This window comes from Bos javanicus, chromosome 1 (genome assembly GCF_032452875.1).
Source record: "Bos javanicus breed banteng chromosome 1, ARS-OSU_banteng_1.0, whole genome shotgun sequence".
Classification (NCBI taxonomy): Eukaryota; Metazoa; Chordata; class Mammalia; order Artiodactyla; family Bovidae; genus Bos; species Bos javanicus.
Window position 1 is genome coordinate 101,131,397 of NC_083868.1, and position 72,089 is coordinate 101,203,485.

Below are 72,089 nucleotides of genomic sequence, written 5' to 3' on the forward strand. Positions count from 1 at the left end.
GTATATAAATATGTATGTGTGTGTGTATAGTCAGTCACACTTTTTATTGTTGTTATAGACCTCTGAATCTACGTTGGGCTTTTGCTTTCTGTGGAATGTTTGCAGTTTTGTGGAATTTTCTTTTTCTCCTTTTTTTTCTTCCATTTATTTTTAATCTTTTATCTTTTAAAAATAATTTTAACTTTTAATTTTTTAAACCTATTTGTTTTACATTTATTAATTTGTTTGCCTTTCCTTCTGTTCTTTTCCCCTTGCAGTTAATCTTTAGTATATATAAATCTTCTTCATCTACCTCTATTTAACTTTGCATATCTATTCTTTCTTTTCCTCCTTTCTTTCCTTTGCTCTCAACATATTTATTAGTTCTGTTTTCACTGCTTTATTCTCCACTTGGCCCTTGCTTTAGTTTTGTTTTCCAGTTTGTGCTTTAGTTGGTTTTGTTCTTAACTAATAAATATAAATTTTAATTTCCTTTGTTCTGTGGGTCAATTTATTTTACTTTATTTTTATAGGACTGTTTTGACTTTGTTCATGGGTGCATATAGGTATATGCATATATTCCATTATTTTTATTATTATTTGCCTGATTTTGTAACTGCCATTTGTCTGGGGTTCATCTGTGATTTCTCAATTTCAGATATTTGTTTTGAATCTCAATTAATGTGATGACAAACCACTTGTGGAATCTTTGTTCCTGACCAGAGATCAAGCCTTGAGCCTTTACAGTGGGAGCACTGACTCCAAGACCCTAGACTACCAGATAATTAACCCTAGGGGATATCAAATAGTGAGAACTCACAAAAAAACCCCACTGTAATACAAGACCCAGCATCATCCAACCACCAATAGCACCCTGTGCAGGATGCCTCATCTAAGCAACAAACAAAACACAAACCCAATCATCAGCTTATACTATTACCACCTCACTCAGCCTGCCCATTAGACGAAAAACAAACAAACAACTAAACAAAAATTCAGCATAAATTTCACCCTATAAGAAGTTTACACAAACCACTGGACCAAACTTAGAGGGCAGAAACCAAAGGGAAGAAAGAATTCATCCTTTAAGCCTGGAAAAAGGAGACCTCAAGCACAATAAGTTAAAAAAAGAAATAAATAATGAAAAGGCAGAGAAAGACTACACAAATGAAGCAACAAAATAGAAACACAAAAGTTCAAATAAATGAAGAGGAAATAGGCAAACTACCACACAAAAAAAATTCAGAATAATGATAGTAAAGATGATAAAAAAAAAAAAACCTTGAAAACAAAATGGAAAAAATGCAAGAATCAATTAACAAAGACCTAGAATAATTAAAGAATAAACATACAGAGGCAAACAACACAATTACTGACATTAAAAATACTCTAGAAGGAATCAATAGCAGAGTATCTGAAGCAGAAGAAAGAATCAGTGAACTGGAAGTTAAAATGGTGGAAATAACTCTGAAGAGCAGAATAAAGTAAAAAGAATGAAAAGAACTGTGCATAATCTCAGGGACCTTTGGGACAATATCAAACACACCAAGATTTAAATAAAAGGGATCCCAGAAGAAGAAGGGAAAAAGAAAGGATATCAGAAAACTTTTGAAGAGATTATAGTTGAAAATTTCTCCAACATGGAAAAGGAAATAGTCAATCAAGGCCAAAAGGTGCAAAGAGTCCCATACAGGATAAACTCAAGGAGAAACAGGCCAAGATACATACTAATCAAACTAACAAAGACTAAACACAAAGAAAGAATATTAAAAGCAGCAAGGGAAAAGCAACAAGTAACATACAAGGGAAAATCCATATGCTTAACAACTGATTTTTCAGCAGAAACTTTGCAAGCCAAAAGGGAATGGTAGGATGTATTTAAAGTACTGAAAGGGAAAAATCTACAACCAAGATTACTGTACAAAGCAAGGATCTCATTCAAAATTGGTGGAGAAATAAAAAGCTTTTCAGACAAGTAAAATTTAAGAGAATTCAGTACAACCAAACCAGCTCTACAAAAAATGTTAAAGGAATTTGTTTACAAGTAATACAATGGAAGAAAAAGGTCTGCAAATTCAAACCCAAACAACTGAGAAAACGGCAATAGGAACATACATATCAATAATTACTTTAAATGTCAATGCATTAAATGCTCCAATGAATAGATGCAGACTAGCTGAATGGATACAAAAATAAGACCCATAAATATGCTGTCTACAAGAAATCCACTTTAGACCTCAAGGCACATATAGACTGAAAATGAGAGGATGGAAAACTATATTCCATGAAAATGGCAAACAAAAGAAACCTGGAGTAGCAATACTCATATCAGACAAAATAGACTTTAAAATAAAGAAGATTACAAAAGATAAGGAAGGACACTACATAATGATCAAAGGATCAATCCAAGAGGAAGACATAACAATTATAAATATCTATGCACAAACATAGGAGCACCTCAATACTTAAGACAAACACTAATGGACATAAAAGGAGAAATGGACAGTAACACAATAATAGTAGGAGACTTTAACACCCCACTCACACCAATGGACAGATCATCAAAACAGAAAATTAATAAGGAAACACAAGTCTTAAATGATACATTAGATGAGATGGATCTCATAGATATCTTCAGGACATTCCATCCAAATGCAGAAGAACACACTTTCTTCTCAAGTGCACATGGAATATTCTCCAGGATAGACCACATCTTGGGTCAAAAGTCAAGCCTCAGTAAATTTAAGAAAATTGGAATCGTATCAAGCATCACTCTGACCACAATGCTATGAGACTAGATATCAATTACAAGGAAAAAAAAAAAAAAAACTTTAAGAAATACAAACACATGAAGGTTAAACAACATGTTTCTAAATAACTAAGAGGTTACTGAAGAAATCAAAAGGGAATTCAAAACATTTCTAGAAACAAATGACAATGAAAATACAACAACTCAAAACCTATGGGATGCAGCAAAAGCAGTTCTAAGAAGGAAGTTTATAGCAATACAATCATACCTCAAGAAACAAGAAAAACACAGAATAGACAACCTAACTTTACACCTAAAAAAATTAGAAAAAGAAGAACAAAAAACACCTAAAATTAGTAGAAGGAAAGAAATCATAAAGAACTGAGCAGAATTAGAAGTGAATGAAACAACAGTAAAGATTAATAAAACTAAAAAGCTTATTCTTTGAGAAGATAAACAAAATTGGCAAACCTCTAGCCAGATTCATCAAGGAAAAAAAAAAAAAGAGAGAGAGAAGAATCAAATCAACAAAATTAGAAATGAAAAAGGATAGGTTACAACAGACAATGCAGAAATACAAAGGATTATAAGAGACTATTGGGCTTCCCTGGTGGCTCAGAGGGTAAAGTGTCTGCCTACAATGTGGGAGACCCGGGTTCGATCCCTGGGTCAGGAAGATCCCCTAGAGAAGGAAATGACAACCCACTCCAGTTCTCTTGCCTGGAAAATCCCATGGACTGAGAAGTCTGGTAGGCCTCAGTCCATGGGGTCACAAAGAGTCGGACAAGACTGAGCGACTTCACTTTCACTTTCATTATGAACAACTATATGGCAACAAAATTGATAACCTGGAAGAAATAGATGGGTTCTTATAAAAGTTCAATCTTCCAAGACTGAACCAGGAAAAAATAGAAATTATGAACATCCCAATTACAACCACTGAAATTGAAGTTGTGATCATACATCTTACCCCCCAAAAAAAGCCCAGGGCAAGATGGCTTTACAGAAGAATTCTATCAAACATTTAGAGAAAAGCTAAAGCCTATCCTTCGATGAAAGTGAAAGAGAAGAGTGAAAAAGTTGGCTTAAGGCTCAACATTCAGAAAACGAAGATCATGGCATCTGGTCCCATCACTTCATGGGAAATAGATGGGGAAACAGTGGAAACAGTGTCAGACTTTGTTTTGGGGGGCTCTAAAATCACTGCAAATGGTGACTTCAGCCATGAAATTAAAAGACGCTTAGTCCTTGGAAGGAAAATTATGACCAACCTAGATAGCATATTGAAAAGCAGAGACATTACTTTGCCAACAAAGGTTCGCCTAGTCAAGGCTATGGTTTTTCCAGTGGTCATGGATGGATTTGAAAGTTGGACTGTGAAGAAAGCTGAGTGCCTAAGAATTGATGTTTTTGAACTGTGGTGTTGAAGAAGACTCTTGAGAGTCCCTTGGACCGCAAGGAGATCCAACCAGTCCATTCTAAAGGAGATCAGCCCTGGGATTTCTTTGGAAGGAATGATGCTAAAGCTGAAACTCCAGTACTTTGGCCACCTCGTGTGAAGAGTTGACTCATTGGAAAAGACTCTGATGTTGGGAGGGATTGGGAGCAAGAGGAAAAGGGGACGACAGAGGATGAGATGGCTGGATGGTATCACCGATTTGACGGATGTGAGTTTGAGTGAACTCTGGGAGTTGGTGATGGACAGGGAGGCCTGGTGTGCTGCGCTTCATGGGGTTGCAGAGAGTTGGACACGACTGAGTGACTGAACTGAACTGAAATGAATATATATTTGTATCCATATATATATAGTGTTAGTCACTTAGTCGTGTCCACCTCTTTGCAACCTCTTGGACTGTAGCCCATCAGGCTCTGTTGTCCATGAAATTCTCCAGGCAAGAATACTAGAGTGTGTATCCATGCGTAGCCATTCCCTTCTCCAGGGGATCTTCCTGACCCAAGGATTGAACCTGGGTTTTCTGCATTGCAGGCAGATTCTTTACCACCAGGGATTCTGTATTCTTCTGAGCCACCAGGGAAGCCCATTTATGTATATAGATGAAAGAATATGTATATGAAGTAAAGAACCCACCTGCCAATGCAGGAGAGGTAAGAGACACAGGTTTGATCCCTGGGTCAGGAAGATTCCCTGGAGCAGGGCATGGCAACCCACTCCAGTATTAATGCCTGGAGAATATATATTATATAAATAAAATATGTGTATCTCAATAGGTTAATAAATAATATACTAATACATTAATTGCTGTTTCTAGATCAACTATCCCTTAGTTATAATTTTCTCACAATTAGGTGTGACCTTGAATCAGTTAACATACTGATCTATTAAGGCAACATTTTGCTGTTTCAGAAACATAAATGATTCTCTGCTTATTTACACTAGCCCTCTACAGTCTACAACCTGTGAATTTTAGAACAGAATCTTGTTTCATTTGTCACAAGCCTGTGACATAACAAAACATCATTTGAAGAAGGAAACCATGGACTGAAGAAAGTTCACATTGAAGTGCTGGTAGTAGTAAGCTCCAAATTTGTAGCCTTCTGCACAAAGTCAAATTTCTTTAAAAAAATATATTCTTCAAGTAAAATTTAAGCCAAAAGAAAATAATGATTTTTTTTCACTCTGATAGCTGTTCTGCCTTTATAAACTGAGTGGTTTCACTGTTTATTATTGTTAAAAGGACCTGTGGGTCACCTAAGTATATTTCTGGGGATGCCAAGTTTTGTTCAATGTCAGTGTTAAGTACTTGGTGGATTGGGAATTTATAGTGGGCGTCCCTCTGGCTACAAGATAAAGATATGTAACCAGTACAACCCATTGGTAGACAGCTGAAAATGACACTCCAGCATATGTGGATAACCATGACTTTAGCTGAAACTACATAATAAAAAATCCTTTAAATGCAATTATTACAATGTTAAATTCCTGTGCCTATGAACCCCTCTGCAGAATTCACTCATAAACAAAGTTAGTTTGAGAGCTAACGTGGAACTCAGAAATTTTCAAGAAACATAGAAACATTAGAGGGGCATGGCTAATTTTTGTCTGGAAGAATTCAGCATGAATTAAAATGTAACATAAATTCTCTTAATTTGAGGAAGGATGTATTACCAGTAGATGCTTTGGTGGTGGTTTAGTCCCTCAGTCGTGTCCGACTCTTGAGACCCCATGGACTGTAGCCTGCCAGGCTCCTCAGTTCATAGGATTCTCCAGGCCAGAATACTATAGTAGGTTGCCATTTCCTTCTCCAGGGTATCTTCCCAACCCAGGAATTGAACCCAAGTCTCCTGCATTGCAGGCAGATTCTTTACCGACTTAGCTATGAGGGAAGCCCCTAGATACCCTGGGTTGTACTGAAAGGTAGAGATCAAAAGTGTCTCACTGTCCCTTGAGGTTGAATATTACTCTTCAAAAGTTATTTGTATGCCAAAGAAAGATCATCATTTCTTTCTACCAAATGACAACCAAACATTTCTTTTTTTCTTTTCTAAACCTTGTCAACTTAGATTTATATACTACTCTTCTCCCCAAAATATTGATGGCAAACTCACTTTCCTCTACATTTTTGGATTGAAAACTTACCTAAAGCTTCTTCTCTTTTTTATTGTTTATCTCACCCAGATGTATACATATGGGTGTTTCTTATCTGGTTTTTAATTTGAATATTAACATTTTATTATTTTCTTATAAGATCTATAATTCTTTTTTTATTTTTGTTCTTTTTAGCCCCCATCTCTTTTTAAAATAAGAGCTCTAAGAAAAGTGGTTAAATATTTTTAGTAGTCTTTCAAGACCAACCTACTAGGTAGACTTTCATGATCTTTCTTATTCCAGTAAGGGGGTCTGACATTTCCTGTGTTAATGATTATGTCATGTAAATTATTTCATTTATCTGAATCCAAGCTAATTTTCTATCTTTTTGTTGGACTCTCGTCCATCCACTTGTACATACACACATATAATTCCTTAAAAACCACTAATACATTTCTTGGGTTATTTCAACATTTGGAAAACCTATACCCTTGAATAGTTAGAAAATTTGTATTAATCTTTTGAAGTCTAGGGAAATAAAGCTGAATTTTTGAAGCTTTCCAAGATAATCATAAGGATATATTTTTTGTATTCTCATGGCAGATATCTGTGGGCAATTATAGCTGATTCTAATACTAAATTAATAGATAAAATTTACTGAATACTTGTGTATTAAACACAAAAAAGCATTATCTCTTTTTAATTTAAAAAACAGTATTGTTGAATAGGTAGACTTACTATGTGTGTAAGTGGTATGGCTACCATTTTAATCTAGGTTTATCTGATTTTTAAGAATCCTGTACACTGTTCCTGTATAACAGGTCCTATTACACATTATTTGAAAACTTATTTAAATAGACTGAGGTAAACTAAAACCCTAGAGCACAAATCTTATCTATTATGGTTAAGAACTACTAGTTTTTAACTATTGTTGGCAGATATCTTATATTTAATAATTAACAAATGAATGAAAAAGCAATGTAATTGATTTGAACAGTACCAGAGAAAAAATTGAGTACTTCATTTGAAAAAAATTCATGAAATCTTTAATTCTAACATCAAAAGGTATATATATGTATAATATTTGTGTTTTTTCCAAGATTCTATATTAATACACAAAACTGTTTTCTTAGGTAATAAATTCCTGTCCATAAAATATTTTAAAATTGTTATTGAAACCATGAATTATTCCAGCCATTAAACTAGAAGATTAGACAAACAAAAAGCAGGACAGTATATGATTAGCAATGTAAAACTGAGGTCTTAACCATTTATTATCTGATAATAAATACTTAAATAAAAATCTGATACTTTTCAAAGAAAAAACAAAAATAGTTTCAAAAGCCTATGTATCTTCCAAGTTGTGAAATTTCCTTCCACTCAACTAAATTTCTCCTGAACTTTCCAATCTTCAAATGGAATTTCTTCCTGTGCTCAGCTGTCGAGAAATTTGCAGTATGGCATTATACAGCTGTCAGATTCCACCCACGGGACCTGATTTGGCAGTTTACACAAGCAAAACTTCTACTGACACTAGGGCCAGTTACCATTTTTAGCATTTGTTGGGAATGAAGAAAAGAATTGCTTCATTTGGAAAAATCTTCTTAGAAATTTTTCTACACATGAAAAGAGAAAATTTTAAAGTAATCAACTAAGCTTTTCAAAATATATTTAAAAAAAATCAAAACCCAGAACACATTGTTTTAACTGAAAAAAAAAAAGAAAAAACTAAAGATAATTTTATATTATACCTTATGTGCTTAGTCACTTAGCTATCCGACTCTTTGTGATCCCATGTACTGTAGCCTGCCAGGCTCCTCTGTCCATGGGGATTCTCCAGGAAAGAATACTGGAGTGGGTTGCCATGCCCTCCTCCAGTGGATCTTTCCAACTGAGGGATTGAACCTGCATATCCTGCAGGTGGATTCTTAATGCACAACTTTAAGAGAAAATGATGATTTAGAAACCTTATAAGAAATCTCTGCTGCTGCTGCTGCTGCTGCTACATCGCTTCAGTCGTGTCCGACTCTGTGCAACCCCATAGACGGCAGCCCACCAGGCTCCCCGGTCCCTGGGATTCTCCAGGCAAGAATACTGGAGTGGGTTGCTATTTCCTTCTCCACTCAAACTTAAAACCAGTCTTTACATTCAAAGGGCTTCCCTGGTGGCTCAAACGGTAAAGCATCTGCCTGCATGTGGGAGACCCAGATTCGATCCCTGGGTCAGGAGGATCCCCTGGAGAAGGAAATGGCAACCCACTCCAGTACTCTTGCCTGAAAAGTTCCATGGACTGAGGAGCCTGGTAGGCTACAGTCTGTGGGGTCACAAAGAGTCGGAAACGACTGAGCAAATTCATTTCACTTTACATTCAAAGCAATGTAAACAGGCTTATGAAGCTATTAATAAATGTTAACAATTAGAGAAAGAAAGAAGTTTTCAATATAAAAGCTTTACAGGGAAGTATCAATTCTGAGAATAAAGTGGAGTGGGTTTATCACACAGCAGTTATGTTACATTGACCTGAGGAGATTAGCTGATGGAAGATCAGTAGTATCCTCCTCCCTACTTCCTCTGACTTGGAGAAGTAGTAGATCTGGCCAAAGTATAAACTGAACGTATCCATTGCCAAAGATAGTGAAAAGATGCTGGGGACTTTGCCCACAATCAAAGTGAGTGTGGTGGGCTCTCCTGTTCATACTGTAAAGGCCTGGTGGAGAGTCAGATTGCTTGCTATTCACTGCCAACACCTTAGTCAGTGAGACATCTAGTCTACATTCCATTGGCATTAGATAGCTAGCATGCAGCCTTTCCTTCCAATGGAATACACTTAAAAGACTTGTTGCCATTAATATAGTCATCTCCTTGTAGTCTGAACACAAATCCAAGAACTGTAAGACTCTTAAAGAGTACCAGTAACAAAAAAGCAAAGATTTAAGATTAAAATGATAAAACAACATCAGAATCCACATGCCCAGCCTCGCCATCCCCTTTACAATTCCTAAACTAGCCTTTCCCATTCCCAAGTCTGACCCTTCCAGTCCTGACCTAGGTCCCAACTCTCTGAAATACTTAAGAGATTTTAAGTCTTTAAAATATCTCCTTTTCTTATTTAATAATTAATTTCCCCCTCAGTTACATTATTCCCCTATACAAGCACACTGCAATATTTTTTATGACAAAACAAAAAACTCCCTTGGATATCTTCTGGGCAAATGCTCAGTTTCAATTTACAATGAACTTTGTGAGAAGCTTGCTTGATTCCTATTCTTCAAACAGTCCCATCAGGGTTCTGTACCACCATGTTTCAAAGGCCATCAATTAGATCTTCATTACCAGACTCAAGTCTATTAGAACTTGAAGACTGGGAACCATCTAGCTAGATAGGGACAGGCAGCGAATATACCCAGAAAATAGAGGCAAAGTGAAAAAAAAAACCACTCAATCGTGTCCGACTGTGACCCCGTGGACTGTAGCCCACCAGTCTCCTCTGTCCATGGGATTCTGCATCAAAAGAATAGTGAAATGGGTAGCCATTCCCTTCTCCAAGGAAGTGGTGGCTGAAATTGTGCCTGTCTTGTCTGGTGTTATTTATGTAGTTTCCTGGTGGCTGCTGCAGCTCTTGCTTCCTCCATGACAGCTAATTTCTCTGTCAGTCCCTACACTGGAGCACCAAAGGAGAGCTGTTACTCAGAGAAGAAGCTGCTCTTCATTGATACTCATGCCTTAGTGTGTTTACTACTCACCAAGCAGAAATGTACCTTCATTCAAGTGGATCATATATGACAAACAAGGATGTCATCTACAAAGATGTGATTCTCAAAATGCAGCTGATGGCTCCTCAGAAAATGTCTGAGATTGCTACTCTGAAAACATATGATTATTTTGGAGAACAGTAAGTTTTTAGCCCATAAAGCAGAAAAAAAAAAGGAAAAAAAAAAAAAACCCTAAATGACACTGGTTAAAGCATAAAGTAATAGATGAAGTGATCAAAGTCCAAAATAAATGCCCCCTGCAAAAAAAAAAAAAAAATGAACTTCAATCTAGGAAAGAGTTGCTTTAAAAAGAAAAATATGGTATTCACTGAATGAAAGGAAGGTAAATAAAATTAGGAAAATATTGGTAGCATCACATGCCCAGCAACATAGGGCCTCAACAGACTGGAGTGACACTGAGAACGCTGGCCTTAAAACCTTGTAGATTCTTGCAAACTTTATAATACTAAATATTCATCAACCTGTATTCACATGCTTACTGCTAACTCTAAGATTTTATTGGTTATGGATATAGTATATTTCCTATTTTAAAAATCTCAATGCTTAAAATACTGTCTTTTGCCCATTCATTTCAAAGTTTAAATTTGCTATTTTATTCCTATTGTTTACTTTTATGCAAATTATGGATATGAAAAGATGTCATGAACTTTATAACAATCTGTCTTTTTTGTTTGGTTGACTTCATAATGCTGAATGCTGCTGGACAATGTTCAGCTGCACAATGAACTTTATCTCCCCCATGATGTACTGCAATAGTAAATATTTGTACTATATCCTGCAATTTAACATAATTTGCACATATAGGCTTTTTTTTTTTTTTTGCTCCATTTTAAAGACATTGCTTTTACTGCATGAACTACACACTAACAAGAACTCCAAACTCCTTTACCCAACCCCTAACATCAGCTGTTCCCTGTACAGCATTTTTGGTTTCAGGGTATTTTGTTTCAACTGAGCTGTTGGTGTAATGATACATCAGGACTTCTGCAACCAGAGTAGTTTTTCCCTCAGTGTCCTAGTAAATTATATTTATGGTTTCTTTTTGTATGCCTTCCAGTAAAAAAGTTTCTAAATGATTTTGCCTAATAAAATATTTAAGCTTAAGAGCTTTTGCACAGTGAAAGAAATCATCAATAAAATGGCAAAATCTATGGACTGGGAGAAGATATTTGTAAATGATACATCTGATAAAGAGTTAATATTTCAAATGTATAAAGAGCTCATACAACTCAATATAAAAAATAACAACCAACCTAATTTGAAACATGGGCAGAAGACTTAAATAGAAATTTTTTCAAAAAAAATCAATACAGATGTCAAGAGGGACAAGAAAAGGTGGTCAATATCACTAATACATCAGTTCAGTTCAGTTCAGTCACTCAGTCATGTCCAACTCTTTGCAACCCCATGAATTGCAGCACGCCAGGCCTCCCTGTCCATCACCAACTCCCGGAGTTCATTCAAACTCAAGTCCATCGAGTCAGTGATGCCATCCAGCCATCTCATCCTCTGTCGTCCCCTTCTCCTCCTGCCCCCAATCCCTCCTAGCATCAGAGTCTTTTCCAAGGAGTCAACTCTTCACATGAGGTGGCCAAAGTACTGGAGTTTCAACCTTAGCATCATTCCTTCCAAAGAAATCCCAGGGCTGATCTCCTTCAGAATGGACTGGTTGGATCTGCTTGCAGTCCAAGGGACTCTCAAGAGTCTTCTTCAACACCACAGTTCAAAAGCATCAATTCTTTGGTGCTCAGCTTTCTTCACAGTCCAACTCTCACATCCATACATGACCACTGGAAAAACCATAGCCTTGATTAGACGGACCTTTGTTGGCAAAGTAATGTCTCTGCTTTTGAATATGCTATCTAGGTTGGTCATAACTTTCCTTCCAAGAAGTAAGTGTCTTTTAATTTCATGGCTGCAGACACCATCTGCAGTGATTCTGGAGCCCCCCCAAAAAACAAAGTCTGACACTGTTTCCACTGTTTCCCCATCTATTTCCCATGAAGTGATGGGATCAGATTCCATGATCTTCATTTTCTGAATGTTGAGCTTTAAGCCAACTTTTTCACTCTCTTCTTTCACTTTCACCAAGAGGCTTTTTAGTTCCTCTTCTCTTTCTGCCATAAGGGTGGTGTCATCGGCATTTCTGAGATTATTGATATTTCTCCCGCAATCTTAGGGAAATGCAAATCAAAACTACAATGAGATATCACGTCACACCTGTCATAAAGGCTATTTTCAAAAAGACAGCAAATAATCAATATTGACAGGGATGTGGAAATGGAGAAAAGGGAACCCTCATACACTGCTGGTGGGAATGTAAATTGGTGAGGACACTATATAAAACAGTATGGAGGTTCCTCAAAAGAATAAAAATAGAATTATCATATGATGCAACAACTCCACTCTTGGGTATATGTAATGGAGAATTTTATGTTAACTCTTTTAAAAGACAAATTTCTTTTTCCTAACAATGATTTTAGAGCTATGCCTACTGTCCATTTGTGAAATTATACACACATCAGAGGCTTCCCTGGTGACTCAGACAGTAAAGAATCTGTCTGCAATGCGGGAGACTCAGGTTCGATCCCTGGGTTGGGAAGATCTCCTGAAGAAGGAATTGGCTACCCAGTCTTATATTCTTGCCTGGAGAATTCCATGGACAGATGAGCCTGGAAGACTACAGTCCATGGGATTGCAAAGAGTGGGACACGACTGAGTGACTACCCCTTTCACTACTGTCTATTTTTGAAATTATACACTAAAAATTTGTGAATCTTAGTAAATGGCTACACAAAATCTCAAAGTTCTTGCTGAGCTACTCTACCTTACAAGGAATCAGATTATTTTAAACAGCAGGCAACAGCACGGAGGAAGCAAAAGACAAAAACATTTGCAACAGCTTTGATCAAGCCACATGAGGAAACAGCCAGAGCTTGATATTTAAAATATATCTTTCCAGACACGAATGAAAAAAATGTATAAGCCCTCAATTACTCCAAGTATCAGGGTCTTTTCCAATGAGTCAACTCTTTGCATGAGGTGACCAAAGTACTGGAGTTTCAGTGTTAGCATCATTCCTTCCAAAGAACACCCAGGGCTGATCTCCTTTAGAATGGACTGGTTGGATCTTCTTGCAGTCCAAGGGACTCTCAAGAGTCTTCCTCAACACCACAGTGCAAAAGCATCAATTCTTCAGCACTCAGCTTTCTTCACAGTCCTACTCTCACATTCATACATGAGCACTGGAAAAACAATAGTCTTGACTAGATGGACCTTTGTTGGCAAAATAATGTCTCTGCTTTTGAATATGTTATCTAGGTTGGTCATAACTTTCCTTCCAAGAAGTAAGCATCTTTTAATTTCATGGCTGCAGTCACCATCTGCAGTGATTTGGGAGCCCCCCAAAATAAAATCTGACATTGTTTCCACTGTTTCCCCATCTATTTGCCATGAAGTGATAGGACCAGATGCCATGATCTTAGTTTTCTGAATGTTGAGCTTTAAGCCAACTTTTTCACTCTCCTCTTTCACTTTCATCAAGAGGCTTTTTAGTTCCTCTTCACTTTCTGCCATAAGGGTGGTGTCATCTGTATATATGAGGTTATTGATATTTCTCCTGGCAATCTTGATTCCAGCTTGTGTTTCTTCCAGTCCAGCGTTTCCCATGATGTACTCTGCATATAAGTTAAATAAGGAGAGTGGCAATGTATAGCATTGACATACTGCTTTTCCTATTTGGAACCAGTCTGTTGTTCCATGTCCAATTCTAACTGTTGCTTCTTGACCTGCATACAGGTTTCTCAAGAGGAAGGTCAGGTGTTCTGGTACGCCCATCTCTTTCAGAATTTTCCACAGCTTATTGTGATCCACACAGTCAAAGGCTTTGGCATAGTCAATAAAGCAGAAATAGATGTTTTTCTGGGACTCTCTTGATTTTTCGATGATCCAGCAGATGTTGGCAATTTGATCTCTGGTTCTTCTGCCTTTTTCTTAAAACCAGCTTGAACTTCTGGAAGTTCATGTATTGCTGAAGCCTGGCTTGGAGAATTTTGAGCATTACTTTACTAGCGTGTGAGATGAGTGCAATTGTGCGGTAGTCTGAGCATTCTTTGGCATTGCCTTTCTTTGGGATTGGAATGAAAACTGACCTTTTCTAGTCCTGTGGATTATGCTAAATTAAAAGGAAATGTGGATTTTATTTTAATCTCACAGCTTTAGAAGTAGCATCAAACTGTATTGGGAAGAAATGTTGGGAAAGAAGTGCTGTATTGGGGAACACAGAGCAGAAAAAGCAGGGAAAACCGATGAGGGGAAAAATGCTTGGGCTGCCTTTCTTAAGTTAAAAAATGCAAACAAAGTGAGACTCAGGTAAATGTCAAGAAACAATGGACAGGCCCAGCTGACAAGCACAATGTTACTTGAATATAATGCAAAGTTGAAAAGTCAAAGACTTATATGCAGAATCTAAAAAATAAAAAGATATAAATGAACTTATTTACTAAACAGAAACAGAATCACAGACTTAGAGAACGAACTTATGGTGACTGGCAGTAAGCGTGGGGAGAGGGATAGTTAGGGAATTTGAAATTGACAAATACACACTGGAACGTTGTGCAAAAGGCAGGGATCAAGACCATCCCCAAGAAAAAGAAATGCAAAAAAGGCAAAATGGTTGTCTGAGGAGGCCTTACAAATAGCTGGTTGCCATTTCCTTCTCCAATGCATGAAAGTGAAAAGTGAAAGTGAAGTCGCTCAATCATGTCCAACTCTTCGTGACCCCATGGGCTCTTCATGACTCCAGGCTCCTCCGTCCACGGGATTTTCCAGGCAAGAGTACTGGAGTGGAGTGCCGTCGCCTTCTCTGGAAAAGAAGAGAAGTAAAAGGCAAAGGAGAAAGGAAAGATACACCCATTTGAATGCAGGGTTCCAAAGAACAGCAAGGAAAGATAAGAAAGCCTTCCTCAGTGATTAATGCAAAGAAAAAGAGGAAAACAATAGAATGGGAAAGACTAGAGATGTCTTCAAGAAAATTAAGGGATTCCAAGGGAACATTTCATGCAATATGGGCACAATAAAGGATGGAAATGATATGGACCTAACAGAAGCAGAATGTATTAAGAAGAGATGGCAAGAATACACAGAAGAACTATACAAAAAAGATCTTCATGACCCAGATAATCACGATGGTGTCATCACCAACCTAGAGCCAGACATTCTGGAATGCGAAGTCAAGTGGGCCTTAGAAAGCATCACTAAAAACAAAGCTAGTGGAGGTGATAGAATTCCAGTTGAGCTATTTCAAATCCTGAAAGATGACGCTGTGAAAGTGCTGCACTCAATATGCCAGCAAATTTGGAAAACTCAGCAGTGGCCACAGGACTGGAAAAGGTCAGTTTTGATTCCTATCCCAAAGAAAGCATATGCCAAAGAATGCTCAGACTACCGCACAATTGCACGCATCTCACACGCTAGTAAAGTAATGCTGAAAATTCTCCAAACCAGGCTTCAACAGTGAATTGTGAACTTCCAGATGTTCAAGGTGGTTTTAGAAAAGGCAGAGGACCAAGAGATCACATTGCCAACATCCCCTGGATCATGGAAAAAGCAAGAGAGTTCCAGAAAAACATCTACTTCTGCTTTGTTGACTATGCCAAACCGTTTGACTGTGTGGATCACAACAAACTGTGGAAAATTCTTCAAGAGATGGGAACACCAGACAACCTGACCTGCCTCCTGAGAAATATGTTTGCAGGTCTGGAAGGAACAGTTAGAACTGGACATGGAACAACAGACTGATTCTAAATAGGGAAAGGAGTATGTCAAGACTGTGTATTGTCACCCTGCTTATTTAACTTATATGCAGAGTACATCATGAGAAATGCTGGTCTGGAAGAAGCACAAGCTGGAATCAAGATTGCCAGGAGAAATATCAATAACCTCAGATATGCAGATGTTACCATCCTTATGGCAGAAAGCAAAGAGGAACTACAGAGCCTCTTGATGAAAGTGAAGAGGAGAGTGAGAAAGTTGTCTTAAAGCTCTATTCAGAAAACTAAGATCTTGGCATCTGGTCCCATCACTTCATGCAAAGAGATGGAGAAGCAATGGAAACATTGACAGACTTTATGTTTTGGGGCTCCATAATCACTGCAGATGGTGAATGCGTCCATAAAATTAATAAAAAATGCTTCCTCCTTGGAGGAAAAGTTATGACCACCTTAGGCAGCATATTAAAAAGCAGAGACATTACTTTCCTGACAAAGGTCCATCTAGTCAAGGCTATGGTTTTTCCAGTAGTCACGTATGGATGTGAGAGCTGGACTATAAAGAAAGCTGAGTGCCGAAGAATTGATGCTTTGGAACTGTGGTGTTGGAGAAGTCTCTTGAGTGTTCCTTGGACTGTAAGGACATCCAACCAGTCCATCCTAAAGGAAATCAGTACTGAATATTCATTGGAAGGACTTATGCTGAAGCTGAAACTCCCATACTTTGGCCATCTGATAGGAAGAACTGACTCATTAAAAAGACCCTGGTGCTGAGAAAGATTGAAGGCAGGAGGAGTTTAGGATGAAAGAGGATGAGACGGTTAGATGACGTTATCGACTCAATGGACATGTGTTTGGGTAAATTCTGGGAGTTGGTCATGGACAGTGAGGCCTGGCATACTGCAGTCCATGGAGTCCCAAGAGTTGTATATGACTGAGTGACTGAAATGTAATGGACTGATATTTAAAATGGATTATCAGTGAGGATCTACTGTATAGCATAGGCAACTCTGCTCAATATTATGTAACAACGTAAATAGAAAAAGAATTTGAGAAATGATGGATATGATACGAAGTCCAAGTTTACTCTGCTCACTGCAGGATAGGCCAATGAATCCAAAAGGACAGTTGTGGAGGCAAGAAAGAGACTTTAATCGGGAGCTGGCAGACCAAGAAAATGGCAGGCCGGCACCTCAAAATAACCATCTTAGTGGGGTCTGGATGCCCAGTTATTTTATAGATCTGAGAGAAAGAAGCAATGAGGAACAAAAGTAAAAAAGCAGAATGGAGAGGAAGATGCAGTGGAGAAGTAAAGTGAAAGGGTCTTCAGTCTTGTAAAACATCTCCAAGGGAATGTCCAGTCTCTGAAAGGGGTGTGTTAATCCCTTCTCTTCACAGGTGGGCAGGGAAAGGCAGTTTAGTTTATAATTAAGCACAGGGGCAGGGTCCTCCAGGCAAGCCTTTGAGTATGATTATAATAATAAAAGCAAATTCAAAGATACAGTTTCCAACATGGAGTCTGAATTGGCTTCCTCCCTGAAACAGATACATGTATACATATAACTGAATTACTTTGTTTTACAGCTAAAACTAACACAAATTTGTTAATCAACTGTACTCCAATATAAAGTAAAAGATTTTTTTAAGTCACTATGTGAAAATTCATTGAATAATTTTTCTTTTTGAGTAAAAATTTTAAAATGATTATAAAGATAGTATTTACAACTAATTGTTTTGAACACTCCATCCTTATTTTAGTGAAATATAAGCCCAACCTCAACATAAAGAAAATAACATAAAAGAGGAGGCAAATGAAGAATAGCACAGTAAAATCAGTAGTAACTAGGGTCATAAAGAAGTTGTTGATGATATTTTAAAAAGACAGTGTATTGAATGGAGAAGAAAGCAATGATTTGTCACATTGCACTGCATGCTTTCTAGAGTGATATGAAATATATTCCTATAAAAAAATTCACCCTTCCTATACAAAGAAAATGTAGTTAGTTGTATCCCTTATTTGGTAAAATCCATCGGTTAAAAGACAGTGCATTTCTGTGCACGAAATAAAAGACCCAAAGAAAAACTCTAAAAGAAGAGGTAGAAAAAATAGAGGCAAGCAAAGTATTTGGGGCAGAAAGGAATGCTGGAATGTAGAGAGGAGATGGTCATAATCACAGGCTATTAGAGCTGAAACAACCCTTAAAGATATTCTTGTCCGAAGCACTCAATGTTTTTGTTAAACCTAAAGAACTGAAGTGATTTTCAAGGTTACACAATTACCGAGTGAAAGAAAGAGAACCAGAATGCTTAACTCTTGGTTCCCAACTCTTGTACTCTGGTCTCACAGAACTTAAGTCTAAATTCCTTCAACTGTTCTGGAAAGTCTGTGGAAAAGCGGAAAAGAAGAATCTATCTTACATGCAAAGTACAGGATCCAGTAAGTCCCTATAGATTCATATTTTAATCCAATATTCTCTGTGTCTTGCAATAGAGCTGAAGAAGTTGGCCACATGCATATTCTAAGTGTCTATCCTAAAAGATTTTAAGGTTAGCTTCAAATATTTTATTTATGCTAGTCTTAAGCCACCTCTTTTCTGATGATGCTATCACTGTATAATATGGGCAATGCTTTCTCTGAGCAACAACATCCTCAGAATGAGCTTCAAGCACTTTTTCTGGATCCATTTTCTATCTCTCACTAAATCTTCATACAGGAGGTCAGTAGGAATTTTAAAGTTACATCCCAAAGACATTTTATTTACTAGGGTCTTCCTATAACCATATGCTTGAGATCTGGGCTGTAAGTTTTTATGATCATAAAATAGATAATATAGCAAGTATTATCTTCATATTTTATTCTCTGTATTCCCCTGCGTAGTATCCCAACTGAATTAAAAGCCATTGTTGTATGAAATTTAAACTGAAATTCTAGGAAACTGTATTGGAAATATTTCCTTTCTTCAAAGACTTTAACCATCATGTAGAGACATAACAGGAGATTAAAATATAAAAGCATATACCAATGCACATATAATTGTGTCACAGAGTTGAAGAATATGTAGTTCATGATTTAATTCAAAACTCCTGGGACTCCCTTTGTGGTCCAGAGGTTGAAATTCTGCCTTCTAGTTTGGAGGACAGGGTTCAATCCCTGATTGGATAGCAAGGATCCCATGTGCCACAGGGCAGCTGGGCCAGGCCGCTGCAACTGAGACATGATGCAGCCAGATAAATAAATAAATACTTTTAAAATTAATTAAAAACTATAAAATAGATTATTTGTTTATAAAAATTATGAGGGCCTATATTTGTAACTTGGAGAAGGCAATGGCACCCTACTCCAGTATCCTTGCCTGGAAAATCCCATGGACGCAGGAGCCTGGTAGGCTTCAGTCCATGAGGTCACTAAGAGTCGTACACGACTGAGTGACTTCACTTTCACTTTTCACTTTCATGCATTGGAGAAAGAAATGGCAACCCACTCCAGTGTTCTTGCCTGGAGAATCCCAGGGACAGGGGAGCCTGATGGGCTGCCATCTATGGGGTCGCACAGGGTCGGACACGACTGAAGCGACTTAGCAGTTAGCATATTTGTAACTATGTGCTAAGTCACTGTAGTTGTGCCCAACCCTTTGTGACCCTATGGACTGCAGCCCACCAGGCATCTCTGTCCAAGGGATTCTCCAGGCAACAATACTGGAGTGGGGTGCCATTGCCTTCTCCAGGGTATCTTCCTGACCCAGGGATCGAACCCACACCTCTTAAGTCTCTTGCATTGGCAGGCAATTCTTTACCACTAGTGCCACCTTGGATAATATAATGTATGTCAATAAAGTGTAAAATAAATTTCCACACAGGGCCATGAATACCAGTAACTTCTTTCAACATATAAACAATGTATGAGAAATTTCTTAGTGTTTCTAAATATCCATTCTCTCTTCCTGTTTCTCTTTCTTTCTACTTTGAGTTTTAGCAGAACATATTGCCTTCAAGGTGGTGATGACACCTTCTAGCCTCCCTTGCAGCTACATGTAGCCACGTGATTAAATTCAGGCCAACAGAACTAAGCAAAAGTGAGGTTTACAACTTCTTTGCAAGTATATGAGACATGCTTTCACATCCTTGAAAACAAAGCTAGCTGCTTCACTCTCTCCTTCCCCTTATTACTCTCTGGGGGGTGTAGGTGGTGGGAAGGTACCACAGGAACATCCTCTTTGATCACAGAAATGACAGACATATATTGAGAATAGTATGCATTTTTTTGAGCTAAGACCAATATGGATAATAGGAAGGTATATTATATGAATCTTAGAAGTTCCCTTGTCATCCAGGAAGATCAAGATTTAGTTTTACAGATGGACGCATGTAATTTTAGATGAACCAGTATTATAAATTCATATATAACTTATAGAAGAGTGATAGATGATTTTTTTTCCTTTGAAAATATCTAAAAACAGATTTAAACCCCAGATTTATATGAAAAGGTGATTTCATGAATATCTAAACAATTCTAGTAGAAAAGTCAGGGCCATTCCACTGACAGAAACAAATCTAAATTTTGAAGTGACCTCAACATTGAAATTAGAAATGTCCCAGGAATGTTCTTTAAGGGACACCTTAGTTCAGGAGCTCAGCAGTGTCCTCTATGGGCTCCATTTTTCGAGTTTATGGAACTCCAATGTGCTATTGCTTCACAAGACTCAAAGGATCAAAAGAATCCTTCAGTTGGCATTGTTCAACAAAACCAAGTCCGTTATTTTGGCATTTTCCCTATTTCACTTGCAGGAATATTTCTTCCAAATTTAGATAGAGATGTTATCACATGGAGAACTTTGAATAGCATCAATAAAAATCTGGTAACACTTATTTTTAGAAGGAAATGGAATGATTTATAGGCTTCTTCCTATTTTTGAGTCATTTCATGAATCACTGTGTGTGCCAGTTCTCATCTTGTTTCACTTCATGCCTCTTTCTTTCATAATCACTCCCACAGACACCAGCTCTAGTAGAAAATGTGAATCTTCATCTTGATATTAAATTATCCTCAAACATATTTTATAAAATTTTGCATGCCAGATTATCTAGACAGGATCAATGACTCTCATATTATGAATTATGAAGAATTATTAAAACCTAGAAGAGTAGGTTAGACTGATTTTATCATATGCTGATGAATGTTTGTTAAAATACAAGAGACAGAGCATAACTAACATATACTGTTAAAAAAGAAAGAAAGAAAAAGAAGAGTTAAGAAAGTGGATTGGTTTTGATAAAGTCATAGTACCACTAAGTTCTACCTAAAAATGAAAAAATGACAGTCTGTATAGTTTTTTTTACTAAGATGTACTGAGAACATGTGCTTACTAAAAATGATGTAAATTCTATCTTCAGTTCAGTTTTTCACTCAGTCGTATCTGACTCTTTGCGACTGTGGACTATAGTCCACGTATAGCACGTCAGGCCTCCCTGTCCATCACCAACTCGGGGAGTTTATTCAAACTCATGTCCACTGAGTCGGTGATGCCATCCAACCATGTCATCCCCTTTCATCTCCTGCCGTCAATCTTTCCCAGCATCAGGGTCTTTTCAACTGAGTCAGTTCATTGCATCAGGTGGCCAAAGTATTGGAGTTTCAGCTTCAGCATAAGTCCTTCCAATGTATATTCAGCACTGATCTCCTTTAGGATGGACTGGTTGGATCCCCTTACAGTCCAAGGGACTCTCAAGAGTCTTCTCCAACACCACAGTTCAAAAACATCAATCCTTCAGCATTCAGCTTTATTTATAGTTAAGCTCTCACATCCATACATGACTACTGGAAAAATCATATCTTTGACTAGACGGATCTTTTTTGGCAAAGTAATGTCTTTGCTTTTTAATATGCTGTCTAGGTTGGTCATAACTTTTCTTCCAAGGAGTAAGCGTCTTTTAATTTCATGGCTGCAGTCACAATCTTCGGTGATTTTGGAGACCCTCAATATAAAGTCTCTCACTGTTTCTACTGTTTCCCCATCTATTTGCCAGGAAGTGATGGGATCAGATGCCATGATCTTAGTTTTCTGAATGTTGAGCTTTAAGCCAACATTCAGTCTCCTCTTTCACTTTCATCAAGAAGCTGTTCAGTTCCTTTTCATTTTCTGCCATAAGGGTGGTGTCATCTGCATATCTGAGGTTACTGATATTTCTTCCAGCAATCTTGATTCCAGTTTGCGATTCATCCAGCCTAGCGTTTCTCATGATGTACTTTGCATGTAAGTTAAATAAGCAGGGTGACAATATACAGCCTTGACGTACTCCTTTTCCTAGTTGGAACCAGTCTGTTGTTCCATGTCCAGTTCTAACTCTTACTTCCTTACCTGCATACAGGTTTCTCAAGAGGCAGGTCAGGTGGTCTGGTATGCCCATCTCTTTCAGAATTTTCCACAGCTTGTGATCGACACAGTCAAAGGCTTTGGCGTAGTCAATAAAGCAGAAATATATGTTTTTCTGGAACTCTCTTGCTTTTTCTATGATCCAGTGGATGCTGGCAATTTGATCTCTGGTTCCTCTGCCTTTTCTAAATTCAGCTTGAACATCTGGAAGTTCATGGTTCACATATTGCTGAAGCCTGGCTTGGAGAATTTTGAGCATTACTTGACTAGCATGTGAGGTGAGTGCAATTGTGCAGTAGTTTGAGCATTCTTTGGCATTGCCTTTCTTTGGGATTGGAATCAAAACTGACCTTTTCCAGTCCTGTGGCCACTGCTGAGTTTCCCAAATTTGCTGGCATATTGAGTGCAACACTTTCACAGCATCATCTTTCAGGATTTGAAATAGCTCAACTGGAATTCCATCACCTCCACTAGCTTTGTTCATAGTGATGCTTTCTAAGGCCCACTTAACTTCACATTCCAGAATGTCTGGCTCTAGGTTGGTGATGACACCATTGTGATTATCTGGGTCATGAAGATCTTTTTTGTATAGTTCTTCTGTGTATTCTTGCCACCTCTTATTAATACCTCCTGCTTCTGTTAGGTCCAGACCATTTCCATCCTTTATTGTACCCATATTGCATGAAATGTTCCCTTGGCATCCCTTAATTTTCTTGAAGACATCTCTAGTCTTTCCCATTCTATTGTTTTCCTCTTTTTTTCTTCCGTTAATCACTGAGGAAGGCTTTATTATCTCTCCTTGCTATTCTTTGTAATTCTGCATTCAAATTCTATTTAGTAACATATAAAATACACCTGTGAAATCCATAACAGTCTTGTAGAATTTTTGTTGTAATTAAACACATTGCTATGGATGGTTTCAGTTGTTCATGCATTATACATTTTATTTTCAATTGCATATAATATTCTATTATTAACAGAATTATTCAATTATTATGTTATTATTCAATGCTATATAATATTCAGTCTGCACAACTCTAAAGAAAAATTGTCCATGTTCCCAGGTATTTAAGAAATTTCCTAGAAATCTGACAAAATCATTTTTCACTTTCTTGGAGCTTATGATTAGTGTTTTATGAAATTTAAAGATCTATCTAAGCCATTTCTTCACCAGTATAGTGGAGTTCCCATCTCACATTTAAGATAAGCATACATGCATGCTCAGTCATTCAGTCATGGCAGACTCTATGTGATCCCATGGACTGTAGCCCACCAGGCTCAGAAGACTTGGTTGTATAACTGGCTTGCTTTTCTGCTGTTTATTCTTTTCCTCCAGGTCTGTCTACTCTGGTCTGGTCAGTGTTTCATGAGGCCAATCTCTAAGGTCTGTATCAATGGTGTTTTCTTACTCTCTCTCTTTTGATTGAAGTTAATCAAAGGGAGGCACCAGCAAGAGAGTGGAGGGAGGAAGGAAGGAGAGGGCATGCTATTTACTCACCAGCCCTGCCCATTCCACAACATACTTTTTTGAAGTGTCACACATTTTTGGCACATATTTGGCATATCTCTTGGACTAGTACACCAGTTCAGAGATGCTGTGACACTTATGGATAAGACTAAGTTTGTTTGTTTGTTTGTTTGTTTTTAAATGAACTCTATGATGCAAACACTAAAATGTACACTCTAATTCCTCCTTTTAGTCTAAGCTACACCCCTACGGGGAGTATTGGCCACATATTGGGGCGAATTTTTTTTCTGGAAAGGAAAATACTCAGATATCCTGTCTTTGAATTGACACAATTCCCTGTTTCCTAGGTAACCAAAATGTTACTGTGGTCTTCTATCCAGAGTGGGGATAATGGAATTCAGGTGATAGATGGAGTCAGTATCAGTACATTTCACAGAAGGTTTGGTGGGACTGTAGAAGTAAGTTACAGCTTTCTCATTCCAAATATATAATGGAGATACATAAACTTATTAACTGAGAAAGTTTACAGTAATTGTGAAGGCTAATTTTATAGTCAGAGCCAAGTAGAACTGCCTCTCATCTCTCACTGAAATAGTAAACAAAATCAACACTGAATACTTGAGAAAATTATAGATGTTAGTGCAATAAGAAAGTCTGAATTATGCTAGGGTGATGACAGGGTCTTCCTATCACATCTTTGTTTAATATGCCTATCTGACCACTGCAAAAATTGGATGGGTCTTTGAGAATAACTGTGGGTTATCACAGACTTATTCAGGCAGTGGTACTAATCACAACTATGATTCCAGATGTGGTATTGTAACTATGACAAATCAGACGTTCTCTGCTTTTCAGCTATTGAATTTTCCAAGACTTGCAATTCAAGAACCAAGGAGAGAAATTCCCCAAGTATTGGCATAGGTGACTCAGCTTGATTATAAGGAGAGAAATGAAGGCTGTAAGACTATGCTTAAGATTCTAATCATTTTTTAGGCTGCCTCTTGTTATTCTTATGCCAATAAAGCATATCAAATAACACTCCTTGACATACCAAGAGACCAATGAGAGTACGGAAACATGGAATGTTGATAGAAGGAGTGTTTAATGTCATCTTAGACTTCAAGACAAAGAACAAAAGTGGAGATTGTAGTAATAATTATTTTAAAATCTCCTAGTTGTTCCAGCTACCTTACCTGAAATCTGTGTGTGTGTTCATAGTCAATCACTCAGTTGTGTCTGACTCTTTGCTACCCCCATGGTCTGTAGCCCACCAGGCTCCTCTGATTTTGGAATTTTTCAGGCAGAAAAACTAGAGTGGGTTGCCATTGCCTCCTCCAGGGGATCTTCTCAACTGTGATAAACCCTTGCAAAAATACAGAGACTAATGAGATTTTTTTTTATTCCCTCTGAGTTGTTTACTCAGGTTTTCTTCTATCTAAACAAAGGACAAACACAGAATTTTGTCCTTTGAATTCATCTTCCACTGTTCTCTGACCTTTTCTGCATTCTGGGAGGTTCTCCTCTTTGAATTTTACCATTCAGACTTGTTTTTCTCTCTGTCATCTGATTGACTTTGACCTATAGGGAGCACAAGGCACAGAGAGAGGAAGGAGGTAGATATAGTAATATCTCCCCACTTCCACCCCTCTGTCTTGACCCTCTCTTCTACCAATGGCCATGTCTTCATTGGATAGCTTTTCTTCCATTACTACAGTTCTTTCTAAACACTGTAAGCATCCAGGCTGAAATGACAGTAAGAATCACTGGAATTAAAAAGTATTTGGATATTTCTGATCCTGAGATGCTTAACTTTTCCTTGTTGGCTTTCTTATCCTTTTTAAAAATGTTTTTATCTTATATTGGAGTACAATGTTGTGTTAGTTTCAAGTGTATGGCAAAGTGATTCAATTATACATATGTGTGTATCTATTCTATTTCAAGTTCTTTTCCCATTTAGGTTATCCTTGACTAAAAAGGTAAGCTTTGACTGCCAGGTCCCTATTTGGATGAAAAGAAAACAGCATTTCATTTAGAAGATGCACATTATAATATTTAAGAAATCTTTGAGAAGTGTCAGATAAGCTAGTATATAAAACACAGTATAGAGATGGCATTTTTGAAGAGATACTGAAAAACATACAAAATAGCTGTCATTCCTAAAATGTAAAATAATGTGAGAAAAGTGAAAGTGTTAGTCGTTCAGCTACTGTTCTCTTAGTCTCCACAATTTACTACAAGTGAAGCGAGATTATTGTATCTAGAAAATTTTAGTGTTAAAAATATCCACCCATAATCTACCCCTTCAAATATTTATTTTGTTTTTATGCAGATAGCTGTCAACTTTTTAATCAACATTTTAACTAAAGAACTCACGTTAAAAAATAACTACAATAAAAGCAATAATACTACCATTGCATCATTACAATATGATCCCTTCTGTTTAGAATCACATTCATATATACTGTCCCATCAACACTAATGTGTATTTGGCTTGTTAATCACCTATCTGCACATAATAAAAGTGGCTATTATAAATAAGTCTTATTGCTGTTCCAGCAACTAAGCATTAATAGAAAATAACAAGACAAAAAATTCTAGAGGAGACAGCAACAGATCAATATTTAGTCATTCACATTTTCTTTTTAATTCTGTGAAGAGGATATATACTATATATATATATATATATACATACACTTTGATTCATGTAAGTTAATTTAATTTTTACAGCGGGATTTTTGCCTTTGATGACTATGGTATATAAAGGAAGAAGGTTTCTACCTGCAGGTAGCAAAATGATAAGTGAAATTATTTGAAAAAATGCTATCTACTTATGCAAGAGTTGTTTATCCTTCCAATGTTAGCAGAGAACATACAGTTTGTAGATTGCTTTTGTACATTTTGTGTACATGTGGGTTGTCAAGAAAGGAAAGAAATAAATTTCTTCAAAAATTTTTATCAAATAGTCCCCTGATTCTTGATATAGAGAAAACAAAGACTAACTGCTTAGCTTTGGCAACAGCTGGCAGAGTTATAAAGCAAATCACAAAAATAGGATAACTCCTATTTCTGAAGATAGAGAGAGTATAGAGGAGGAAATGATTCAATGGGATGAATTAAGGAAATAATTATTGAGGAGTAGACTACATTTATTTAAAAGTGGAAGCAGAAGTTAAAGAAGAGCAGCTAGGGTGTAATCCTTCAAGGGAAGTAAACTGTATGACTAACATAAACCTAGGTAAAGAATAAACGAGATGATGAAATACTTTAAAAGAATGACAATATTGTGAATAATTATCAGGAAAGAATATACATTAGATTACTTATAATTTTTTCTGAATATATACACTGCTGCTGTTGCTGCTAAGTCGCTTCAGTCGTGTCCAACTCTGTGTGACCCCATAGACGGCAGACCACCAGGCTCCCCTATCCCTGGGATTCTCCAGGCAAGAACACTGGAGTGGGTTGCCATTTCCTTCTCCAATGCATGAAAGTGAAAAGTGAAAGTGAAGTCGCTCAGTCATGTCCGACTCTTCATGACCCCATGGACTGCAGTCTACTAGGCTCCTCCATCCATGGGATTTTCCAGGCAAGAGTACTGGAGTGGGGTGCCATTGCCTTCTCCAGAATATATACACTAGGAGAAAATAAAGAATATGTTTATGAATTGCAGAAACAGCATAGCCTCATTTAAAGTGAATGCTTATAATGCATGTATCAAATTATGACAAATTTCCTAGAAATTTAGGATCTTCCAACCATTAAATGTTATTTTTTATGATCCTGGGGGTCAAGATTCCTGCAGAGTCCTGTTGCACATGATTTATTTGGATTATGCATGAGGCTGCAATCAGCTTATAACTTGACTGGAGCTGGATGACTACTTAGTTTCATTCATATGCCTGGCAGCTGATGCTGGCTGTGAGCCTTGATTTCCTTTCATGATTCCTCTTCCTCTAGAAGCATAAATGGTCATCCCCCAGAAGCTACCAGACATCTTATGAGCTATACAAGGAATAGGAGCATGTCACTTCTGCCCATTTGAATGGTCAAAGCAAGTTCAGTGCAGATACAATAAAATAGGAAACTGACTCCACACAGAGCAGTAAGTACAGAGAAGAGAGGAATATTGAGCAACTGACTTTAGAGAACAAATTGTAGCACATTAGAAATTTTGTATTATAGATCTGTCATATCTCTGTTTTTCACAAAGTTTGAATAAATACAAATCCAAATTTTGTTTGAAAATTTATCTATAATTGCATAAGCTAAAGATTGTCAGACCAAATCACTAGAAGCTACATATAACACTGTTCAACTTCAGCTGTCAAACATAAAAATATCAACCAAACTATGAAAACTTAGTTTGAAACAAGTGCTGTTTATATGAATCAGGGTTTTTGTCATGATTTTAGCAAAAGTTTTATTATAATGTTATTTATTATAATTTAAAATCTTTTTTCCAAATTATAAACATTCTATTTCTATAATAATCTGCCAGTCACAGTGCTGAAAAAGGAATTCTGAAAACAATTTAAAAACTTGGGAATGGAAGTTAGATGATATCATATACTATGAACAAAGTTAAACAATCACCATTATATGAGAGAATTTGTTTCTATTGTTGTTGCTCAGTCACTAAGTCATGTCCCACTCTTTGTGATCCCCATGGACAGCAGCAAGCCAGGCTCCCCTGTCCTTCACGATCTCCTGGAGTTTGCTCAGATTCATGTCCATTGAGTAAGTGATGCTATATATCTCATCCTCTGCCACCCCTTTACCTTTTGCCTTCAATTTTCCCAGCATCAGAGTCTTTTCCAGTGAGTCAGCTCTTTGCATCAGGTGATATAAGTATTGGACCTTCAGTTTCAGGATTAGTTCTTCCAGTGAATATTCAGGGTTGATTTCCTTTAGAATTGACTGATTGGATATCCTTGCAGTCCAAGGGACTCATGAGAGTGTTCTCCAGAATCACAATTCAAAAGCATCAATTCTTCTGTGCTCAGCCTTCTTTATAGTCCAGGTCTCACATCTGTACATGACTAGATGACTTGGATGACTACTTAGTTTCATTCATATGCCTGGCAGCTGATGCTGGCTGTGAGCCTTGATTTCCTTTCATGATTCCTCTTCCTCTAGAAGCATAGATGATCATCCCTCAGAAGCTACCAGACATCTTATGAGCCATACAAGGAATAGGAGCATGTCACTTCTGCCCATTTGAATGGTCAAAGCAAGTTCAGTGCAGATACAGTATAGATTTTGACTATATAGACCTTTCTCAGCAATGTAATGGATCTACTTTTTAATACACTGTCTAGGTTTGTCATAGCTTTCCTTCCAAGGAGCAAGCATCTTTAATTTCATGGCTGCAATCACCATCTGCAGTGATTTTGGAGCCCAAGAAAATAAAATCTGTCACTGCTTCCACTTTTTCTCCATCTATTTGCCATGACCTGATGGGACTGGATGTCATGATCTTAGTTTCCTGAATGTTGAGTTTTAATCCAGCTTCTTCCCTCTCAGTCAAGGCGTGATCTAACAGAATTCCCTAACATTATATCTATTACCATGTCTATCCTGATGCAGAATGGATATCTATCCTAAACTAGGATACAAAATCACCTGACTTTGGAACTAAATGTAAAAGATACATGAAGGATTAAAAGGAGGAAGTAACATGCTGCTTGTTCTTGTTCTTCTTGTTCATTCATTTCAGTTCAGTTCAGTTCAGTTGCTCAGTCGTGTCCGACTCTTTACGACCCCATGAATCGCAACACGCCAGGCCTCCCTGTCCATCACCAACTCCCAGAGTTCATTCAGACTCACATCCATCGAGTCAGTGATGCCATCCAGCCATCTCATCCTCTGTCGTCCCCTTCTCCTCCTGCCCCCAATCCCTCCCAGCATCATTATACCCAAATAAATCTTCCTGCTTTCTTTATGTAAAGCTTCTTTTAGAATGAACAACTTGATCAGTATACTTGAATACAGTAGTCTAACAAAGACTATCATCTCAGGTTTTGCTAAGGAAATTAGACTTTGTCTTGATTTAGAATTTGTCACCTACCCTATGGTGGTAGGGAGTCACTGAAAGTTTTAAAAGGGAAAGTGACAAGATTTGGAGAGCATCTCTAAGAGCAATGTTAAAAAAAAAAAAAAAAAACAGAATAACAACAAGGAACTCTGGATAAAAATCCATTACAGAAGTTAAGGATAAATAAAGTTAGATGAAAGTGGTAGTAAAGGAGATGTATGATTAACAAGGTTCATATTATAGGAGGAAAATAAGTTTGGGTGAAATGAGTATATGGAAACGAAAATGGCATATTTTGTTCATATTGTTAGCAATAACAAAAAATTACTATTTTATTCTAAATAAAATAACAAGATTATGATCATTGCATGGCTTCTCTAATGTTTGTTGTGGGAAAAGGAATTGATTCAGATAACACCTATAAAAAAACACTATGTTTTCATTGATTTACATCTCTACCATTATATGGTTGGCATGACATTACCTGATTATAAGAAATTATTGAGTTCCTTTGTCTTATTTCTTTCTAAAAACTGAAAAACATAAATTGATATTCCTGAGAGATTTATTTCTGATAACAATATTCATCCTGTTTCTTCCACAAACTAATAATGCGAACTGAAAAATTAAATTTACTCACAAATTTTGTCCTGTAAGTATTCCATTAAATATGGACTTAAATCTTTTAAATAACCTTACCAGTATATAAAATATATAATTATTCTAAGTATTCAAGAAAAACTTCACAGTCTACCATAGGAAAAAAAAAGTGAAGAAAATAAGGAAATCAATAAAATTACCCAAAATGTAAATGAAAAATAAGAGGCTTCTGACAAATAACTAAAATCAGTCTTATTCATTTTGAAAATTATATTAGTAACTCATCAATCAAAGGCATGTAAGATATTGCTTTATTTCCTCAAAAATTTTACTGTTGTAGTAGTGTTCTGCTCAGAAGGAGAATGCAAATGTACTATATGCTTTCTACATGAGAATGTAACTTAGTTGAAATTTGCTCTTTAGGTTTTATGATAACATAACAATTCATTGGGGTTTTGACCACATTTTGGCAAATTCTACTAAATTTAAGTGTATGTGAATGATTGAATAAATTATTTGCAGCAAGCATCAAATCATCAGATTACATCTTTAGATCTTCAAAACATCTATTCTCAAGTATGCACTATTTTCAAAACTTTTGAGGTACTATTATTTTTTAAAAGATTGTGTTGTTTAGTTGCTAAGTTGTGTCCAACTCTTTTCTGACCTTATGGACTATAGTTCACCAGGCTCCTCTGACCATGAGATTTCCCAGAGAAGAATACTAGAGAGTGGGTTGTCATTTCCTTCTCCAAGGGATCTTTGGTACCCAGGGATAGAATCCATGTCTCTTACATTGCAGGTGGATTTTTTAAAGCTGAGCCACCAGGGAAGCCATATAGAGGTATAAGTGCCCCATTACAAGGATATATAAGGATTAGATTATATCACTATTCTCACATATTTACTTTTTAAAGTTTATAAACATTATGAAGAAAAATTAGTTACAAAGTTTAACGATGGAACAAATATGTTAGCTATTTCATGACAAAAAGTATGATCATAATAATAAGATTTACTGCCCACTCTAAAGGAGGTCAGTCCTGGGTGTTCTTTGGAAAGAATGATGCTAAAGCTGAAACTCCAGTACTTTGGACACCTCATGAGAAGAGTTGACTCATTGGAAAAGACTCTGATGCTGGGAGAGATTGGGGGCAGGAGAAGAAGAGGACAACAGAGGATGAGATGGCTGGATGGCATCACCGACTCGATGGACGTGAGTTTGAGTGACTTCCTCGGGAGTTGGTGATGGAGAGGGAGACCTAGTGTGCTGCCGTTTATGGGGTCGCAAAGAGTCGGACACGACTGAGCGACTGAACTGAAGTTAGGTATATTTAACCAAACATGATGCCTTAATAAATAACAAACTCAGTCACTTGAAGTGTTATTTTAAATGTTACAACTCGCCATCTTTTAATATTATAAAGCGGAAACCTCTTTTTTTTTTTTTTTTTGCCATATCATCCTTTATGTACAAAACTAAAGAGGCTACTAGAAAGTGAATAATACTCTTAAAAAGCCTTCCAACGTACTCTTCCACACTTGTATTATTAGAGAGATCCAAAGGAATACTCTTACATGAAAGACATTTAGCATTAAGGCATTAAGAAAAGAGATATAATTTACATAAATCTATAGGGCACAGAGAACAATAGAATTCTCTGGACTTGACACAGTGTTTTTAACTTCATTAAGATCATTCAAACAAATTCCATATCTACAGATTCTGAATAAGGTAAAAAATACTGCTCTCAGTAACAATTAGCCATTTATAGTGTCTTCAAAACAGAGTTCCATGATGGGTGGAAAATTACCAGTGAACTTTCAGCAGATCATGAACATCTGTTGAATGCTAAAGGTCTAAAACTTAAAGAATTTTAAAAAATATTTAAAAATTATCTAAAGAGAACTTTGCAAAGACTCTTATATTTCCTTCACAAAGTGTCAGTTCAGTTCAGTCACTCAGTCGTGTCCGACTGTTGGTGAACTTTTTCCACAAAGTGTAAAAAAATCAATATTCAGTTTTAAGAGTTATCATGACAATAGTATCAGTTATCAGGACAACTTATGTACATAAGATATCAAACTATGATTAATCATAAATTTGCCAAAGTTATTTTTCCTTTAAAGGAGGGAAAAACTGATTGCAGAAATCATTTTAGTGGTTTGAGAGAGACAAGTTTGAAGAATCAAAACACTAATCCCCATGAATTATCAATGTTTCTTCAATTGACACCTCAGATCTAATTTAGTATCTGCTTGCCTTCTGTTGCTGAATGATTTGTGCTGTGCATGTCAGTCTTTTTAAGAGGGCTGTTGGATGGTCTACAGGAGACTAATCTCTTCAAATAATCTTTTGCAGGTAACAGCTGTTCTGGCAATTTAAACAGCTGTGAAAAGCATGAACAATTGTCATCAAGCTAGGGTAATGAGAGTTTATAGCACTGTTCCAGAGAGTTACCAGCTGCGTCTTGGGTGTCACAAGCTTCTCAGGTTTTCTGATATCTTTTCATCAGCATCCATTTTTTTTTTTATCATTTGATCTCATTTATAAGATGTTCTTTACTTTGAATTCCTCTGAATCATGAGGGTTTTGGAAGACTGTCTCAGAATTGCAAAGAGGCAGAACATTCCATATTTTTCTAGTATTCCTCCCTTTTACATGATAAGATCTCTAAATATGATAATCAACAAGATATTTTCAAATGCAAAATGCTGAATAGGAGTTTTATGACAAACATACACATATGCATACACAATAATTTTTTTCTGTTATGCATTTCTCATAATTCAAATTCAAGGCAATATTAGACAGTGATAGCTTCTTATACATATTTCCAGGTCACATTTACTTTGCCCACAATTTAGGTATTAGGAACTTTATCATCTCTTGTGTACAAATTTATGTGTCTACTGTACCTATTTATGTTGCATTTGCAATCATTTGAACTAAATTTTATCTAAGTTCCTTTAATATTCCTACTGTATGATTTCTATTCAAAGCCATGTTGGAGGAGGTCCAGTTGATCCATGAGCTGAACCCAGGCAATAGGAGGATCCCACTGATCCCCAACCCAATCCTTAGAATGTGAGTTCTGCTTGCTTCTCCCACTCGCAGAAGCTACTCCCATATACAGCCTTGAAACTGGAATGTGATGTTGAAGCTGTCTGAACTGGACATCTGACTGAATCCAGTTAAGACCTCTATAAACTTTCAAGATTCTGGCAGATAGGTGAAGAAATCTATTAACCTTGCAACTACCCAAAACAAGCATCATAAGTTCCCTTGCTTGTTGAACCTGCCACCTACCAATTTGACATGGTTTGCCTTTTCTTTAGTCTGTCTCTATCCTCCACATACAGGGATGGTTCCAGATTACACTTGGGGCAGCTCCCAAGGAGGTTGCAAGTCAATAAGCCAATTAGAAATGTAGCAATGTTACTGTCATCATCTTGCATTCATTTGTGTTGACTAAGTCACAAAACTAGGTCTTATATTAAGCATCTAGATTGTATATGTTGCATTCCATTAGTAATTGACATAAATATCACATAGCGTGACTCCCTAAGGTTAGAAGAGTAAGTAGAGAGTCACTTGTGGTTCAATAACAGTATCTTTCAGGTTCTTTGCCATTGTCACAGGTAAAGTACATTATAGTAATAAAACATAATGAGGTAAGATACAGATCATTTTTCAACTAGAAAGGGCACTCTGTTCACTGCAGCATAATATATAAAGCAGCATTTTGGGTACCTCAAAATATATGGGAATCCAGTAGACATTGGAGTAGCTCATTTTGATATTCCATGAAATCTCTCCTTCGGTTCCTGATATTGAATATCATATTTAGTCAAATTCTAGCATATCAGTCCAGGATGAAGGATTGAAAATCTATAACCTGTGAAATGAGGTAGGATGAGAGAGGAATTGATAAGCAGTGCAGCAAGACTACAATAAAATTTCTTGTGGGAATATAGTAGGGGTAGGGAAGATAATGAATGAGTTTGTAAAGATAAAAAGGAGAAAGGAAAGCTGCTTTTTCACATATGAACTTCACCTTCAAAATTTTATCCCATTGGCCTACAAAAGAATTTATTTTGTGGTTTTTGTGAAGGACAAATCCACATTAATTGAAGATCTCTTTTGTAGTAAGAAGATATTCAGTCTTAATGATTTTGCAGTTCATCACTCAGTAACTTTCCATGTATACCAGGAAGAACTCAGCATATATACTGGTTAAGAAATATAAAGAAGTACAGTATTTGATATCATAGGAGAAACTTATTGAACAGATAGCTAAGTTCAATTAAAAAATATGAAATGTTAGTGTTTGCATATAATCAAAATCTTCTATTTAGGAAAAAAAATATATATATATATATAACTTTTTAAGGTTTAAATGAATTTAGGGTATGTCCTAACAGTGATTTCCTTTACTGCTATTATTGAGGCTTATTTTTTTAGATTCATTATTGGAGCTGCAATATCAGTATAGCTTCAGTACAAAAGCTGTAAAACTAAAGATTTATTCATATTATTAAACATCTATCATAGATGGTGTCTTTAACTTTTTATCAGAAGTATCATCATGCCCAGGTAGCAGATGAGGCTATACATTTCTTAGCTAGTTATCACAGAACAATACTGGAAGCCTATACATAAGATCTTTTCATTTTAAAAAGAAAAAAAATTCAAACCAGGATAGCTTCTACCCACAGACATTTGTCATTACAACTTTCTAGTTATTATATCATTATTCTGCATCATTCACCAGAGAACATTATTCTACATGTTAAATTGAGTGATGCACTGGAATGACAAAGTTTTAATCTTCACTAAAATTTTAAAAGACATACAGCTATATTTGGCTGAGGAAGCTGCCACTGATTCATTTATAGATTTTTTTCCCCAACTGCAATAAAGTTGCAGCCATTTTTTTCAAAGCCTATCATACATTATAAAAGAACAGTACTTCAATTAATTCAATTTCCAGGACAAGGAACTGGAAATACAATTACTTGAACAGGATGTGGTTTAGTTAGTTAAAGGGAAAATGACCTTTTAAAATTCAAAAATCCATTTTAAAATTCAAAAATCTATTTAAAATAAAAGCAATCTAATGATGATACATATAGTGATGTTATATCAATTTAGAAGCCAAAATATTAAATGTCATAAGCACAGGAATTGGAATACACTAGTTCTTGTGGCAATGGTGCATTCAGAAGTAGACAAAACCTAAGCCTTTGCTATATTCATAATGGACAAAAAAAAAAAAGAATACATTTCTCAATTCCTCTATAATTTGAAAGTCATGTACATTCATTCCACAGGTATTTATTGAGCCCATTCATGTGTAGAGCCTATCTTTTCTAAGCACTTTAAAATTTTCATTTTCTAAATTAGATTCAGGGCTTGCTTTTTATATATTTAAAATCAATTCAGAGAGACAAGTTTCTATGTGGGTATGTCATAACACAGAGATCTATCACAGAGCTCAGGGAATGAGACACTAATGTCAGCCTGAGGAGGTTGGAAAAATAAATCAATGGACAGAAACCTTTTATTGGCAGCTATGTCTAAGTATGAACAGTAATATAAAGAGTAAAAGGACAGAAACATTTCAGGATAGGCAATAATAGAAAAAATATTTTTAATTGTGAAAGAACATGACATATTAAAGGTAAATGAAGACTTGTATTTCTGAAGTGAGAAATATGTGGTACAGAATAGTGGGAAATGATTTGAGAATCATAACTTTGAACATGCCTTAGATAGATAAATCCATTATTTCCTATGTGGTAATTTAATACACTATAAGAAGGCATATATTGGCTTGGACAAAAAGTCCCTTTGGTTTTTAAGTAAAAATGAAAGATATATTTTTCATTTTTACGAACAACCTTATGGAACAACATAGTCACAGTTTTGTACCACAACCTTCTACCATTTTTCAGGCAAATTCATAATTCCATCTTCCCAAAACTTTATCTTTTTTATCAAAGCACTGTTTCGGGTGCCTTTACAGTCTTCCAGGAAATTGAAAATTTTTCCATTAAGATAATTTTGTGAAAATCAAAATAAATGGAAATCCAAAGATGTAATGTCTGGTGAAAACAGTGGATACATGAGAACTTCCCAGCTAAACTGTAACAGTTTTTGCCTGGTGTTTGATCAAACATGGGGCCTTGCATTATCCTGATGGAAAATTATGTGTTTTTTGTTTAACAATTCCTGACATTTTTTCATCAATTTCTGCTTTCGATTGGTCTAAATGGGAGCTATACTTGTTGGAAGAAATCATTCGGTTTTCTAGGAGTTTATAATGGAGGACTTTCCTCTAATCCCACCATATAAACAAGATCACCTTTTTGGGATGAAGACCGATTATTGGTGAGGTTGGTGGTGATTCATTTCACTTGCTCCACAATTTCTTCCACCCTGCATTATTGTATAGTGTCCACTTTTCATCACCTGTCTCAATTTGTTTTAAAAATGGAACATTTTTGTTACATTTTGGTATAGAATTGCATGTGGAAATATGTCAAGAAGGTTTTTTTTTCACTTAATTTATGGGTACTCCAAACATCAAAGCAATTTGCACAAAGATGATGTAAACAATTTTTCAATGCTTGATTGGGATATTTTGAGTATGTCAGCTATCTTTCATGTGGTACAATGTTTATTGTTCTCAATTAATGTCTTGATTTGATTGCTACCAACTTCAATTGGTCTACCTGACTGTGGCACATCATCCAGAGAGAAACTTCACAAACTTCAAACTTCAGTATGAAACTTCACAAACCAATTTTGACAGATTCAGTCAATCACAGCACCTTTTCCATACACCACACAAATCTTTTTTTGTGTTCCAGTTGCACAATGAAATAGTATCATTTGAAGACACATGGATGGACCTAGAGACTGTCATAGAGTGAAGTAAGTCAAAAAGAAAAAAACAAATATTGTATAATATGGTGTATATGTGGAAATCAGAGAAATGGTAGAGATGAACTTATTTGCAAAGCAGAAACAGAAACATAAACAACCATACGGACACCAAAGTGGGAAAGGAGGGGTGGAATGAATTGGGAAACTGAGACTGGCATATATACATTACTATGTATAAAATAGATAATTGATAAGAATCTACTCTGTAGCACAAGGAACTCTACTTAATGCTCTGTGGTGAATAGAGTCATATGTATACATATATTCACAGGAAAAAATTTAAAAAGAAGTGGATATGTGTATACATATGACTCATTCACTTTGCTATACAACAAAATACTAATACAACATTGTAAAGCATCTATACCCCAATAAAAATTAATAAAAAAGATAGAAATATATTTATAGAAAAGTAGATTTTTAGTATAAGCAGAAGGAAAAAAAAATCATGGGTAAAACCTTTCATTATTTTTTTCTCTTATCGTATATTCTAAATACTTCTATGTAGTATAATTTCTTTATCAATCCTTTCTACATAAAATCAATTTGAAAACAATAAACATGGATGATATATATTTAATTAATAAATGAAAACTATGATGAGAAGAGTTTTAGCCCATTTGAAAAGTAGGAAGTTTGAACCCTCCACTTTATATAAGAAATTAAAGTTAACTATAAAATCATATAACATACATAAATAATAATTGAACAGTTATTTTATGTTATACATGAAATTTGGGCTTTGCAGGTAGCCCCAGTGGTAAAGAATCTGCCTACCAAAACAGGAGATGCAAGAGAAGTGGGTTCGATCCCTGGGTTGAGAAGATCCCCCTGGAGTATAAAATGTCAACCGACTCCACTGTTCTCTCCTGAAAAATTCTATGTACAGAGGAGTCTAATGGGCTATAGTCCATAGAGTTGCAAAGAGTCAGACATGACTGAGCACACACACAGTACAGTACATATACATAGAATTTACTATATAATCATGAATATATTTTAAATTAAAAGTAAAACTATTTTCCAATAATTATCCTAATTAAATATGAAGGAACTCATTTTTAGTTTAATAAATTAACAATTTTCTCTTCAAAAACAACAGATCATAGGGTCATATAAACTGACACTTTAAGCCATGCTCCCCATTATAAGAGCTGAAAACCTGAAAAATGTTTATTTCATGTGAAGTACATTTTAGTGTATTAACTGTTGCTCAAAAATAATGATCATCAAGTATTATTTTAAATTTTAGTGTTATCTGAATTCTGAAAGTAAAGTGTATATGAATGATTTCTCAAATATGTTGTCAAATATATTCTGTAATAAAATATGCTTATTGACATTTGTATACATTTTCTCTTTATAATCACTCTACTAAAAATATTGAGAGAGTTATGTTCAATCTTATTTGAAGTTATTTACTGCATACCATTTCTCAGGATTCCTTGAGCAATGCTAATGTGAAGCATTCTCTCAGAGTAAAAGTATCCAAAGTAATTTTAGTTTTGTTTGGAGGTTGGAATCTTTTACATTCTGAAAGGAAAAACTTCTGTTATAAATTTGAGGCCTCAATTGTAGCATGTTTCTCTGCAATTAACCATTAACCATTCTGAAGATAAGGCATGGCCCTGGAGACAAACAGATGGGGGTTCAAGGTTGGGCTTACCTACTTATATGCTTGGTGATATTGGTAAAATAGTGTATCTCTATCTGCCTCATCTATGAAATTAGGACAACAGTGGCGTTTAATTTAGAAAACATTTATATGGTTTAAATTAGTCATTCAGATAGTACTGAACCTGTGCCTCAGTTTTTTTTTTTTTCCTTTCTCCCTCTCTCAGGTAGGACAGGAAGCTAAAGAGGGCTCTCTAGTCACTAAGTCGTGTCCAACTCTTGCGACCCTATTGACTGTAGCCTGCCAGGCAACTCCAGGAGATCGTCCCGATCCAGATATCGAACCTGGGTTTCCTGCATTGAAGGCAGATTCTTTACCAACTGAGCTATGAGGAAAGCCCAAAGAGGGCTGCTGCTGCTGCTAAGTCGCTTCAGTTATGTCGGACTCTGTGCAACCCCATAGACAGCAGTCTACCAGGGTCCCTCATCCCTGGGATTCTCCAGGCAAGAACACTGGGGTGGGTTTCCATTTCCTTCTCCAGTGCATGAAAGGGAAAATTCAAAGTGAAGTCGTGCAGTCGTGTCTGACTCTTCGGAATCCCGTGGACTGCAACCCACCAGGCTCTGCTGTCCCTGGATAGAGGTGGGTATTTATCTTCTCCTACCTGGAAGGCTACAGCCTACTGGAGTTGGGTATTTCTATTCCCCCCATTCAATTTGGTCCTGATTTTAGGCTCTGGTTGAATAGTTTCTCCTGAGGGCAGGTCTTCTTAAGAATAGTGTGCAAGTGAAAAAGTATCAGTCTTTCAGTCATGTCCAACTCTTTGCAACCCTATGGACTGCAGCCCACCAGTCACCTCTGTCCATGGAATTCTCCAAGCAAGAATACTGGAGTGGGTGAGTAGCCATTTGCTTCTCCAGTGGATCTTCCTGCCCCAGGGATTGAACCCGCATCTGCTGCATTGCAGGCACATTCTTTACCATCTGAACTGCCAGGGAAGCACTAAGAACAGTGTGCTCTAACAAGATGGTTCCTTTTTCACTGCCTTCATGAAATCATGAAGGAATTTTTCTCTGATATTTTTCTGTAGGAAGCTGGTCAAACTCCTGGAGGTAAATCTCACAATATTTTCCCACCAAGATTGGATTTCTGTGAAGTTTTTAAAGCCCCTAGACATTTTTCAGCTATAGTTGATATTTTCCTACCAGAGAAGTAGTTTCTCTGGTGGATTCAGCTTGTGAGACTCTGTTCCTAGATGTAGCTGAGTATTCACTGGTCTGCATCTCTGGTTATGATAGCACTGATTTGCCCCGTGCCCTCCAGTCTCTTAGCCGTCTGAGAAGAGCTGTTGATTTTTCAGTCTGTCTGTTCTTTACTTGTTGTTAGGATGGAGTAGCAACTTCCAAACCCCTTACATGCAGAACTAGAAACTGGAAGATTACGGATATATATTTTAAGATTTATCTTGTATCTGGTCATCTTTCTGAACTCTATTCCTCTAATTCTGACATATATTCTCCAGGAAATTTAAGGCAGTTCATGCACTCATCCACCAGTGAAAAGTTTTTTCCATCTTAATTCTTCTCGTATGTCTTATTAACTTGGGTAGGAATTTCAGTGTAATGTTGAATAGAAGTAAGGATAGCTGGAATACTTATTTCTGATTTTAACAGGAAAAGTTATAAATTGATTATTAATATTAGCACATATCAGATAATATTTAATTTCCATGATTAACTTATTTTTTTCCTTAGATGGTTCTTTAAGTCAGAATAAAGCAAGTTCCATATAATGAGTTTGGTGAAGCCTTAAATCTCTACTTCCTCTCATCATCTTTCCATTTGCATTTGTTAGTAGAATATTCTGCATTCTGGAGATGGTAAAGAACACACCTGTGATACAGGAGACCAGGGTTTGATCCTTGGGTCAGGAAGATCCCCTGGAGAAGGGAATGGAAATCCACTCCAGTATTCTTGCTTGGAGAATTCCATGGACAAGGGAGCCTGGTGGGTTACAGTCCCTGGAGTCACAAAGAGTTAGACATGACTGAGCGACTAATACTTTCAATGTCATGGCATTGATTCATATGCATCTATCTTTTATAATGCTGGTAAATTGATATTTCTAGCTAGCAGTTCTATCAGATTCAAATTCAGTGTTTTGGCAAGAATAATTTATAAGCATCTGGTGTATTATTACAGGCTTCCCTGGTGGTTCAGACAGTAAAGAATCTGCCTGAAGTGCAGGAGACCAGGGTTCAATTCCTACATGGAGAATCCCATAGACAGAGGAGACTGGCAGACTACAGTCCATGGGTTGCAAGGAAGGAGTTGGACACAACTGAACAACTAATACTTTCACTTCATACAGTGTATTATCTATTGCAATATATAAGAAAATACATATACTATCTAGTCACTAAAAAAATCACATATTTTAGTGATATTGAGATTGTTTAGTGAGTTCATACATTGTCTGTTTGATCTTCCATTCTAAAGTTTTCCATTATCTTTTATATAATGTTTTTTGCAACCAGTGATAATTGCTGTCTAAATCATTACCTGCTGCTACTGCTGCTGCTAAGTCACTTCTGCTGCTGCTGCTGCTAAGTTGCTTCAGTCGTGTCCGACTCTGTGCGACCCCATAGATGGCAGCCCACCAGGCTCCCCGGTCCCTGGGATTCTCCAGGCAAGAACACTGGAGTGGGTTGCCATTTCCTTCTCCAATGCATGAAAGTGAAAAGTGAAAGTGAAGTCGCTCAGTTGTGATCGACTCTTAGTGACCCCATAGACAGCAGCCCACCAGGCTCCCCCATCCCTAGGATTCTCCAGGCAAGAGTACTAGAGTGTGTTGCCACTGCCTTCTCTGAAATCATTCCCTAAAGGCTGCAAAATAATGATGCTCTGGATTTATTATGTATTTAGTATTTATTAACTGTTTTCTTTTTCTATATAGAATATCTCTTCACTTCAATTATTTAGTTGTTAAATACAGTTCATACAGTAAAGAAAGAAACATTTTGTTTTATCCCTTGTTTCTTCTCTGTGTGTAGAAAGAATGGATGCTGCCTATTGAGGACTATGGATTTATCAATAGTTTTCAATGAGATTATTTTGTTAATATCGTTATGAACACATGAAATTTTACATAGTATTTCTATCAACTGCAGTAATTTTAAGCCTTGAAAGCAAATGTACAGTCTATTAGAATTTTTACGTGTCTGTTGCAATTGAATGATCATTTATTAGAATACTGTTAAGAGTTTTTCTACAAATTTTTTAAATGCTTTATAGTCTAGTGATACTAAAGTGCTATATATGAAATAATAATTTTAATTTTATCCATTTGGTATTCATTTATTTATCTACTTATAATCTGTATGTTTTGATGTTTGATTTCTTTCATATGTGACATTTAAATTCCATTTAAACAGCATTTTTTCTTCCCTAAACTATGCTTTTGTTGTTGCTCTAACATTTTTGCTTTATTCTTAGAGATGTGGAATTTTGCATCATAGAATTTAACATTTTTGATTAATTGGCATCATGTAAACTTTCATATGAGTTTTAAAATGTGTTGTTATAATTGTTATAACTAAGCATATAGTTGTTATACAAGCCTAAATGATTTTATATCATTTGTAATTATTTTGCTGTTGTTGTTGAATGTTGCCATACCTCCTTTTGTTTCTGGTTAACATTTTTATCCATCCATTCATTTTCCATCTTCCTTCATGAGTTTTATTTAGATATAAGTCTTAAAATTATCATTTAGCTAGAATTTGTTTTCTTATCTAATCCTAGTGTATCTGTGTGTTAATAAGATATTTAAACTAATTTTAACTGATTGTGGTTACAGCCATGCTTAGAATCATTCCCATGTTCTTATTTTTGTATTTACATGATAATTTCTAGTCATACATACATACATACAGATACACATATATAGATTTCCGTAGTTTTGAGATTTATTGCATTGGTCAACTTGTCACATAGCTTTGCTTAATATTTTGAAAGCAGTGTATTCCAGATATCTTCTTGAATGCTTCAACCTGGACATGTTTATCACACCTATAAATACACTTTAAATGAAAAGTGTGGAGTTAATCTCTGTCTCTGTTCTCTCATTCAAAAATGCAAGACCTGTGGTATGCTTTAATTTTTCCATTTTTTAAGATAACCTGATTATTAGGTAACATATTTTTAAAAAAATTAACATGTTCCATCATGTTATTTTTTTCATGGTTACTATTTTGTTAAACTCCAAACATTGCTTTTGTATTCATTATCTTAATTTGGTTTGAAAATGTCATCTATGACATCATTTGGAAGAGTATCTATAGATTGCCTACACTGAATCCTTATATTAGCATTCATTTTTTATTTCATCCTTTGAATTAAATCTTACATTGGCTGGGTAAAGATTAATTTTCATCACATTTAAATCTGAGAAATCTGATAATACTTGTTTTGTGGGTATTGTTTTCCTCTTTGCAAGATTTTTAAATTTTCATTTTTTCTCACTTTTTGAAATTTCATCTGCAGTGTAGTTTCTATTTTGTTACTCATAATCAGAACCTGCAAGTTGAGAAACAATTAGAAGATTCTTTTAAGTCATCTTTTCTTTAGTAAAAATCTCATCTTCTGTATGACCTAATCTTCAGGAAGTACCAAAAGATCATTGTTCTGTTGGTGCTACACCTCTTATTTTCCTTTGACAGTGTGGCATATGTATATAAGTAAGAGATATATGTATATCCTACAAGAGATAGCCCATTTCATAACTATTTTCATTTAATGAAAGTTAATCAAAATGGCTGTCTCGGGAGGCCTTACAAATAGCTATGAAAAGAGGAGAAGTGTAAAGCAAAGGAGAAAAGGAAAGATATAAGCATCTGAATGCAGAGTTCCAAAGAATAGCAAGAAGAGATAAGAAAGCCTTCCTCAATGATCAATGCAAAGAAATAGAGGAAAACAGCAGAATGGGAAAGACTAGAGATCTCTTCAAGAAAATTAGAGATACCAAGAGAATATTTCATGCAAAGATGGACTTGATAAAGGACAGAAATGGTATGGACCTAACAGAAGCAGAAGATATTAAGAAGAGGTGGCAAGAATACACAGAAGAACTGTACAAAAAAGATCTTCAAGACCAAGATAATCACGATGGTGTGATCACTCACCTAGAGCCAGACATCCTGGAATGGGAAGTCAAGTGGGCCTTAGAAAGCATCACTACGAATAAAGCTAGTGGAGGGAATGGAATTCCAGTTGAGCTATTTAAAATCCTGAAAGATGATGCTGTGAAAGTGTTGCACTCAATATGCCAGCAAATTTGGAAAACTCAGCAGTGGCCACAGGACTGGAAAAGGTTAGTTTTCACTCCAATCCCAAAGAAAGGCAATGCCAAAGAATGCTCAAACTACTGCACAATTGCACTCATCTCACAAGCTAGTAAAGTAATGCTCAAAATTCTCCAAGCCAGGCTTCAGCAATACATGAACTGTGAGCTTCCTGATGTTCAAGCTGGTTTTAGAAAAGGCAGAGGAACCAGGGATCAAATTGCCAACATCTGCTGGATCATCAAAAAAGCAAGAGAGTTCCAGAAAAACATCTATTTCTGCTTTATTGATTATGCCAAAGCTTTTGACTATGTGGATCACAATAAACTGTGGAAAATTCTGAAAGAGATGGGAATACCAGACTACCTGATCTGCCTCTTGAGAAACCTATATGCAGGTCAGGAAGCAACAGTTAGAACTGGACATGGAACACAGCCTGGTTCCAAATAGGAAAAGGAGTACGTCAAGACTGTATATTGTCACCCTGCTTATTTAATGTACATGCAGAGTACATCATGAGTAATGCTGGGCTGGAAAAAGCACAAGCTGGAATCAAGATTGCTGGGAGAAATATCAATAACCTCAGATATGCAGATGACACCACCCTTGTGGCAGAAAGTGAAGACGAACTGAAAAGCCTCTTGATGAAAGTGAAAGAGGACAGTGAAAAAGTTGGCTTAAAGCTCAACATTCAGAAAGCGAAGATCATGGCATCCAGTCCCATCACTTCATGGCAAACAGATGGGGAAACAGTGGAAACGGTGTCAGACTTTATTTTTGGGGGGTCCAAAATCACTACAGATGGTGACTGCAGCCATGAAATTAAAAGACACTTACTCCTTGGAAGAAAAGTTATGACCAACCTAGATAGCATATTCAAAAGCAGAGACATTGCTTTGCCAACAAAGTTCTGTCTAGTCAAGGCTATGGTTTTTCTAGTAGTCATGTATGGATATGAGAGTTGGACTGTGAAGAAGGCTGAGCGCCGAAGAATTGATGCTTTTGAACTGTGGTGTTGGAGAAGACTCTTGAGAGTCCCTTGGACTGCAAGGAGATCCAACCAGTCCATCCTAAAGGAGATCAGTCCTGGGTGTTCTTTGGAAAGACTGATGCTAAAGCTGAAACTCCAATACTTTGGCCACCTCATGTGAAAAGTTGACTCATTGGAAAAGACTCTGATGCTGGGAGGGATTGCGGGCAGGAGGAGAAGGGGATGACAGAGGATGAGATGGCTGGATGGCATCACCGACTCGATGGACGTGAGTTTCAGTAAACTCTGGGAGTTGGTGATGGACAGGGAGACCTGACGTGTTGCAATTCATGGGGTCACAAACAGTCAGACACGACTGAGCGACTGAACTGAATTGAATCTAGTACACGCTTCCTTAATAGTTTGAAACATGACAACTTATTATAGTAATTCATGAACTAAAAATTTCTGATACACATTTTTGAACAAGATTATAACCAATGTATTGTACTCTCCTATGATAGCTATATAGGCAAAAACACTACCTTGTCTCATATATTTAAGTAATTGCTGCTGCTACTAAGTTGCTTCAGTCGTGTCCGACTCTGTGCGACCCCATAGAGGGCACCCCACCAGGCTCCCCCATCCCTGGGATTCTCCAGGCAAGAACACTGGAGTGGGTTGCCATTTCCTTCTCCAATGCATGAAAGTGAAAAGTGAAAGTAAAGTCACTCAGTCATGTCCGACTCTTCGTGACCCCATGGACTGCAGTCTACTAGGCTCCTCCATCCATGGGATTTTCCAGGCAAGAGTACTGGAGTGGGGTGCCATTGCCTTCTCTGAATTAAGTAATTAATAAAAGAGTAAATACATGTGAAACATCTGTCAAAGTGACTGAGACATGATAGTTTAGTAAATGCAAATCCATTTACTCTTTCTTTGTTTTTGAACTAAATTACAGCTGGTCAATTACATGCAAATTCACCTCATGTGCAAAACACATCCACACACTCACAGATCTAAAATGAGTTCTGGGTAGAGTAAGAATCACTTTTGCCTAATTTTATCCAACATAATCTGGCTTCTCAGGTAAGATGCCCTGTGGACCACAGTTATTTTATTGTAATTGTATTTGTATTATCTTTTTAAAGACAAGTTTCTAAAAGGAAGAGACAATGCTATTTTAGGGGAAATTTGTATAGATCATGTTTTTTCGTTAACACCAACTTAAAAGACATGTAAAACAGTTTCATGTCTTATAAACAGCCTAAAGAAAGAAAGACGTTCATAACCGACCCTGATTATATACATGGAAAGGACAGCATTTCTTGCTAAATTGCCTTATAAAGTGGATTTTCCTTAAACATTGCTACAGTCTTTCCAAAAATAGTCTAATATCTTCCTACAGAAGTTTTTAATTGGGTAATTTGATTAGTACATTTGTTAGAAATAAAAACCCTATTATATATTTATGGCATAATGATTAACTAATTATCTTCAATAACAATTTTTTGTTTCTTGCCTCATTGCACATCAATGATTTTTTTTTTAGAGGACTTACATGGAATTTCTAATTCTTTTTTCCACAAACACAGTCTAGAAAAAATTAATATCATGGATTTGATTCCAGAAGGAGGCACCCTGTGTATACCAATTATGAAACTGGTAAAGCACTCTATTTTAAGACACCAGCAAAACAGTAAGACTCATAGAGGACACTTAGAATTACTACAATTGATATCTGCGACCTTTCTAAATCTTGGAAATCCATTCATTGTGATTTACCTGCAAATGAAGAAAAACAATGTAACAGTAATGTTGATATCTGCGGTGTATTACTACCTCCACCCTATCCAATACTAAATGTCTTACAAGTGATTTTGTGTTATTTTATTTCGTCTTCCATTTTGTTTTCCTCAGTAAGAAGCTCTTAACTGTTTATAAAGTCAGTATCAGTGTCCCGTGTGAAAACACCAAGACCTAAGGGAAAGCCACAACCCCGAGGTCAAAGTGCCACAATTATTCCCTGTTTTACTGGAAGTGGAGGAATGTGAAGTGGCTTAATAATCCTTCCTCAAATCTGCCATGGCATTTGTCACCTGGAACCTAAAGAAACACACTAAATCTCTCATAAATCCAGGCTCCTTCCACTACTGGCTTTATTCATCCTCCACATGAAAAAATAAAATAAAGAATTATTATTTTGGCCAGGTGGGAGAGAAGATGTAAAATTCTCTCCAATGCCTTTGGCCCTTCTACTTCTCCACTAGCAATCATATTAACACTTTCGTCTTTATTCTTCATAGCACATATTGCTCACAATCTGGTTATTATAACATTTTCACATAAAAACTGGAGTAAGCTACTTCTGCAAACAACTAAACTCAGGTTTCCACTTTGGGCTTTTATGGAACATTAAGCTATGTAAATATGTTAGAGATTCAAAATTCAGTCTTAACTAGGAATTCAGTTATGAATGAAGATGCCCAGACTCCTCATATTTCCTCTCATGAACTCTTAACTTATATTCTAGAAAGATGAGATGTAAAAAATATTATAATAAATAATGTTTTTTGTAATAGTTCTACTGTGTATTAATAATAAATCATCAACATTGGCAGTTGTAGCAGCATGGAGCTGAAGAAGTTACCAAGGTAAGAAATCGATTGACAAATATTTATTTCAGCATAACAGTGATACTGCTATCTTTGGTGCAGATAACAGCAAAGCAGGAACCAGCAAAGGAACACATTGTAGCCTGAAGAAGTTTTAGAGTCAACATGAGCTATCTCTTCACATTTTCTTAGAAGGAAGTCAGTGAAATATCAATAAAGTAGAAGACAAGTACATTGAAGTCTTGCTAACATCTATAGAAACAGAATTAAAAAGATTCCATTGGTTTTGCTGTATACATAATCTTACCCCTATGGTAAAAAAGCAAAGTTAGAATAAAATACCAAGAGAACAATAAAAAAAAATCATAATGCTAATATTTTCTAATTTATTTTAAAATTCTTTTAGTAAAGGCAGTGTGATATCAGTAGAGGTGAGTTGTAATCTATGCATTTGGGGCAGCCTGTTCCTTAATGAGGAATATAACACTAAGGGGTTCAAAGACCATGTACCAGAGGCAGCAAATACCCTTCAGCTCTCTGTATCATTAGCATAATGAGAGTCAAAATTAGACTCTTACTGGTGATATTTTGTGGTATTGACTAGAAATATTTTAGAATCATTCTCATAAATATCTTAACAACCTTTTCATGTTTTTCTACTCAGAATGAAACTTCCAGTAGTCCAATTATGTACCAATAACATACTGATCTTAAATACGCCCTTCTCTGAATTGCTGGAGCTAAAAGTATGCAAATAAGATTTCCCAAATTCCTGTGCTAGGGTTTGACCAAAGTAAACACTGTTTGTGAATGATGGAGCTAGCAAATGATGAGCAAATTAAAGATATTAATTCTCTCCCCTTTTCTTTGCTTCTTTGTAGCATCTGTGGAAATGGGTGTGTCCTGGCAATAAGGGTATGGATAGGAAGCCCATAGTACTCACTTCTAACTATTGGAGCATACTGATATTTATTTTTAAAAAAGACAAAGATAAAAATTATCTAAATTTGCTTGTATTGATTAAAAGCACATTATTTTGCATAAAATGTCAATATTACTTGAATTGAAGCCATATATAAGTATCTATATTTATCTGCTTTCAGTGATAAAATATACTGGACACTAACCAATTCATGTTCTAGAGTTATTGTAATCATTATGTATCCTAAATAATAAAAGGAAATAAGGTAATTTTATTTAGATGTATCCATAATATTTCTTTATTATTGTCAAATAAATAATTTATCTCAATATGGAGGAAAAATGAATATGTATTAATTCATTTAATAAACCTATATTATGGTCAATGTTATTAAACACCACAAGACAGGAAATTAAAAAAAAAAAAAAAACAGGAGAAAAAACAATGCTGCTTAATAAAAGACTACAGTTGTTAAGTTGCATAGGGGAAATGTATATTAGGTAAACACTAGTGATATAAAATAAAATTAGAAGTAATATTTTATAAATTGTCTTTAAGATTACGTGAAATGTCCAAAAGAAGTATAATACTGCCAAAAGTGTGAAAATAATTGATGAAAATATGCCAAAGATAGGGGTTTCCGAGGTGGCTCCTTGGTGAAGAATCCACCTACTATTGCCAGAGACACAGGAGACTGTGTGGGTTTGATCCCTGGGTTGGCAAGTTCCTTGCAGAAGAAAATGCCAACCCACTGCAGTATTCTTGCCTGGAGAATCACATGGACAGAGGAGCTTTACCAGGCTACAGTCCATGGGGTCGCAGAATCAGATACTACCAAGCACACATGCACACAGGCACATGCCAAAGACACAGATTATGCAACATGCTCCTTTTATGCAGGAGCATAAAGGATTATGCTTTAAAAACTTAAAGATTATAAGTCACAACCCATGAAACACAGAGCAAGCGATACAACAGCACTCAGTGGAGGGTCAATGGCAAAATAACACAGATTTTGTGAATTTCACTTATCAAATTATCCCCAGTGCCTAGGTCTGGTACACAACTGATGTCCAATAAGTAGTTGATAAATAAGTAACTGAGCAAGTAAATGGAGGGGGAGTTACTTTGGTTAAAAAAACAAAAATAGTGTTGGGGAAAGGCATTCCAGGCAGAGAGGACAAGAAAGAGGTAGATGTTCTTGATGGGAGAAAGGCTAGTGACTGAGCCTGGAAAATACTGACAGAATAAGAATGGTACCAGAGGGGCTGGATTACAGGACAAGAACCAAACTTAACAGAATCTTGAAGATAGTATTAAGTTTTTTACATTTTATCTCAAGTACAATAGAAAATGATGTGTTATGAGCCTGGGAATGGTATTATAACATCTAATTTTCACTTTGAGGTTTTCCATCCAACTACTAGGTGGAAAAAAGTTTGGATAAAAAGATTCAGTTGGATAAAGAAGACGCAGATAGAAGGATATAGCAGTATTATTGAATGAAGACATTGGTTTGGGTTGGAGTAAATTTCCAAAAACACACACATACACATACACATACCCACACAGAAGGAAAGCTTGGAAATTTGAAAGAGAAATGAATAGAAAAAGAATCATGTTCTGAGAAGTATGATACTTGAATTCTGGCCCCTACTGAGCATTTACTAGCCATGTGTCTTTGCAAAAGTAAATTAAACTCATCTATGAAAGTAGGGCTACCCAGATAGTACAGAGGTAAGGAATCTTCCTGCCAGTGCTGGAGACACAAGAGATGCAGATTCAATCCCTGGGTCAGGAAGATCCCCTGGAGAAGGGAATGGCAAACCACTCCAGTATTCTTGCTTGGAAAATCCCATAGATAGGGGAGCCTGGTGGACTACAGTCCTTAGAGTCACAAAGAGCTGGACACAGTTGAGCACATGGCATGCTGCACATGAAAGGAAAGATGAGAATTAGAGGAACTTTAAGGTCTCTTCTAGTTCTACTACTGCAGACTACTTAATTTTTGAAGGAAAATGTTGTTGAGCCTGAAATTTTTAAAGGTCAATTAACCAAGGTTCTCCAGGGAAATGTGCCACTGAAACAAAGATTTTCATAAGAATAAAAAATAAAAATCTGGTTTTAGAACATTATAAGCAATGCTGAGTTTTAAGACATGAAATAGTTTGCTAATTTTATAAATCATAGAAACTGATTTGAAAGCACAAAATTTTAAGCACTTAAAATTTTGGAGTTTTAAAAAAAATCTCTCCTAAGTAAATTTTGAGTTAAAAAGGAATAAACTGCATTTGTATTAAAATATATATACGAATATACAAATAGTCCAACTAAAAATATACACCCAAAATAGTGGCCAAGGTATAAAGCAAAATTAGGATAGATATATACATTATGATATTTTAAAGGAAGTATATTGCTCTAAATATTTTCTGTACACATTAATTTAACTTTTGTAAATGGAATATACGTGTTGGTGATGAGCAACCTGTGAAACATTCAGCAATATATTTCTGATCAGCGTCTATTTTTTAACCTATTTCCTCCTTTAATTAAAGGAAGTGCCTTCATCTATAATTGTTAAAATAAGGCATCATTCTGTTTTCTTTCTAGGATTTTGTGGTTTTTCTCAACCTGTCAAGAGACTATTACAGCCCCATTGCAATCTAAGGCTTCCCTGGTAGCTGAGCTGGTAAAGAATCTATCTGCAATGCAGAAGACTCCAGTTTGAATCCTGGGTCAGGAAGATACCCTGGCAAAGGGATAGGCTACCCACTCCAGCATTCTTGGGCTTCTCTGGTAGCTCAGCTAGTAAAGAATCCATCCACAATGCAGAAGACCCCAGTTTGAAAAATTACCTAACAAACCCATAGTAAGTTCTCTGAGACACCTCATAGTTCCCCATGATGTACACCCCCTTTGCAATGATGCTATCATCCCAATTTTGTCTGACTACAGATGTGTCTCTTGAGGTTTCTGAGAGAAATGATGGTTCTGCCAAGATCCAGCTAAATCCCTCATTGCCACCGATGAAGACTAACAATAGTGTGTATGCATGGGCAATCCCTGGGAATAGACTGAAATGAGGCCACAATATCTGTAGTTGGGTGGTAAGCTTATGCTAAATGCAGCACCAGTATTTTGCTGAGGCCCTTTGTTGTTGGGTTTATTTGGTTTTGTTTCTTTATCAAGGAATATAGTCCTCTGGGGAGTTTGATTATCTTATTGAACTTCTATTGTTAATGATTTTTTTTCCTTGTCTTCTAATTTCTGCTCCCATGGTTTTTTTATTTGTCCTTTGAGTGTTTTATTTTGTAATCTATAAAAGGAAAAAGTGAAAAAATGATAGCATGATCAGTTTCCTTGAATTAACCCTGAGGTTGAGGGGTTCTTAAGTCTTCTTAGACCAAATTTTTGAGAAATATATCCCCTGCTCATCATTTGAAACTTACATGGAACTTCTTTCTCAGTCTTGTCTTAATGTTTCTGAGAACTTCGTTCAATTTTATCTGCTCAGAATCAAAAGTTTTGTCAATTGGTCTTTTGTTGAATTCTAGAGACACAAGAGTACAGAAACATCAATTACACTGGTCATTGCTGTTCTCGTGTTGCCTGCTTATTATAAAATATAGCTTTTCCAGGCCAAACATTTTCTTTATTCCTATTTCTTTACTACAATGTTAAATTATGCTTATTTCTCAGACTGGCACAATTTCATTAGGATAATTTGAAATTGCAATGCTCACTTCTTAGAATTTTGAGGTGAACAGAATTGTTTTATTGAGAGGTGCAAGCAAAGTACAGCCTTGAAGGAAGAAAAATATTTTGCTTAGCATACGAAATACTCCAATCACATGTCTATTTAGGGATTAATAAATATTATTATTTGTTAAATATGCAGCTTGTTAAAATTTTAGGGATTCAATGTATTAATTCAAGCACACTTTTTCTTTTTTGTGTTTACATGTTAGAATGCCTTTTACTACATCGAAATTTTCTGCCTTTTACTGGCAGAATAAAGAACATTGGTGCTTTTCAATGATAATTTCATATGATAATTGAATGATAATTTCATGTCTTTACCACTAAAGCTACCTGGGAAGTCATATAGGCACACTAGGATTATCTAATCTGGCAAAGCAGTCAGTAATGCCTAAAAGAATGAAAGACTGGTAATTAAACATTTTTGTATCTTTTTATGACTTTGAAAAATATTTTTGCATAATTACTTTCATTTGTAGTGGAGCTAGTGGTCAAGAACCTGCCTGCCAGTGCAGGAGACATAAATGATGTGGGAGTGATCCCTGGGTTAGGAAAATCCCCCTGGAGTAGGAAATTACAACCCACTCCAATATTTTTGCTTTGAAATTTTCATGGACAGGAGAGTCTGGTGGGCTACAGTCCATGGGGTCACAAAAAGTCAGACACAACAAGAATTTTAGGTACACAAGAATTTTAGAATTTTGAGATTCTCCTATTTTACTGGCCAACATGACTAAATACTGCCAGTAGCCCCTATGATACCTCCAGCATTTGTACAAATTTATTCAAATTGCATGTTCAAAGTTATCACCAAAATAGCCCTTCAGTTCAGTTCAGTTCAGTCCCTCAGTCGTGTTCGCCTCTTTTCGACTCCATGAATCGCAGCACGCCAGGCCTCCCTGTCCATCACCAACTCCCAGAGTTCACTCAGACTCACGTCCATCGAGTCAGTGATGCCATCCAGCCATCTCATCCTCTGTCGTCCCCTTCTCCTCCTGCCCCCAATCCCTCCCAGCATCAGAGTCTTTTCCAATGAGTCAACTCTTCGCATGAGGTGGCCAAAGTACCGAAGTTTCAGCTTTAGCATCATTCCTTCCAAAGAAATCCCAGGGCTGATCTCCTTCAGAATGGACTGGTTGGATCTCCTTGCAGTCCAAGGGACTCTCAAGAGTCTTCTCCAACACCACAGTTCAAAAGCATCAATTCTTTGGCGCTCAGCCTTCTTCACAGTCCAACTCTCACATCCATACGTGACCACTGGAAATAGCCCTTACATAGTTTGAATTATGGAGATTTTATCTTTTGATCAAGATATCAAGAAAAATTGATCTTGAATACAATGGAAAAAAACTCTATCTGTTCTTAACAACTGATATAACAGTAAAACTCCATCATAGTTATCCTTTGACTTATGATTTCCAGCTAAAAAGACGTAAGTTTTTCATGACTATTATATGACGATTCCATTAGGAGACATCAAATTGAAGATTTTTAGAAATTCACCAGAAACTGTAAAAGTGATCTGCTTTCACTAAAGATGACAGAACACGTTAATGATTGAAAAAGTGGGCAGCTTCTGAGCAAAGTAAGATAACAAGATCAATTTTCTAAGTCTTCAGTAGCCTCTTGCTTTTTATTCTATCATTAATCTCACATATTATTACATTTGACATACTCTTTTAATTAACAAAGTTTCATCAATGTACTCTTTGTTACCTTCATTTTGTTGCTTTTAAACACAATAATTTTCTGTGATTGCTCTGAAATTAACCAACTGATGGCTATTTCGCCCTCTACCTAATCTTACTGACTAAAAATTTAATAGCTGTTCCTTTAAACATTTTAGGAGATAAACATCTTTAAAACATCTCTTCAGATACTTAAATTTTTCTCACATAATTAATTCCAAGCTTCAATCTTATTAATATTGAACTTTGAGCCCATATCAACAGTTAGTTGTGCTGAAGAATTACAATCCTACCAGCAAAATCTAGTCCACCACCAGGAATATAAAGTAGTGTCAGGGGAGTGGGTAATTTCTTTGGTTCTGCCTCATCTCAACAAAAGTTTGAGGCTGCAGACATTAAAGTCCTCAAATATGTCACAGTTCTCAGACAGACTGTGTTATAGCTCTCGGACAGATCAGTGTTACAGCTCCATGTTACAGTTCAGTTTTATTTAGAAAATAAAAGAAAAATACATCCTTGAGGAGTGAGGGCATGCCAACCCAAAAGACGCTAAGAGAAGAGAGCCCTGTCCCATTGGTTCCTCTTTTATATGTCTTTTCCTCCCCCTAGGCCTGCCATATGTAAACTGGGCTAGCCAGGAGTGCTGTTTGTTCTACCTGAGGTCCTCATTCTGGTCCTTGGACCTTCCTTTATTCTATCTTCGAGGGCTTTTCCCTTCCTTGTTTTTTAGCCACTGCCATTCTAGACTCCTGTTTCCTATTCTAACTACCTAACATTCCCCCATCAAGAAATGGGAGGCCAAATTCTTTGGGAATAGGGGTGTCGTGGTCTTTCTGGCTACTTCCTGCTGAACTGGGACCGTGAGGGGTATTGGGCCTCCCCCTCTTGCTAGACTCAGGCCTCAGAGTCCTTATAGTGGTGTCCATCTGAGGACGAGTGATATTTTCCGTGGTCGGCTGTAATTTTATATATCCTTGTTTAACTGGCACTGCATGTTGTAGTTTGTTGACCTGGGCAGAGATAAAACAGGTTAGACAATTGATAATACATAGAACAATCATAAACAGCATCAATATGGCATAACAAGGGGCATCAGCCAACTCCAAATTCCCATCTCCAGGATGGCTCAAGTCCCTCCTTGTTCAGGGATCAGAAGATCTATCTCTGGTCTATTTTGGAGTACAATACCTGCCAAGCTATGTAGGCTCTTTAGAGCTTCCTGAGAAATTTTTAGCCCCAGAAACTAGATTTTGGGGTGTTCATTAGAATGGCACTTATTTATAGTGTTGAATAAGTATCTGAGATCTCCCAAGGTGGGGGTGGGGGGGTTGTATTGAGTCTCCTCTTCTCTTTTCTTCCACGGCTTGACTGGTGAGTAGTGAATCCAGGGGTCATGTCCTGGTACCTTGACTGCTGTGGGGGTAGAAAGTATTACAGGGTAACGACCCTTCCATGTGGGCTGGAGTTGAATTTTTGGGGACCCATCTTTCCAGACTTTAATTAGAACTTGAGTCACTGGAGCATATAGTGGTGACTCCTTAGAATCTTTTGGGTCCTGGTTCACACCCCACAAGTGTATATGCTATTGAAATTGCCCAATGGCCATGGTATAAGACTGGAGGGTCTGAGCCTCTGGATCTAGGAAGAGGTCATTGACACAAACAAAATGCCTCCCATATAGCATCTCATAAGGACTAAAACTAACCTGTTCCTTAGGGGCAATATGGGTGCAGAGGAGAGCTATTGGTAAAACCTCCTTGCATCCCAAGGAGGTCTCCTGGGTTATCATTTTTATCGCTGACTATAAGAATTTGTTGTCTCTTTCTACTTTTCCTGAAGACTTAGGCCTCCAGCCACAGTGAAGATAATAAGCAATGCCCAATGCTTCAGAGACCCCTTGGTGACCTTAGAAGTAAATGATGTCCCATTGTTACTTTGTAATGACCTGGGCAGACCAAATCTTGAAATGATTTCATGGAACAGTTTTTTTTTTAATCACCACCTCAGCCTTCTCCGTCCAGTTGGGAAAGCCTTCAATCCATCCTGTGAATGTATATATCATGATTAATAGGTATTTATACCCTTGAGAAATTGGCATCTGGGTGAAGTCCATCTGCCAGTCCTCTCCTGAGTAGGTTCCACATCATTATACAGGCTGAGCCAGCTAGGGTCTTTGAGCTCCTTGGAGGTTGTTTAATTGGCAAGTGGGACAAGAGGAGACCACTTGCCTTATAGTTGTTTGGAGGCCTGTTCCTCTGATGGACCTTTCTAGTAATCTTTGAAGGGCCTTTTCCCCTAATGAGCGGTGGCATGTAAGTAGTTAATAAACTTCCACTGGAGGTTCTCAGGCAGAAAAAGAAGTCTCTCTTTTTGGAACCACACATATGATCTTCTTGAAAGCCCTCATTCTTAGTTTTAAGAGTCTCACCTACAGTATATGAAGGAGTTTCTGGCAAATTAGTCTGTGGAACTAAGGTGGCAAGATCTATTAGGTCATTGCTCTGTAATGCTGCTGTCTTAGCTGCCTGATCGGCTGCTTGGTTCCCTTGTGCCACTTCCATGCTCCCTTTATGGTGTCCTTTACAGTGGGAGACTGTAACCTCAGTGGGCAGATGGAATGCCTCCAAGAGTCTGGCATAGGTTTAGCCTCTATCATCTCAAAATTGGAGACTACTGCATATCCAGCTCTTCCTTTTCCATCCAAGACAAAGCTGCTTCCATCAGTGCACCAGATTTCCTTAGGATTGGTCAGAGGTTCTTCCAAAAATCCCTCGTGGGGTTTTGTCCAGTGGTCCAAGGTTTCTAGGCAAGAGTGAAAGAGGAGAGAGCTCTTGGGGGTATGCCAGAGGGTGGCTGGGTTAAGAACCTCACAAGGGGATATAGTAAGGCCTGGATTTTCCATCAGCACTACTTGATATCTGAGGACTCTGATCAGACATCCATAAATGGCCTCTCCCATTCAGGAGTTGTTTCACTTGGTGGCTGGTAAAAATAGTTTGCCCCAAAAAGAGAGTTTTAAAGCATCTTCTATCATGATTGCAATAGCTGCAAGATTCTGAAGGCAGGGAGGCCAGCCTTGGGCGGTTGGGTCGAGCCTCTTGTATAACTAAGCTACAGGCTAGGGCTTAGATCCCAACCTTTGAGTTAACACTCCCGCTCTTTTGTGGACATAAAGTTGAAATGTTTTTTCTGCGTCTGGCAACCTCAAGATGGTTGCTTGAGTTAAGGCTTGTTTCAGTGTAACCTCTGCCTTCTTTTGAGAAGTTCTTGACATCAGTGGGATTGAATCATCCTGTCCCTTTAAGCTTTCATATAAGGGCTGGGCAATTAGACCATAGTTGGATATCCAGATTCTACAGTACCCAGTTAGCCCCATGAAAGCTCACAACTGATTTCCAATCGTGGGGGAGGTCAACTGGCGGATTCCTTGTACCCAATCAGAGGACAGCCTCCTCTGATTCAGATGTGTAATCTGAACTCCCAGGTAAGTGACCTTTGTCTTGACCATCTGTGCCTTAGCACAGGAGACTTTATATCCCTTCTCTGCCAAAAAGTTTAGAACCTGAATTGCATGTGGTTGGGCATTTTTATCATCTGGAGAGCAGATTAGTAGGTCATCTCTGTATTGTAATATTTTCCCACAAGGTCCCAGGTGCAGATCTAGGAGATCCGGCTAAGGGCCTGTCCAAACAGATGGGGGCTATCTCTGAACCCCTGAGGTAATACTCTCCAAGTCATCTGTTGGTGTTTTTCTCCAGGGACCTCCCACTCAAAGGCAAAAAGGTATTGGGATTCTTTAGAAAGTAGTATGAAAAAAAAGAAAAATGCATCTTTGAGATCCAAGACTGTAAACTTGGCACAGGGTGGGATTTCTCCCAAGATTATATAGGGATTGGGTACTGTGGGATGGAGAGAGACTACAACTTCATTTGTGATCTGGAGATGTTGAAACATTCACCAGGTTCCATCCTTTTATTTTACTGAGAGGATCAGGGTGTTACATGGCGAATTGGTGGGGACCAATAGCCCACAAGCAAGTAATTTATTTATTGAAGGCTGTAGTCCCCCATGAACCTCTCTTTTGAGGGGATATTGTTTCCCATTAGGAAACCGAATGGGATCTTGGAGGACAATGATGACTGGTTCAGCTTGGTGGGTTCATCCAGGAATCCCCTGGTCCCACACCTGGGGGTCAATTTTGTCCTCCCATAGTTTTTGGCCCCTTTCTATTGGAGAGGGTGATATGGGCTCTTCAGTAGTAACCAGAAGCTGTAGGGCTCTAGGGGCTGAAAAGCTTCCCAGCGCAAGGGTGGTCCCCAGTTTAGTGAACATATCTCTTCCCAATAAGGGAGTAGGACACTCAGGGACCAGAAACTTGTGGGAAAATATTTATCCATCCCAGCAACAAAGAAGTGCTCAGGTGAATCTTTTAGTAGTTGTTTTTCCTATAGCACCCAAAATGGTACAGGTTTGGGAGGAGAAGACTCCGGAGTAGGAGATCAAGACAGAGTAGGTAGCCCCTGTGTCAACCAAGAAATTCTCAGACCTACCTGCCACATTCAGTTGCACCCTTGGCTCGCACCTCTGGAGTGAGCCACTTCAGTCCTATTGAATCATCGTGAGGGAAGGCTTGGTGCTTTACCTTGAGGGTCCTGGGACCTTGGGTCCTGAGGGCAGAGTGCTACCCAATGTCCCAGTTGATGTCATTTATAGCAATCTCTTTTAGGAGACTTGTCACTGTTTGGACACTCTAGGCCCAATGCCCCGCCTGTCTACCAATTAGGCATTTGCCTCATGCCTTGTCCTTCAAGGACTCAGGTTTGCCATAGGGCTTCCCTGGAGGGCAGCCAGCATCTGGGCATGCCTTGTCTCTTTCCTTTCTCCCTCTCCTGGCCTCCTTCTCCTGTTCTCTGTTATAAAAGGTATTGGTGGCTGTCTGGACCATTTCATCCAAAGAGGAAGCAGGGTCCTGCTGCTGTAGCTGTTTTAACTTTATTCTGATATCTGATGCACATTGAGATGGGAATTTGTCATTTAAAATCACCTGTCCCTCATAAGAGTCTAAGTTCAGATTGGTAAACTTTTGGAGGGCCTCTTTTAGCCTTTCCAGAAAGGCAATGGGGTTCTCATTGGGCTCCTGAGTTACTGCTGAGACCCAAGCATAGCTGATTACTTTTTTTCTGGGCTGCTTTCAGTCCTGTCTTCACACAGAGTAGAAAATGATCCTTTTCCCAGATGTGCTCAGGGTCATTGTAATTCCAATTAGGATCTGAGGAGGGGACTACAGTTTCCCCTACTGGGTATTTATCACTTGACATGTGAAGCCCTGTTGCATACCTTCAGGCTTCCTTTATGACCCTAGTATGCTCAGGGTCAGATAAAGTTTGACTAAATATTATCATGATGTCCTTCCATGTCAAGTCAAAGGCCAAGGTAGTGTGTTGGAATATATCTATATATTTGCCTGGGTCATTTGTATAGCTTCCCAGGTCTTGTTTGATCTGTCTTAGTTCTAAGAGGGAGAAGGGCTTATGGACCCAGTTTAGTCTGACTTCTCCTCCAGTTTCAGCTAAGGGACATACTCGAGCTGGCTTTTGTTGAGGGGGTGCTCCCAGATATGGGGGCACGTTTGGATACAAGGAAGGAGCACTAGGCAACTCAGGAGCTGTGGGAGGCTCCAGTCTCTTCCAGGGTGTGGGAGGTGAGCCTTCACAGGGGAGCGTGGGGAGGGAGTGTTCCTTCTCTTGGTTGTCCGTGCCTAACACCATGCCTAGTAGGCTCACTTTTAGGGCATACAACAATCCCATACTTAAGACAGAATTTCTTCATATCTCTTAGTTGGAAGAAAATTTGGACATAGGGAATCTCTGTCCATTTCCCTTGTCTTTTGTAGAATAATTCTAGCTGCAGGATGGTAATGTAATTTAAATTCCCATCCTCAGGCCAGTGTTCCTCATCCCCCAGAGGATACTGTGGCCACACAGTGGCACAAAAGAATTTTGAGCAACTTCTCCTTAAGAGTTAGAGGATCAAACAGCTTCCAGTTATCAAGAATGCATCTCAAGAGTATCTGCCAGGAAATGGATTGGTTATTTGCCATATGAAAGACAGTCATGATAGGGAGGTAAAGAAAAAAAACAAAAACTAATAGGCCTCCTTCAATCTCCATGGGGGGACTTCCTTAGGGGTGAATCTTTCTGAAGCTTATCCTATCCAGTACTGTTTCAACCTGAGAGCCAGGCATCCCTGGGTCAGGGTGTAGATCCCCAGGCAGGCTGAGGCATGACAGCCTCTTGGAAATTGAATCCCCGGGAAGGTCGAGGCATGACAACCTCCTGGGACCCCGGGACTGGCGGATCCCTGAGCAGGTTGAGGTGTGACAACCTTCAAGGACCAGATCTCAAGGCAGCTACTGGGGCTCAGCAGATAGTGCCTTTGGGACACACCGAGGAGTAGCCTCTCCAGAGTCACACTGAGTGACACATGACAGTAAAACCAACTGCTGCTCACCTGTTTGCGGGGGGTTCAAGGAAACAAGAAATAAGATATTGTAAAGGAATTAAGATTTTGTTAGGCATATGTCTCTCCAGGCATAGGAGCAAGGACCTTCTACCTTAACCGGAAGTCTTCTGGAATCTGAGACTGAGCTGCGTGAGCTTTCTGCTGAGTTCGTTTTTCGCTGTCCCAGTTTCCAGCATGATGGTCTTCTTGTCACTTCCCCTGCGCTGGGTTTTCTTCTTGTTCCACTTCTACCGCGGGAGCTTTTGCTGAGTTGGGCTCCTGCTATGCTTGGCCTCCTCCTTGTGGTGGCTGCGCCGAGGTTGTTTCAGCCAGGTTAAATCGGAGTCACGGCACCATAGATGTCAAGGGTGTGGGTAATTTCCTCAGTTCTGTCTCATCTCAACAAAAATCTGAGACAGACTGTTTTATAGCTCTCGGACAGATTAGTGTTACAGCTCCGTGTTACAGCTCAGTTTTATTTAGAAAATAAATGGAAAATACATCCTTGAGGCATGAGGGCATGCCGACCCAAAAGATGTGAAGGGAAGAGTGTTCTACCTGAGGTCCTCACTCTGGTCCTTGGATCTTCCTTTGTTCTATTTTCAAGGGCTTTTCCCTTCCTTATCTTTTAGCCACTGCCATTCTGGACTTCTGTTTCCTATTCTAACTACCTAACAGTGGTATTGGGATTACCTTTGTTACAACAGTTAGATTATTCTCTTTGGAGACATTCCAGGCTACTCTGCTGCTGCTGCTGCTGCTGCTGCTAAGTCGCTTCAGTCATGTCTGACTCTGTTCATTCCCATAGACAGCAGCCCACCAAGCTCCCTCGTCCCTGGGATTCTCCAGGCAAGAACACTGGAGTGGGTTGCCATTTCCTTCTCCAATGCATGCAAGTGAAAGGTGAAAGTGAAGTTGCTCAGTCCTGTCTGACTCTTAGCGATCCCATGGACTGCAGCCCACCAGGCTCCTCCGTCCATGGGATTTTCCAGGCAAGAATATGGGAGTGGGGTGCCATTGCCTTCTCCAGGCTACTCTCTGTAGGAACTGCTTAATTTTATTCAAAGAATCTTCTCAGCAAAATAATCAGTAATTGATTAGCTCCAAAGGAAATAAATATTATGTGCTCATTAGTCTTCTTTTAAAAAATATAACTTATGCTCTGGAAGTTTAATAAACCAATTTTCATTTGAATTTATTAGTCAGAGTTGTCATGAACAAATATGTAACCTTGATTTCTATTTACATAACCAAGGGAGGGTTTTCCCAGGTGGCTCAGTGGTAAAGAACACACCTGCCCAAGCAGGAGATACAAGTTTGATTCCTGGTTCAGGAAGTCCTCTGGGAGAAGGAAATGACCAATCCACTCCAGTATTCTTGCCTGGAAAATCCCATAAACAGAGGATTCTGGCATGCTGTAGTCCATGAGGTTGCGAAAGAGTCAGACATGACCTAGGATGACAATCAAGGGAGAAATCATACTACAACAAAAAATACTATAATAAAAATTTCTTGCTGTACATATGTAAATACAGCAGGTCATATAGAATAAATTGTGATTAGGCCAAAAGGAAAGCTTACTGGATCTTTAGAAATGGCACAGCTGGATTTAGAACAGGTTTTTATTGTTTTAGTTGGATAATTCAGGCTTCTATCTTCAAAGCCTATCACAAAGACTAAAAACTATTTTCTTGAAGCTGACTAACATATCTTGTTCAATCTTTTAAATTCTGTCATTTCAAATCCACCAAAAATGAATGGAAAAACTAATTTTATTCAAACAAAAGACAATGTGCTTTGAACAACCTCCCAAGGAGTAAAATCTTGGCACAAGTGAATATCTTGGTCAAAGATTGAGTCCTCATTTCATCTACCTTTGGACAAAAGCAGGGCCTGAGAAACAGAAAAGAAATTCCTGACAGTAAGTAGCTGGCTCACCCCTGATGATTAAGATTTGATGTTCCTAAAAGTTGGGGTGATACAGCTAAGCCCTGATGACTTCCTATTCGAGCTTCTGTGGTGGTTCAGTCCATAAAGAGTTTTCTTACAATGCAGGAGGCCTAAGTTGGATCCTTGGGTTGGGAAGATCTGCTTGAGAAGGAAATGGCAACACACTCAATATTCTTACCTGGGAAATCCCATGAGCACAGGAGTCTGGTGGGCTACAGTCCATGGTGTTGCTAAGTTTTTTCTTTACTAATATATATAACTGCTGCCTTTTTTAAAGTTGTAGCCTTACCCCACTTTGTTACTCTCATATTCTAAGTAAAAGTGTTTAAGATACTTAAACACAAAATCATCCCTATTTTGTAAGTGTGTCTAATATCAAGCAAAATTCTGCATCACTTACCCTTCCCCCAAATTACCCAACAGAAGCACAAGTCATATATGTAATACACTTTGAGATACCTCTTAGTGAGAAGCCCCATAGTTACCCACTGTATGTGTTCTCACTCAGCAACAAGCCAATAAGTCCAGCTTTATTCAACCCTTACCTGTTTTTGACTGGAGGACATCAACAAATATGGTTGTAGAAGGAAAAACAGCAGGCTTTCTCTTAACGATTTGATGGATATATTTAATTTTAAATGTAAATGTATTTATATTTTTGTTTACAAAAGTATAAAATGTTCATTGTGTTAAACCTGAAAAAGAAGAAAAAGTAAAATTCCATAATCCTGTTTCAATGAAAAAGATCATTTAGCAGATCCAGGCACATCTGGATAGGACTTGCCATTATCTCTCAATGCCATTTATCATTTTAAGCAAAGTTCAAAAATCTGCATATGTGAAAGGAATTATTACACTATACCATGGTAACATCTCTAGAATTCCCTTTTTAAGTAGTTGTATTATATAAACAGCAAGGTAAAAACATAATGGTCCTTTGCATTTATTTAGAATCTAATCCAAGTTTGAATTAAATATTCTGTTAGGTTAGACCGATCTGCTCTAGTAAATAAACCCCAATAAAAGTTTATTTTTTCTCTGATGTAACTTTCCAGGATGGGTTTTCAACAATGTAGACAAGGAAAAGAGTGATTGTTTCACACAGAGGCTGAAGGATCAAGAAAGATTGTATCATTTCCAAGGGATGACTTATAAGGCTGCTTGGTTATCATAACTGTACACCCAAGAAAAAAAAAAAAAAGCAGTGAGTATCACAAACAAGATATTTTGACCAGACCTGAATCTGGATCACAACACTTTCATTCACATTCTATTCTGAGAACTTGGTCAAATCATCACACTCAATTTTAAAAGAAACTGAGTCTGTAAGTCTAAAAGTCTGTGTCTATAGAATTAAAGGTATATGGGTTTGGAAAACAGCCACTGTTATCTTGCCAAATGTGTAAGGAAAGAATTATCTCCTTTGCATTTAAATGGTTATTGCTATCACACTAATTTTAATAAGCATTTAATTACATAAAACTTGTTTATATGAGTTACAATATATACTGTGAATTTTTTAGAAAATAATATTTGATGAAAACTGTTCACCCAAATGGTTTACTGTTTTATATAAAAATAGTTATACACCCAGCCCTCTGCTGAAGGCTCAACTATGGAATTGTCATATCATTTGTGTTAAAAATACACTGAAAAATCTGACTCTTAAAAAAAAAAAATCTGACTCTATAAAATACAGGGCTGTTGCACTGGGATGACCCTGAGGGATTGGATGGGAAGGGAAAAAGGAGGGGTGTTCAGAATGGAGAACACATGTACACCCATGGCTGATTCGTGTCAATGTATGGCAAAAACCAACATAATATTGTAAAGTAATTAGCCTCCAATTAAAATAAATTAAAAAAAAATACTTAAAGTATAACAAAAATACCACACAATTTGACAGCAAAACAAGTGTATTAGTAAAACATGAGTGAAATCCTTAATGTATGGAAATAAAAATCAGCAAATTTGAGTATCAACTATGTACAAGATACTGCTAAGCAAGATTTGGAATGTTATAAAAGATCATGGCAAAAATATTTAGTGTTAGCAAATCAAAAGAGGATTCAATTTTATCTACGGATTTCAAATTGTAAAAATACAATATTTTGTTAATAGTTTATTAAATTGTGAGAGTTAAAATATATTTAAGTTGAATTTGTATAATAGTAAGCCTAAAATCCACTATTAAATGAGATGGATAATCATTTTATATAAAGCTACACTTTCTCACTTGAAGAAAAGTGAGATCAAATTGGTAAATACACAAAATCTTCAAAACCAAATATTTTGGGTGATTGAAGTGCTTTAGAGCTGACAAAATTAATAAAAACCCCATAGCATCTCAGTTGATTCAAGTCTATGGGAATTCTTTCTTTGGATTTATTAAGCTGCTACAGATGGATAAATAACTGCATATATTTGCTGAAATCATTCTTCCAAACCTGTGGTCTCCAGGGTGAGGATGTGATATACAGTGGTTGAATTTTCTTGAAAAAGACAAGTCATCCACATTCTTCTAAAAACAGATCTTTTAAAAATAAAAGAGATATATTATTAATATTAAATTCCTTGGAAACTGCTAATTTAAAAATAGGTATTCACATTGCACTCTGTTTTCTGGCTAATGGAGTAGACATATTTTCCCTATTCTTTCCATTTACTACAATTGTCAAATGTATACATTATACATAAAACGAACACAAGAAGACTTTGAAAAATGATGAGAAGGCAGACAGGTTAGAGACCTCAGGATGTAAGAACAATGTAGTAGTCTTCCATGGATTTCTTTTTGCCTCCTAGATCCCGCAAATGCCAAGAGACTCAAACAAACCAAGATCCAACCAAACTTTGGCCTCTCTAGCAAAATTACCAGGAAAAAGCCTAGCAAGTCAGAAATCTTTTAGGCAATAGCCACTCAGTTCCAAATACACACACACAGCTTAAAGTAAAAAGGCAAGAGTGAAAGAAATATCTTCAGTATACAGTATATTTAATATAGGTACCATTTGTAAAGTACTGTTACAATACTTTTCAGCAAGTAAAAGGCAAGTGAGCTAATTTTAAAACATTTTCAAGGGATATGTTCAAATTTTAAAAGAGAATAACCAAATGGTAATAAACATAGGAAATAGTACTCAATCTTATTAGCCAACAGGTAGATGCAAAATAAACCCACAACAGTTTCACAATCTCCCTGGAAGATGTCAAGTAAAAGAGACAGAAGAAATAAAGTGTTAAAGTGGAGGTGAATCAACTAGCAGTTTCATACATTTTTCATGAGATGATTCCATTGTATAAACATTTCTGAAACAGTCTGGCAGTAACTTGAAGCTGAACAAATGAATATACCAAGGTCCAGTAATTCTATTCCAACAGAAATATAAATGTGTGCATTTATATATGTATCTATGTGTATGTGTGTCAGACATGGACAAATGTATTCATAGTAGCACAGCTACTATTATTTCCAAACTTGGACACTCCCAAATGGTCATTAATAGTAAATTGTATGAATAAATTACGGTAGAATCACACAAAAGAATATTAAAACAGTAATGAGAATGTTCTACAGTGATACATAATATTACAAATAAGCTTCACAAGCATAAAGTTGAGCAAAAGAAGCCAGATACAATTAAATTTCAAAATCTGACAACTTAGACCTTAAAGAAACTCTAGGTGGGACTTCTAGATCACTGTTAATTTTCTGTTTCTTGATCTGGGATCTGAGTCTATTGGAAAGTTTGCTTTGTGACCATTTATCTTACTATGCAATTACATGTGAAATTTCCTGTATATATATATTAAACTTAAATATTAATAGAACTTTTAAAAAGTAAACAAATGAGTCAGTTCCGCATATACTGATCTAAGAGGATTCTATAATGTGTCATGGAAGAACAATCTGTATTAGTATATTATAAACTTATATACATAATTTTTGAAATCATAAAAACAAATAGGCTATAGACATGCATACAAATAAACATTTGGAAGTTACACTTTACTACTGTATTTTGCTTTTCACAATTAATGTAAATGCTTTGTACTGAAATGTTTTTTGTTTAACTTATTGCTTAGTTGTTGCTCACATATTTCTATTTTCTTTTTTGCAATTTTATATATCTCTATAAACTGCATTGTTCTCTTAGGCAAGAATGATTGCCTAAGATGATATATATATATCATCTAGGTTATTTTAGGTTATATCATTTAGGTTATATATATATATGTATATATATAAGCATATATGAAGAGATTTATTATAGGAATTGACTCGTGTATTTACAGAGACCAGGAAGTTCACAGTCTGCCATCTACAAACTGAAGAACCATGACAGCAGGTGGCATAATTCAGTCTGAGTCCCAAAGCCTGAGAACCAGAGTGCAGCTGGCTTGGAGTCTGAAGGCCCAAGAATCAGGAGCTTTGATCTTGGACAACCAAAGAAGGATGTTTGTCTCAGGTCAAGAAGAGAGAGATTATTCCCCCTTCCCCAGGCTTTTTGTTCTATTCTAGCCCTTTAATTAGATGATGCCTGTCTGCATTGGTGATGGCGGATCTCTTCCTCAGTTTCCTGAATCAAATGCTATCTTTTCAGATTTGAGGCATCTCTTAGGCCAGTCATCTTGACATATGAAATTAACCATCATCAGTTCAGTCCAGTCGCTCGGTCATGTCCGACTCTTTGTGACTCCATGGACCGCAGCATACCAGGCCTCCCTGTCCATCACCAATGCTTGGAGCTTACCCAAACTCATGTCCATTGAGTTGGTGATGCCATCAAACCATCTCATCCTCTGCTGTCCCCTTCTCCTCCTGCCCTCAATCTTTCCAAGGATCAGGATCTTTTCAAATGAGCCAGCTCTTCACATCAGGTGGACAAAGAATTGGAGTTTCAGCTTCAACATCAGTCCTTCCAATGTACACCCAGGACTGATCTCCTTTAGGATGGACTGGTTGGATCTCCTTGCAGTCCAAGGGACTCTCAAGAGTCTTCTCCAACACCACAGTTCAAAAGGATCATCTCTTCAGCACTCAGCTTTCTTTATAGTTCAACTCTCACATCCATACATGACCACTGGAAAAACCATAGCCTTGACTAGATGCACCTTTGTTGGCAAAGTAATGTCTCTACTTTTTAATATGCTGTCTAGGTTGGTCATAACTTTCCTTCCAAGGAGTAAGCATCTTTTAATTTCATGGCTGCAGTCACCATCTGCAGTGATTTTGGAGCCCAAAAAAGTAAAGTCTTCCACTGTTTCCCTATCTATTTGCCATGAAGTGATGGGACCAGATGCCATGATCTTCGTTTTCTGAATGTTGAGCTTTAAGCCAACTTTTTCACTCTCCTCTTTCACTTTCATCAAGAGGCTCTTTAGTTCCTCTTCTCTTTCTGCCATAAGGAGGGTGTCATCTGCATATCTGAGGTTATTGATACTTCTCCTGGCAATCTTGATTCCAGCTTGGGCTTCTTCCAGCCCAGAGTTTCTCATGATGTACTCTGCATATAAGTTAAATAAGCAGGGTGACAATATACAGCCTTGACGTACTCCTTTTCTTATTTGGAACCAGTCTGTTGTTCCATGTCCAGTTCTAACTGTTGCTTCCTAACCTGCATACAGGTTTCTCAAGAGGCAGGTCTGGGGGTCTGTTATTCCCATCTCTTTCAGAATTTTCCCCAGTTTATTGTGATCCACATAGTCAAAGTCTTTAACATAGCCAATAAAGCAGAAATAGATATTTTTTCTGGAACTCTCTTGCTTTTTTGATGATCCAGTGGATGTTGGCAATTTGATCTCTGGTTCCCCTACCTTTTCTAAAATCAGCTTGAACATCTTAAAGTTTACAGTTCATGTATTGCTGAAGCCTGGCTTGCAGAATTTTGAGCATTACTTTGTTAGCATGTGAGATGAGCTTGACATATGAAATTAATGATTATACAAGTCAGGAAAAAACACAAACACACACATTCCAGGGGACTTTCACTTTCTATTCAATAAATGTAAGCTTCTTATCCTAGTATTCTTGGACTAACATCTAAAATACACTTTTCTAACTGGGACTTCCACTACTTCCTTACAGGATACTTCTGGTCAAGTGAAACTGGATGACTTACTCTTACCTATAATATCCTACTTTCATGCCACATAACTGTTTAATTTTTTTTTTTTTTTTGTCAAGAAAATGCTGTACTTCATTTCTTTTCACCTCCACTGAGTTAAATTTCTTTTAAGGCCGTCTCAAGTACTAACAATGATCTCTGTCTAGAAATCTAATCTACTCAGTGTGATAGAACGTTTGTTAACTTATGAGATCTTAATTTGTATAGTGGTATTATTGTATTCTTTATGAATATTTTATTTTTAATTTAAAAGGTATTTTATATACATTTTTACAGTGTATTGAGATATGACTGACATGTAAAAATTGATTACATATTTAAGGTAAGCAATTCAATAAGTTTTGGGATAATTATACACCTACAAAATGATTACCACCATTAATGCCATAGATATATCCATAACATCCCAAAGCTTCTTCCTGCCCGCTTTGTAATGATGATAATGATGATAATGGTGAGATTTATGTGTATGTATGTGTGTGTGTGCTGAGAACACTTTATGTAAGACCTGCTGCTGCTACTAAGTCGCTTCAGTCGTGTCCAACTCTGTGAGACCCCATAGACGGCAGCCCACCAGGCTCCCCCGTCCCTGGGATTCTCCAGGCAAGAACACTGGAGTGGGGTGTCATTTCCTTCTCCAATGCGTGAAAGTGAAAAGTGAAAGTGAAGTCGCTCAGTAGTGTCCGAGTCTTCGCAACCCCATGGACTGCAGCCTACCAGGCTCCTCCATCCATGGGATTTTCCAAGCAAGAGTAATGGAGTGGGGTGCCATTGCCTTCTCTGATGTAAGATCTACCCTCATAGAAAATTTTAAGTATACAATATGTTATTGTTACCTATGGACAGCATGCTATATGGTAGATCTCCAGAACTCATGTATCTTGTATAAATGAAGATTTGTACTCTGACCACCATTTCTTCACTTCCCTCTATTCTACTGGCTGGAAATCATCGTGTGCTTTCTGGTTTTATGACTATTTTAGATGTCATATAAATGAGGTAATTCAGTATGTATCTATTTTTTTGTGTGTCTGATTTATTTCACTTTTGTGTATACCTTTTTCAGAACTTTATTTTATTCTGGTTAGTTCATTTTATCTAACTTTGGGGTTTTTGTTTTCTTTTCCATGCTTTGACTTATCTCTCAAGAGGTAAATAAGAAACGTCTGCATTTGAGATTTGGCATTCAGCAAAGGGGGAAATGCTTTTATAACTGCTATGGATTCATCATAAATTTCTTGGGAATTTCTTGCTTGATTAAAAATATACAGATCCCCAAATATACCTTGAATCTTTCCACTGTTTCCTAAGCCTAGAATATTCTCCCTATATATTCTTTTCTGCCTGTAAAAACTCAGTTCAAATGGGCTTTTCCCTCTTTGAATGTAATCCCTTAGTCATAATCATTGACTTGTAGAATTAAGTAATTCTAAGTGCTTCAAAGCAATCTGTCCCCTACTTTTACCCAACAAATTGTAAGTTATTTGAAGGTAGATTCCTTTCTTTTCTACCCTGCTCCTACGACTGTTAATCAAACACACACACATGCACGCGCACACACACACACACTTCTACCATAATGTAGCAAATCACAATATTCACTGTGTGATATTTAAATTGAATTTGGCTTATTTAGAACATCCCATGTACTAAGAAAGAGGAAGATGGAGAAAGTCATAGTAAAATGATCCTTGACTTATTTTAATAAATAAGATGAAATGCTTTCCATGACATTTTTCCAAAAAAAATTGAATAAAGAATTATGAATAAGTATTTAAATTTATATTCATTCATTAAAATATTCCTTTAAAAATCAAAGTTTGTCCAAGACTAGGAACTAAATAAATATTTACTTGTCTTTCATTTTTGGTTGACTTTATTTTTTTCTTTTAGTTTTATTCACATAATTGACATGTAGCAGTATATTTTAAGTGTACAGCATGACTTAACATATTGCAAAATTATGTTTTTACCAGTATATTACCCAGTTTCACATATTATATACATAAACATACATATATATCCTTTTTTTAAATCCATTCATCTGGTAAGTGTCACTTAAGTTGTTTACAGATCCTGGCTATTGTTAAAAGGCTGGAGTTAACATGGAGTTACACATGTCTCTTTGAAATGGTGATTTTGTTTCCTTCTGATATATATTCAGAAGTGGAATTATTGAATCACATGGTAGTTCTATTTAAGATTTTGAGGAACATCTATAGTGTTTTCTATACAAGTGAAGAAACAACAGTTAGAACCAGACATGGAACAACAGACTGGTTTAAAAATTGGGAAAGAAGTATGTCAAGGCTGTTTACTGTCACCTGCTTATTTAACTTATATGCACAGGGCTTCCCTGGTAGCTCAGCTGGTAAAGAATCCATATGGAATTCTCCCAAATCCATGGGAGACCTGGGTTTGATTCCTGGGTTTGAAAGATCCTCTGGAAAAGGGAGAAGCTACCTACTTCAGTATTCTGGCCAGAAGAATTCCATGGACAGAGGAGCCTGGCAGGCTACAGCCCATGGGGTCACAAAGAGTTAGACATGGCTGAATGAGTAAACATGGCACAGAGTACATCATGCAAAATGCAGGGCTGGATGAAGCACAAGCTGGAATCAAGACTACTGAGAGAAATATCAATAACCTCAGATATGCAGATGAAACTACCCTTATGGCAGAAAGCGAAGAGGACTAAAGAGCCTTTTTATGAAGGTGAAAGAGGAAAGTGAAAAAGCTGGCTTAAAACTCAACATTTAAAAATCTAAGATCATGGCATCTGGTCCTATCGCTTCATGGCAAATAGATGGGAACACAATGGAAAAAGTGACAGACTTTATTTTCTTGGGCTCAAAAATCATTGCAGAGGATGACTGCAGCTATGAAATTAAAAGATACTTGCTCCTTGGAAGAAAAGAAATGACCAACCTAGACAGTGGGTTAAAAAGCAGAGATATTACTTTGCCAACAAAGATCTGTCTATGTCAACAAAAGTCCATCTAGTTAAAGTTATAGTTTTTCCAATAGTTATGTGTGGATGTGAGAGTTGGACCATAAAGAAAGCTGAGTGCCAAAGATTTGATGCTTTTGAACTATGTTGTAGGAAAAGACTCTTGAGAGTCCCTTGGAGTTCAAGGAGATCAAACCAGTCAATAGTAAAGGAAATCAAGCCTGGATATTCATTGAAAGGACTGATGTTAAAGCTGAAGCTCCAATACTTTGGCTACCTGATGTGAAGACCCGATTCATTAGAAAAGAGCCTGATGCTTGAAAGACTGAGTCAGGAGGAGAAGGGGATAACAGAGGACAAGATGTTTGGATGGCATCACCGACTCAATGGACGTAAGTTTGAGCAA